Source organism: Papaver somniferum, chromosome 7 (genome assembly GCF_003573695.1).
Source record: "Papaver somniferum cultivar HN1 chromosome 7, ASM357369v1, whole genome shotgun sequence".
NCBI classification, from domain to species: Eukaryota; Viridiplantae; Streptophyta; class Magnoliopsida; order Ranunculales; family Papaveraceae; genus Papaver; species Papaver somniferum.
In genome coordinates this window covers 155,880,875-155,952,963 of record NC_039364.1, presented here as the reverse complement: position 1 = coordinate 155,952,963, position 72,089 = coordinate 155,880,875, and the positions used below count along the sequence as shown (strand labels likewise).

The 72,089-nt window shown below is 37.2% G+C and overlaps 5 protein-coding genes and 1 pseudogene across 8 annotated transcripts; 3 read left to right on the top strand and 3 right to left on the bottom strand.

Moving 5' to 3' along the window:
* Positions 1-16,139: 16,139 nt before the first annotated feature.
* LOC113293102 (glucose-induced degradation protein 4 homolog) lies at positions 16,140-18,367 on the top strand. Its single transcript, XM_026541863.1, has 8 exons — positions 16,140-16,369; positions 16,606-16,661; positions 16,762-16,905; positions 17,144-17,217; positions 17,312-17,366; positions 17,451-17,513; positions 17,597-17,724; positions 17,981-18,367. Exons 1-8 carry the CDS (start codon positions 16,324-16,326, stop codon positions 18,057-18,059), a joined length of 645 nt encoding a protein of 214 aa, XP_026397648.1. The 5' UTR covers positions 16,140-16,323; the 3' UTR covers positions 18,060-18,367.
* Positions 18,368-34,009: 15,642 nt separating this feature from the next.
* Positions 34,010-35,675, top strand: LOC113295414 (cyclin-D2-1-like). Its single transcript, XM_026543755.1, has 6 exons — positions 34,010-34,426; positions 34,516-34,605; positions 34,698-34,796; positions 34,915-35,119; positions 35,222-35,358; positions 35,445-35,675. Exons 1-6 carry the CDS (start codon positions 34,010-34,012, stop codon positions 35,673-35,675), a joined length of 1,179 nt encoding a protein of 392 aa, XP_026399540.1.
* Positions 35,676-35,826: 151 nt separating this feature from the next.
* Positions 35,827-39,143, bottom strand: LOC113295413 (annotated as a pseudogene).
* On the bottom strand, positions 38,666-42,396 carry LOC113298838. Of its 4 annotated transcripts, none has more exons than XM_026547698.1 (7): positions 41,927-42,396; positions 41,705-41,751; positions 41,467-41,614; positions 41,312-41,356; positions 41,074-41,150; positions 39,327-39,374; positions 38,666-39,199 (listed from the first exon to the last, which is right to left on the bottom strand). In XM_026547698.1, the coding sequence occupies exons 1-6, from the start codon at positions 42,315-42,317 to the stop codon at positions 39,342-39,344; spliced, it is 741 nt and encodes a 246-aa protein (XP_026403483.1). In that variant the 5' UTR covers positions 42,318-42,396; the 3' UTR covers positions 38,666-39,199; positions 39,327-39,341. The 4 variants fall into 4 exon arrangements, with proteins under 4 accessions (XP_026403483.1, XP_026403481.1, XP_026403480.1 ...); XM_026547696.1 differs by having other exon boundaries at positions 40,946-41,150; positions 41,312-41,353; XM_026547695.1 differs by having other exon boundaries at positions 40,946-41,150; positions 41,927-42,395.
* Positions 42,397-63,546: 21,150 nt separating this feature from the next.
* On the top strand, positions 63,547-67,448 carry LOC113298837 (protein TOC75-3, chloroplastic-like). The gene is made up of 7 exons (XM_026547694.1): positions 63,547-64,732; positions 64,830-65,051; positions 65,176-65,283; positions 65,403-65,594; positions 65,673-65,921; positions 66,558-66,812; positions 66,913-67,448. Exons 1-7 carry the CDS (start codon positions 63,602-63,604, stop codon positions 67,150-67,152), a joined length of 2,397 nt encoding a protein of 798 aa, XP_026403479.1. The 5' UTR covers positions 63,547-63,601; the 3' UTR covers positions 67,153-67,448.
* A 1,478-nt stretch (positions 67,449-68,926) lies between these two features.
* On the bottom strand, positions 68,927-69,942 carry LOC113293100. The gene is made up of 2 exons (XM_026541862.1): positions 69,810-69,942; positions 68,927-69,617 (listed from the first exon to the last, which is right to left on the bottom strand). The coding sequence occupies exons 1-2, from the start codon at positions 69,886-69,888 to the stop codon at positions 69,049-69,051; spliced, it is 648 nt and encodes a 215-aa protein (XP_026397647.1). The 5' UTR covers positions 69,889-69,942; the 3' UTR covers positions 68,927-69,048.
* Positions 69,943-72,089: the final 2,147 nt, after the last annotated feature.

The window sequence follows — 72,089 nt, the reverse complement described above, 5'->3', positions numbered from 1 at the left end:
TCTTAAACGCAGTACGGTAATCCCGTAAGGCATCAGTAAGCCTAGATAACCAGTCTTTCCGATTATGATTAACTGTTTTCTCTAATATACGCTTTATCTCCCTATTGGAAACCTCTACCTGACCACTAGTTTGTGGATGATATGGGGTATCTATCTTATGTGTAATACCGTATTTCTTCATCAAAAGCCTAAAAGACCCATTACAAAAGTGCGACCCTCCATCACTAAATATAGCTCGCAGTGTACCAAAACGTGTAAGTATATTATTTTTCAAGAACTCAATCACAACCCTATGGTCATTAGTCTTACAAGCAACCGCCTCAATCCACTTAGATACATAGTCTACATCGACAAGGATGTATAAGTTACCAAAAGAATTAGGAAATGGACCCATAAAGTCAAGACCCCATACATCAAAGACCTCAACAACTAAAATAGGGTTCAAGGGCATCATGTTCCTACGGGAAATGGTTCCTAATTTCTGGCAACGTTCACAAGTAACACAGTAAATGTGGGAGTCTTTAAACAACGAAGGCCAATAGAATCCACACTGCAATATTTTAGCAGCAGTCTTCTTAGCACTAACCCCACAAGCATGATCATGACAAAAGGAAATAATACTGGACTGGTCATTCTCAGGTATACATCTCCTAATAATCTGGTCTGGACAATACTTAAACAAATAAGGATCATCCTAAAAGAAATGCTTCACCTCGACTAAAAACCTAGAACGATCTTGTTTGCCCCAATGTTGGGGCATTCGACCAGCAACAAGATGATTCACTATATTCGCATACCAAGGTTCTTGGGTAACAAAGAACAGTTGTTCATCAGAAAAAATATCCCTAACAGGAGGAGAATCATTAAGGGTATCCACAACAAGCCTAGAAAAGTGGTCTGCTACTACATTTTCTGCACCTTTTTTTATCTCTAATGTCTAAGGAAAGTTCCTGCAACAATAGGATCCATCTAATCAATCTAGGTTTAGTATCCTTCTTGTAAAGAAGATACTTCAAAGCAGCATGATCAGTAAAGATTATGACCTTAGAACCTAACAGGTAGGATCTAAACTTGTCTAAGGCAAACACAATAGCTAATAGTTCCCTCTCCGTAGTGGTATAGTTCAACTGGCATCATTCAGAGTTTTTCTAGCATAGTAAATCACATGAAGAAACTTATTTTCTCGCTGACCTAGCACAACAACAATAGCATAATCTGAAGCATCACACATGATCTCAAAGGGTAGGTTCCAGTTGGGTGCCTGGACTATGGAGGCGGTAGTGAGTAAATTCTTAAGCTTCTCAAAATCCTCTAAACAAGCATCATCAAAGATAAACTTAACATCTTTTGCAATCAAATTGCAAAGAGGTCTAGAAATTAAGCTAAAATCCTTAATGAATCGACGATAAAAACCTGCATCCCCTAAGAATGACCTAATATCTCTTACGGTTTTTGGGACCTGTAAAGTTTTAATGAGGTCAACTTTGGCTCTATCTACCTTTATACCCTTCGAAGATACGATATGTCCTAGAACAATTCCTGAACGAACCATGAAGTGACATTTCTCCCAATTAAGCACTAAATTCTTTTCCTTACACCTAGTCAAAACTAATGACAAATGATGCAAGCACTCATCGAAAGACGAACCAAACACTGAAAAACCATCCATAAAGACCTCTAAGAACCGTTCTACCATGTCAGAAAATATGCTCAACATACAACGCTGAAAGGTCGCAGGGGCATTACATAGCCCGAAAGGCATGCGTCTATACGCAAAGGTACCAAAGGGACATGTAAAAGTGGTTTTCTCTTGGTCTTCTGGGGCTATGACAATTTGATTATAACCGCAGTATCCATCTAAAAATAAATAGTGGTTACGTATAGCTAATCTCTCTAGCATTTGGTCGATGAAGGGAAAGTGGTCCTTCTTAGTGACCTTGTTCAATTTCCTATAGTCAATACAGACACGCCAACCCGTGTTCACCCGGGTTGGGATTAACTCATTGTTATCATTCTGGACTACAGTAATACCGGATTTCTTGGGAACAACCTGAACGGGGCTGACCCACTTACTGTCTGAAATGGGGTAGATAATGCCTGCATCTAACAGCTTAAGAACCTCGGTTCGAACTACTTCTTTCATATTAGGGTTCAGCCGACGTTGCATCTCCCTAGAAGGTTTGGTGTCACTCTCTAAATAGATCTGATGCATACAATCAGTAGGACTTATACCCTTAATGTCTGCTATGGTCCACCCTAAAGCTTCCTTGTTATTCTGAAGGACAGTCACTAGCCTACTTTCCTGATCACTATCCAAGTCGGATGCTATAATCGCATGTAAAGTTTCAGATGGGCCTTAAAACACATACTTCAGGGAATCTGGTAATGGTTTAAGGTCCAACTTAGGAGGCTTTTCTAACGAAGGAACTAGGGTAGACTCAGAAACGGGTAGAGATTCAAACTTAGATTTCCAGCCATTACTAGTGTCTATCAAAGGGGTTGAATCTAACAAAGCATTCACCTCATTAATCACATCGTCATCATCAAAATCAATCCCAAAGTGGGATAGGCATTTCTCTAATGGATCTTCTAACAAGGTGTTTGGTAATGACTCCTCGACTAATGTTCCTATCATATTCACCTCTTCTATGTTCGAGTCATCTAGTTCAGAGGGTAGTTTACTAATATTAAAAATATTCAGCTCAATAGTCATATTACCAAAAGACAAATTCATAATACCATTTCGACAGTTAATGATCGCATTGGATGTAGCTAAAAACGGGGGACTTAAAATCACTGGTATTTGGTTCTCTGGGTCAGGGACAGGTTGGGTATCTAGGATAACGAAATCCACTGGATAAATAAACTTGTCGACCTCAATAAGAACGTCCTTGATCACACCACGAGGAATTTTAACGGACCTATCAGCTAACTGAAGTGTCATCTGGGTAGGTTTCATCTCACCAAGTTCTAGCTTAAGGTACACATGGTATGCCAGTAAGTTCACCCTGGCTCCTAAGTCAAGCAAAGCTTTCTCGACACGGTATTTACCTATTGTGCAAGAAATAGTATGGGACCTTGGGTCTTTATACTTAGGAGTAGTGGTATTCTGAATAATAGAACTCACATGACTAGATAGGAAGGCTTTCTTCTGGACACTAAGTTTTCGCTTTCGCGTACACATATCCTTAAGAAACTTGGCATAAGCGGGAATCTGCTTAATCGCATCTAACAAGGGGAGGTTGATAGTAACCTGCTTAAAAACGTCCAATATATCATTAAAGTTGGACTCCCTCTTAGTTGGAACTAGCATCTGGGGGAAGGGGCTCTGAGAACAAATCCGGGCTCAGCATGACCCTCATTGGTCTCTTTGGAGACTCTATCAGTCTCCTCATTTTCTGGCTCAGCAGGGTGAACTACAGCATGTTCACTATCAGGCATGGCAACCTTATTGTCAACTTTCTTTCCACTCCTAAGGGTTGTTATAGAATTCAGATGATTGTACGATTTCTCTCCTTTAGGGTTAGAATCAGTTTGACTAGGGAATCTTCCATCTTCTCTTTCACTAAGAAACTTAGCTATTTGGCCGACTTGAAGTTCTAAGTTAGCAAGAGACTGGGAATTATTCTTAAAATTCTGCCTGGTTTCTTCTTGAAAACCATAGTGGTTCTTTGATAACATCTCATGGTTCTTTGCTAACATAGTAAGGGTTTCTTCTAAGGTGGAGATCTTTTTCTCATTTTGAAACTGGGGTTGACCTGAAGAGTTCTTAGCATAACCAAAACCTGGGGGAGGCTGAGAATTACTAGACTGTCCTTCATTCTGACCCTTAGACCAAGAAAAATTAGGATGGTTTCTCCAACCATGGTTGTAAGTCTCTGAGTATGGGTCAAACTTCTGACGGTTCTCAGACCTAGCATTGTTATAGACATCATGGGCTTACTCTTCACTAACCTGACCTTCCCAAAACGAGTTATTGGGTTCTACTCCACAACTAGACACTTGAGAGGCTCTAAACCTATCATCAGGTTCAACAAGAGACCTATGTTTAGGATGATTCAATTCCAAAGCTTCTAACCTTCTAGACAAAGCAGCAAACTTAGCATCAGACCTGAAGCTTGTATCTACCACATTGGTGCTATTTCTATTGACCAAGAGTCTTTTGGGGGGTTCAACACAAGACTCCCACTGTTGGGATTTTTCAACGACAGCTCCTAAGAAGGTGAAAGCATCATCAACACTTTTACTAGTGAACTCACCAGCGCACATAGACTCAACCATGGCTTTGGTTGAATAGTCTAAACCATCATAAATAATCTCTACGAGTTTCATCTTATCAAATCCATGGTGAGGACACTGGGATAGGAGATCATTAAATCTTTATAAGAACCTATAAAAAGACTCTCCCTCTTGTTGCACACTGGCACTAATTTTCTGCCTAACAGACGCAATTTTATGCTTAGGGTAGAATTTCATATAGAAAGCAGCAATAAGTTCCTTCCATGTTTCAATGGATTCAAATGGTAGGTTGTTCATCCAGGTCTTGGCTTTATCTCTTAAGGAAAAGGGAAACATCTTAAGTTTCAAGACTTTATCAGTAAGGTCTTTTATTCTAATTGTCCCACAAATTTCCTCAAAGTCCCTAATATGAAAATAAGGGTTCTCATCATCTTTCCCTAAGAATATAGGGATCATCTGAAGAATACTAGGTTTTATCTCGAAATTAGCCGTAGTGGCTGGCAATTTAATGCACGAAGCTCGAGTGGACCTAGTTGGGAACATGTAATATTTCAAAGTTGCCATTGCTGGCACAACTGAAGTACTAGGGGTATTTTCCTCACGAAGAGACAGATTCTCAAAACTGAAGTTTCCAAAAACAGGGCTCTCAAAAGAAGAGTCTTCGAGCTCCCCGCCTTCACAAGAAGAACTACTAGGTTTCTTTTCCAAGCCCGCTCTTTAATAACCTTGGGAATACGCTAGAAAAACAAAAGAAAAAGAAAGAAATCCTAAAAAGAAGGGAAGTTCTATGCAAACACAAACAAGGCTGACTCCACCAAAGCAAACCTAAAGATTTCTAGAAAACAAAAGCATGATGGCTCCACTTAGATTGTTTCTAGACCAGCTTCTAATCCTTCGAAAGGGAATTCGTTACAATTTAAGCAAACCCCTCTGGAATCAATCCGACTTTAAGTAAGTTGAATCGAGACGAGGGAAGCTCAATGGAGCTTTGATACCCAAGGCCTCACCGACGTTACAAGGAAGAGTATTCAACTCACAGAAACCATCATGAACTTTGAAGCATGCTTAAAAGAGTAACCAATATTTTTCGAATGACTTTCCTATTAAGCTCGTTACCCTATAGGTCTCGTTCTAGTCAAATTTTAGGCTTAGGTTCGCGTTTGGTTTCGTTTTCCTAAGGCGGGCAAGAAGGGAACGACGATGAAATCCGAACCCTTATCTTGTATGGCCAGTCCTTGCCCTTTACTAGGAAATTAAAGCAGCCGTTTTCAAATCCTCAACATATATGCAAACGAAGGAATACAGTAACTCGCTGACAGGAGATTCACGAGTGTTTCGACAAACTTACCTCCCGTACCAGACGAGGGATGAACCGCTGAAGTCCACTTGAGCCACGACTACTATGTCATGTATGAACCCCGAGGGGCCGATGCGATATCGTAATCGTCGTCCTTCTCTGCAAACAGTTGATATTTAAACTACCCTTCCGTAGGGTTTGAAAAAAAAAAAAGTCCCAAAGTCCACAGTCCAAAGTCCGAAAATAAAGACCAAAAGAAAAAGATAATCTAAAAGAAAAATTAAAAAAAAATATTGTCTCTCTCTCTCTCTCTTTTAATTAATTTTTATTTTCCTTTTCTTTCGCTCATTTCGCTTTGCTTTTACTCCAAATCTTTAAGTATTCACCAAAAGCTTTGGCAAATTTTTCTTTCGCTCCAAATTCCAAAATCTGTAAGGAAAAGACAAAAACCCAGAAACGTAAAGAAGAACAAATGAAAAACAAATGAAAAACAAATAAAAACCTAAAAAAAAAAAATCTAAACTCTAGCCTAAAGACAAGTCCGCGTCGGCGGCACCAAAAATTGATGTGATTTCAAATTAAGTTGTAGTAAAAAGTTCGTTGAGACTTGTGAAAGCAATCGATTTTAGACTTAATTTTAAAGCAAAGAAAATAAAGCAAATAAATGTTGATAGGTTGTGAAAATTATGGAGAGGCTGGAGCTAGGATTTCACCATTCATCAATACTTATGTGGTTCTAAATTAATTTATATCATGCAATTTAAACAATTGATTCGATTCTAAAGTATTGCCAAAATCAGATTCCCAAAATATCAAATGTTAGTCGCAAGTATAACACATCAAGAGTCTAAAACTAAGCATCCATCATCAAGAGAAAACACATTTGATTAATAAGAATCATTTAATTAAATTTTTTATCAATGCAATTAATCATATAAAAATATTGCATAAATTTATAAAATAAATATTACCACGTAATTCTTGAGAGAATGGCTTCCTTCGTCGCCCCAAGAATTGGGTTTAGCTCATCATTAGGAAAACACGCTCAAAAGTTGATTTCATTGCTCAAATGGTGTTTACAAATGATGAAATGGGAGAAACAATGATAACCGGGTTTGTAATAGTTATATGTGTTACAAACAGAAAAGAACGATAGAAGTGTACTGTCGCTGATTCTCGACCCACGACTGTGTGTCGTTTCCACTGTTGAAAAACGACTGTCTTGGATGGTCTGTTCTTCACGTTCTTCAGATGAGCAGCAACATAAAAAATATTTCTGGAATTTGATTTTCTCGACTCTGTGATGCTCTATAATCTCCTAAACTCTCCGTAAACCTTTTAATAACCCTCAGAACCCTTTAGATACTCTCCAGAATCAAAAATACTCGCCAATAACTCCGAATAATCTTCATTTAATCGATAATATTCTTTACTGCCAGTCACGGGATTTCTTCCCTTTTTTACAGCTTCTCACGCGTCTGTAGCCATCCAACAAACTGTTAGTTGTCTTATACACGTTTCTGCTCCAGTTTAGCACACTCCAACACGTCTAAATCTTGCGCAATCCCGTGATAACCTCTTCCGAGAATAAACTCCCCTGTTTTGTTCTCGCGGAATATCCAGCCACACTGGATCGAATCTAACACCTCTATCATCCCTGTCTAGCCCATAGGAACATACCCAATCAATATCAGCTCTTTAATCTCCCTAAAACTCCTTCAAAATCGCAACCCTAAACTGCCAGCGTGAAAAAAATTTCCCGCCAAAACCAAAATTCAAATGAGGAAGATGATGGTTGCCCCATATCCAAAGTATGGGCGCCTTTAACATCTGGGGTGCCTGGGGGTGCCCTTATCCAAAATGAGGGTGCCCCGAGCAACTTTTCGAGCCGAATTTTCCAAAAATGTTTATTTTCCAAAAATACCTACAAACACATAAAACACCATAATAAGTACAAAATCAAGCACTAGCAATAGAGACACTGAGGACAATTCAGACACAAAAATGTGTCTATCACTTCCTGAAGGTAGCTTGTGACCGATTACAACTAACTTCCCAATTCATCTTGTGACCAGTTATACCTTGAATTCCAAAGTAACTTGTGACTGGTTACAACTTGCATTCCAATATAGCTTGTGATCGGTTACACCTTGATTTCCAAAGTAACTTGTGACTGATTCCAACTTGCTACATATCATAGGATATGACCGTTTATACCTCAAGTCCCAACATGCGTTAAGATAGGTTCTACCAGTATCATCTTCCATTGGTCATCCAAAAGATATTCAATATAGAACAAGACCAATCATGATTTCCCTTTCGATTATGAAAACAAGTTCATACATCTACTTCTTTAAACTAATGTAATAATACATACTTTTATAGGATGAAATCACACCTATATAATGCACACATAATCAAGTAACTAAATACACTAGATTATGTTGATGTCGTTTTTACGAAGTTCCTAAAGATAAGAGATTATACTTAGTAATATGTTTCCTTGATCATACTGTTATGACCAAGTCTCATCACTGGAGTATTATATACTAAATATACAGCTTCGCATGTTATGTTTTCAACATAGCACGACTTGAAAGGTATGTTAGGAATGAAAACAAGATCAATTCAATATTACTAACCTCAAGTGGAAGGATGATGTCCTCGTTGTAGTCGTTACTTCTTCTCATTCTTCAGATCTTCAGAGTAATACTTGTATGTCTCAACATTACTTGACTTTCTAGTCTAACATAAACGAAGTTGAGTCTAGTATTTAATCAAGCGACTCTAGATGAGTTTTGGTACTAAAATATGACAACTAAACTTGATATACCAGCGTTTGGTGGGTTCAACCGAGCTATGGTCTAACAGCTGGAATGCATTTTGAAGCCACCATAAGGTGCCTGGTGTATTTGGTTGTCATATGAGTCATTCATGTGCACTAGAGACTAAGGATCGACTCTCACTCCCCTGAACACGTTTAACTTTAATTATTTTTATTAACATGCTTAAGCAGGCCGGCCAGTTAGGCCCAAAACAGGCTCGGGCTTTAGAAAGGCCATGACATATAAGCTGGAAGGTTAAATATCGTAGCCCCACCTGGGCATGCCTTGAGCCTGGACCTGACCCTGCATATTTAATTCACAAGCCAGGTCTGGGACGACCAACCCTTTTTAACGCCTCTATTCACATTATACATATGTTTCAAACATACAAACAACATAAGAGGCTTTTTCTGTCCACCTTTCACCTCAAGTATGGAACATGTAGTTTATGCATTCTAGTATTGAGTCAAAGTTTGAATATGCGATTAAAGGAGTTAAGCCAAGTGCAAACACACAAAAATAACAAAAGTACAATTGATAAAAAGATGGATCTTCATTTTGATTTATGTTGAACATAATTTCCAAAGAAAATCTGCACTTTAGATTAACAATTATCCAAATAAAAATTCAAATACGGGTTGAATCTCTCGGTTTACCATTTAAAATCATGTGGACATATTTAAAGCTAGGGATTTCATGCTAGGGATAGCCTTCATGATGAGTGCCAAATATTGTATATATTTATCCCTTTTTGTTGGCATTTAACTCATCTTTTGTGCATTAATTCTACATTTTATCCCATATTCTGTGTTTTCATTGTTTTCAAGAATAAATATTTTTATTAATTAATTTTGCATTTTTAGGTAATAAATAAAGTCTGGATGACTTGCGGAGCAAAAAGAGCAGAAAAGTAGTGAAAAGCCGGGAGAAATCACGCAAGGAAGCCGCGAAGAATGGTGCGCACAACCTCATTTTCTACACACAAAAACGCCTCCGTTCTCAGCCATCAGATCAGTTCTCAGAAGCATCCGATGGTCGCTCCTTCATAGAGCATCAAAATCTGAAGTCTCTGCCAAGCACCACAACGCTGAAATTCCAAGCCTTCAGATTAGATGGTATTTGAATCCAACGGTTGCTCCCTTGCTGTTCATCGAAGTTTGATATCTTCGCCTTACACTACAGTACCTAACTCCATCAAGTACCGTTCGTTTCGTTGTATCCCTTCATCCGACGGTCGCTCCTCGCTTGCCTCCGTATCACCGTCCGATCTACCTACCAGCTCCACATCTCACGGCTTAGTATCGCTGAACATCAAAAATCGATGAACTCGCCTCACACCAAAACAACCCTAGGATATATAACCCAAAAAAATGAAGAAACCCTAATATTTTCACTTCTCCTTCTCTTTCTTCCTCTCTGCCCGTACCACCTTCTCCACCGAACACCATGTCCGCCACCGTACACCACACCATTTCTCCCCTAAACCTACCTTCACATACCCTTTCCTTTCACTCTCTCTAGCCCTCTATTTTAATGATTTCACACCATAACCCTAGGTGATAAATCATTAAAACAGATGAGTCTAGAGAACAAAATAGAGCATGGGAATGGAGTAGGAGCAGAGAAGAAGCATGGGTCGACATTTTGAAGCTGTTTTGTCACGTCAATTAGGTGAAGTTTCAAACCCTAGAAAAATTAGGGTTTTCAAAATTAGGGTTCTGCTTACATTTTTTTTTGTATAAATAGAAGAGATGGGTATGGTGTAGAAGGTGTTCTTGGACTAGCCAAGTTTCCACCCAATTTGGGTTAGGTTAATTTAATTGCAGTTTCAGTTTAGGGTTAGTTTAATTTAAGTTCAATTTCAATTTCTGTTTGTTTTTAATTTTGATTTTATGCCTTTTAATTTCTGTTTGTTTTTAATTTCAATTTAATTTTTGATTGATCATGTTTAGTGCAATTTCAATGTTTAACTGTGAATCCCTGTTAGTGCTTTAGTATGAATCATTGTTAGGTTAATTTTAGTGGTGTAATGTATTTAAGCTTGTTTAAATCACTTTTAGTGTCAACTGTTTAGGTTTAGTTTTGTGTTTAATCATGTTTTGTTCACTGTTAGTGGTAGAAGTTTAGCTTTGAAGCATTGGATTGATTGAGCAGTGGGGAGAAACTAGTGCTCACTAGTGACTGTGAGCAAGCTGGTTCTCTTCCCACTCTAGTTGTATGCCTAGGCTCTCTTGTTTTGTCAACTGTTAGCTTCCCAAATGTTAGGATTAGTCTACTGTTGTGTGTCAATGCTAGGTTAGAGCCTTAGAGCATTGAGTTGATTGAGCAGTGGGGAGAAACTAGTGCTCACTAGTGACTGTGAGCAAGCTGGTTCTCTTCCCACTCTAGATGAATTCCTAAAGCCATTGCCTTGGCTTTGCTTTTTTTTCCTTCCTTTTTTTTACTTCACTGTCTTCTTCACACCCCTGCCCTTGGCTAACAGCCTTGGTTTATTTGGTTTTGTTTCCTGTTAACTGCCACTGTTACCATTTGTTTCATTGCTGCTCCCTTGCCTTAGGCTAACTGCCTTTGTGCCTCATTGCCACTGATTTTTGCTTCTTTCCCATGATCATTGTTAGTTTGTTTCACTACCATCTTCATTGTCATTGTAAATGCCATCCTTGGCCCTGTGTGATTTTGTTTCCTGTCTGCCTTTGCTTCTGCTGCCTTGTGCTTCTGCTCCACTACTGCTGCCTGTTCCCTGTCTGCTGATGCTCCAAAGCTCATAAGTTACAAAGCCCAAGTTCAATTCAGTGAAACCAAAGGCTAAAAGCCCAGGTTTAATCCCAAGGCCCATCCAACTGAGCCCAAAGCTCAGCTCATTCCAAAAAGCTAAGGCCCAATTCACTGTGAAAGCCCAGTGCCTTCAAGGCTAATTTCAGTTCACTGAGCCCAAGCCTAAGTTTAAGGCCAAAGCCCATTTACACTTCAAAGACCAACTGAGCCCAAGCTCAGTTGATTTCATTGTTAAAAACAAACCCATTAGACCCAATTTACTCAAAGGAGAATCAAAGCCCAACAATAGCAATTTAGGAACCCAATTAGCTAGAAACAACAAAACACACCCGATCTCTGTGGATCGACCCGTACTTGCACGAGCTACAACCGACGACCGTGCACTTGCGGTATTACTGTAGGCCCGCGTTTCATTTCGCTTAATTTTCACCCATCTCCGGGCCCACAACTTCACCGTCTATAATATGTATCCACACTTTTAAGATCATCTATATCAGCATCTAGGAATGTTCCCTTATCATATCATTTATTTCCCTCCCATTAACATTGTAAGGTATGCCAATGGATAACCGAATATCCAACATTGGTCCAAGACAATATTGAAAATTTAGGATATCTAATATAGATACAAACATCTTATCGGATAATTTTTTCTTATCGGAAATAAATATAAATAATATTTTATAGAATAATTATCCGATATTTGATAACATAAATATATAAAATTACTATTATAAGCTAAGTTTACCTAATTTTATATTACCTGTACTAATGATTTTGTTCGAAAAATAAAATAAAGGAATGGCAAATTCATCAAAGCTAACTTGTTATTACGGTTAGAGATCAAAAACACACACAAACCAAATTATATATAGTTTTGGGATATTTATCGAATTGTACGTTAGTCTTATCGGATTTGCATATGGAAATAGATTACGCATTATTTGTCGGATTATCAGATACGAATATCAAATGAAACTAACGAATTTGGATACGGGACAACCATATATGGTCCAGGGGAACAACAAGCCTATCGCAAGGATGTGCACTTGTATCCCCTTCCCAGCTGGTTCCAAAGCCTATTTTAGGCCCAACAAGGCTTATTTTTGCTTCTTTGCACCCCTTAAAAATTTTTTTGCACTGCCATCTCATACTTCTTGGCTTCTCCCCTATTCTGATCCATTTAGTACGGTTGACAGCCCTAAAATTACCTTTTTCTTTCTTTTCGTTCGCTTGGTTTAAAACGGCTGATTTACCGGATATGTACCTCTAATTTTCCACTCAACTTACCGGTAATTCCAGAAGACTCTTGGCTCCGATTAAATTGGAGGAAGAATGGTTTTTCTCGGAATTAAATCATAACCATTTAGTTTGTTTTTCTTTTTTAGAAAGATGTGCTCCCAAAATAGGAGTGATTAGCTCAAATCTCTTATAACTAGTGATGAAGCTTCCGTCATCAAAGAAATCACCGATGAAGATGAAGATTTCGTTGTTGGAGAACATCACTATCCATCTTAGAACCCAACCCAACAACCAATAACCGTCATTAAAGCTATTTGATGACTTTTTGGGTATCTCATACTCTGGTGTAATAGCTCTTTAATTTGCTCAGTGGGGAGTAGGCTCGGCGGCTACGCTGCCAGGGGCAGGACGGGTCTATGCTTTAGTTTAAGAGAAAAAAAAAGAAAAAAAATCCCAGAAAACGGCTTCATTTTTATTTTATTTTATCGGATTATATAGCTGTAACCATTTTAAAGCAGGGCTGAATTGGGGGCCCTGAAATAGTAATTGGGGACCCCTAGCTACAGGAAAAAAAGGTCATGAAATAGTAACTGGGAGTTATCCCTTATCCCACTTTTTAAGAAATGGCTAAACTACCCCTGGATTATTAGTGTTAATTGAGTGTTTATTAGTTGTTAATTAATTTGGGTAGATTAAAATCAGATTTAGGGATAAAAATTTGATAAAAGAAAAATTGTGTTTTTGTGTTGTGGAGAAGAAGAAGTTGAGTTTTGGGGAAAACTTAGGGTTATTTGAAATGAGTGATTCTAGTGGAGGAAATGATGTTGGTGAAGCTTCAAACAACAACAATGATTGCATCGATGGCAAGATTGTCTCAACTAATCATATGGATTGGATGTTTGATGAGGAGATGTTGATAGAGGAAGTTATGAACAATGGTGCAAATGAAGATCCCATTGCTCAAAATAAAGGAACCAACACTCAAAATGAGGAACCCCAAGCTCTAAACAATCGGGTAAACTTCCAATACTCTTCAAATCGCATGAATGGTGCTCCAAATGGTCGATTCATGGTCACTATGCAACAGCTCAGTGTGAGGGTCGTTAGGTCGTGCTTATAATTAACTAACGACCCTGTAGAGTCGTCAATGAATTGGCACCAAAATAAACGACTCCATTGTTCAGTTATGAAAAATCGTCAATGAGGTTCCTAAAAGATGACGACTCCATATTTTAGGTCATATAGAGTCGTTAACTCTATATATTTAGAATCGAACGACTAAAAAACCTTTTACTCTCTGTAGCTATCACTCTAAGGGTCGTCAGTTAAGCATTACTATATACGGACGACCCTTTCATATTAAATAAGAGTTGTTTTTTTATATATCTCTAATATTGACGGCTCAAACTGTTTTTTTCTTTTTATCAGAGAAGGATAAAATAGGTATTTCACACTTATTTTTGGAAGCCCCATATATTTTTGGGTGTGGATATAAAATGTGTCATGGCCCCAATTAGTTTCCATGCCCCCAATTCAGCCTTGTTTTAAAGGTGTACTACACGCAGAAGTACATCATTATTACATCCTCATGTTAATAATCGTTGGGGGGTTAGTCCTCGAGTGATTTCGGGGGAGTTGAGTGTATTTTAAATCTCAGGGATTTTGAGAGAGTGAGAGAGTGTAGGGAGTTTGAGAGAGTTTTGTGTTTTTGAGTTCAGGGAGTTTGGGGGAGTGTAGGGAGTTTGAGAGAGTTTATTAGAGGGAGTTTGGGGGAGTTTGAGAGAGTTCACTCCTAACTCATTCTCTTTTAAGAAACAATAAACCCGTATTTGCAAATAACATTGATCTTTAATCAAAAGAAAAAAATAAATGAAAATGATCATATCTCTGTATCAATAGTATGTTATTTTGTGCAACGAAATAATTTTTTTTCCCTTCAATTTAACGGTCTCCATACAATTCTAACTCCCTTTGTTCACGAACATTTTCCCATATATCATCCGCTATACTCTTTCTCCATGCATTAGCTTCTTGACGTTGTTGTTCTTGAGTTTGTTGTCCAATCTTTGCAGTACTAATACTTACCTGATCCTCTTGAAATTTTTACGGTACACTTACAACTCAATATTCTACAACACTCAAAAATCATAGCATTCCAACGGTTCATTAAAAAGATACATTACTCAGAACCCGACTACTTTCAATATGTGCATACAGAATTCAGTTCCGGATTTCTCACACTTTGGTGTACCTAAAGTGATCAGAACTTCATGAAATTTCTAAAGTAGGAAACCTTCATATATACAAACATCATACTAAAATTTCAGCTTTGTCCAATGAGCGGAGAATGAGATAAATAGGAATCAGTCCCCTATTCTGGATTTAAACTCAGCAGACCATAGTCATATATTGTGCAAGCTTTGCAGTAGCAAACGTGACCTGATCCTCGTGAAAATTTTACTGTACTTCTATAACAAGGTAAAATACGATATACTAAAATTTCATAATATTCCAACGGTTAAATTTAAAGATATCATTATAACAAAAGCACCGTATGAATTGGCTAAAACACGCTAATACGGAATGAAGTACGCCACTGTATTGAACTTTGGCATATAGAATAGAAGAGAAGTATGTGTCTAAATAAGATGACTTAACAAGTGATAGTGACTCTCAATGACACCCATGCAAAGTAGCAAGCCAATTAATGCATGATGACATAACAAATTATGAAGATAGCTGTAAAGGAATTCTGTTTCACCGAAATACAGTTTCAGATTGTCCAATCTTCGCAGTACTAATACTTACCTGATCCTCTTTAAATTTTTATGGTACACTTACAACTCAATTTTCCACAACACACTCAAAAATCATAGCATTATAACGGTTCATTAAAAAGATACATTACTCAGAACCCGACTACTTTCAATGCGTGCATACAGAATTCAGTTCCGGATTTCTCACACTTTGGTGTACCTAAATTGATCAGAACTTCATGAAATTTCTACAATAGGTAACCTTCATATATACAAACATCATACTAAAATTTCAGCTTAGTCCGATAAGCGGAGAATGAGATAAATAGGAATCAGTCCCCTATTCAGGATTCAAACTCAGCAGACCATAGTCATATATTGTGCAAGCTTTGCAGTAGCAAACGTGACCTGATCCGCGTGAAAATTTTACTGTACTTCTATAACAAGGTAAACTACGACATACTCAAATTTCATCATATTCCAACGGTTGAATTTAAAGATATCATTATAATCAAATCATGCAATTTCTTACCAAGATCTTTTGAACTACAAATTAGGGTTTTGACAGAGATAGAGTACCCACAAAAAAATACTATACATACAATCAAAATAAACAATCATGGAGATCAAAGATATGAAAAACAATCAAAATAGTACACAAATCAAACTATTATAAACAATCATGGAGATCAAAGAAGAAAAAAAACATACCTGGAAAAAAACGTTTCCTCTTCTTTCTCTTATGGTTTTCTACGCACCAAACTCCTTCCCAAATCTCTACTCTTTTGAGAGATTTGTTGTGAGACCAAGATACACTAAAAACTCATTCGAACTCCCCAAAGCAACCAACTCCCTAGTATTGTAGGGTTTTATGACTAACAGGGAGTTCAAGAGCTTTTTTTAAACTCCCCAGCGACTAACAGGTGTTTTCTAGAAAGTTTAGGAGACTCCTCTAAACTCCCCCACGACTAATGGAGATTTGGAGAGACTCCCTCAATCTCCCTCAGGACTAACAGGAGAAAACTTAAATACATTAAAATCTCTCGAACTCTCACACGACTAACCCCTATAAGTTTCCATTTCAAAATGCTGGTTGATAAATAATCTTTCATAGCACTTCTTTAATAGTTTTCCTGATAGATTTTTCTGAAGATCTTCACAAGAGAAAAACCCTAACTTGATTCGAAGAATGCCTGTTAGAGTTGTTGAAAGTTCAGCTCCATCGCAAATTACAGGTAATTACAAATTTTAATTCACGAGGTTTTTATTTTGGTTCTACTTGCAGAGTTCCTTTGTGTATGGTTAGGGATTAGGGTTCGTTTAGAAATGAGAAAAACTCTTCAACGTTTCCACTAATAATTGTTGGTCTGTCCGAATTCGTCGATCTTGTGTGACTTCTTTGTACTTTCCAATTTCATCAAATTTATCTCCTTTATTAGTTCTGAAATCTAATTTTCCATTGTTTTTGTAGGTGGGAATAATGAACATTCTCTTCCTCCAGCTTGTACACTTTTGAGTGTTGGGCAGGTGCGTTGAATCTTGATTTTCAGTATGTGAAGTTTGTATTATCGGGTCGTCATCAGTTTCGTTTTTTCTTTGCCTGTTTTGATTGATTTTGAGAGCACAGGCTTTTGCTGGAACTCAAAACGTTTCAAGCTTACAGAAGGATGAAGCCTGGAGAGTTAATGTTCGAATTCAAGGATGTGACCTTGGTCATGGTTATTTATGCGGCACTATGGAAGCTCTTAATGTACCATTGGCAGACACACCAGTAAGTATCTTTTTTCTCACCAAGAAGCAAATTAGATTTGTAGGTTACTAATCTTTTACTTTCCAGTTCCGTCTTCTGTATTAATTGCAACTAAGGAACTGCACCGTGAAAGACTCTTGAGTCTTGTCCCAGATTGAATGGCTCAATATCTGGAGTGGAATCAAGATAACTAATTGATGTACCACAATTCAGTTGAGCTCTTGAAAACTTGTGTGCTTGCTTGATGGTGCATTTGCAGGTAGTGACATTTTGGGAGGGGGAGATTGTTGACACGAAGAATTATACATTTTTCACTGGCAAGTGGGAAGCAACGTAGGTTCACTTTTGTCCTGGCCATGGAAGCCTTCAAACTTCTCAAAAAACTAGAACTTGCTTTCATCTCAGATTTGTTGTTCATTGTTAACAGGCCAGGGGATGATATAAGGCACTGGTCCAAGTTTCCATCTTTTAATCCTTTGTTAGTAAGTTCTATCTTCCACCATTTAAGGAACAAGAATACTTTCTTTCGCTCAATTACTTACTGCGTAAATCTTCTCCTCTTTTAGAGTCAAGTGGAGGCCGATGGCGGAAAATCGTTGGACCTTAGTAACTATCCTTACATATTCATGGTATACTCTCTATCGTTTTTCTCAACTGTGATACAGAATCATGGTACTATGTTAAATAATCTTGTCATTCTATTTGTATGCAGAGATGGAAAGAGCAGTATTTTGTGAATGTTGGTATAGACTGCGGCTTAACCATTGCTGGTTTTTACTATGTGTGCTTCTCTTGTAGCGATGGATCTATCAATGGTTTTTATTATGATCCTAATAGCAGGTAGTCACGATACTTCTCTACAGTTAGTTGGGTAAAATGTCAGTAGAGAAACTAAGCATCAGGTTTATCCTCACTAATTATGTTAAAATTGGATTTACTGTCTGAGTCACTAGTTTCACCACATCATACATATTACCCCTCTTCCATACGACCAATAATGAGTGCTCTTGTCAAGTTAGTATGTATTTTTGTCTCTTGCTTGACAGTAGTTGTAGCAATATATGAAGCAACTGATACATACTCTGCTAAACTGCAGCCCTTTTCAAAAGCTTGAGCTGAAGTCAACCAACGAAGGAAGATCCGGCTTCAGCTTTTCTTCTTATCAGTTGCAATAACTTGGATTTCCAGAAACAGTTCAATCTTCAGATTAGTAGATATAGAGGAAGGGGTTACTAGTATTCTGTTACCTTATTGCAAGGACAGAGCAAAGTTGTAACAGCATAGAAGCATTATATTATTTGATACAGGTAACTGTTTTTGTTGTAAGAAGGGTCTTAGTTTTTCCTCAGGTTAGGGGGGTCTTGGTTGTAGGATTTGCTTTGTTGTTGCAGGCCTGTTTGGCTTTTGTACTTTCCTGTTGTTGGTGGTGGTGGCGCTACCTTTCTTGTTTTCTTTATGTTTCTATAATAAACATTATAAAAAATTTACTACAAAAATAAAAGTATCAACGATATTGAATAAGATAATCTAATACTTGTTTCGCAAGTCTGGAATGGTATACTTCTTTCGCAAGCTAGCAAGTTAGTACTAAACAAATCAGTACTCTCTTGCCTAATGGCAACTGCAAGATGAAACTTAGCTTATATAAAGACAACTCTCTTTATTGATGTTTAGAAAATCTCTCAAAACTAAACACAAGCTCTAATCTTGCTCATATGATCAACCAAAACTTTGGTGATCATATATATATAGAACTATGAATTCCTTTTCCTAATCCTATTACCTTATTACATGTCTTTCCTTTTCTTAGAACTTAGCTAGCTCCTAATTCTTAGAACTTCATGTATTTCCTATTCTTATCCTAACCAACTTGTTAGTGATTTCTTTATTGAAGATTAACCAACATTCTCCCCGTTAAGCTTCAACCTTACCCGTGACATATCTTGTACTCCAATCAGTTGTCTCATTTCTTCAAACTTGATCCGAGCTAATGCCTTTGTCAATATATCTGCTTTCTGCTCAGTTCCTGGTATGTGTTCAACGTTGATGATCTCCTTCTCGATACATTCTCCTATGAAATGATACCTTTTGTGAATGTGTTTCGTCTTCCCATGAAACACTGGATTTTTAGTGAGTGCAATTGCAGACTTATTATCAATCTTGATGAGAACTTTTTCAGGTTCTCTTCCTTTGATTTCACCCAACAGTTCTTGTAGCCATATTGATTGTTTAGCTGCTTCTGTTGCGGCCATAAACTCAGCTTCACAGGATGAGAGGGCTACAGTGTCTTGCTTCTGTGAACACCATGTAATAGGTGCTTCTCCTAGATAAAATATATGACCAGTTGTACCTTTTCCATCATCTTGGTCAATATTATGACTGTTGTCACTATACCCAAAAATTCCTTTTGATCCTCCTCGACCATACTTCAATCCATAGCTGATTGTTCCTCTTAGATATCTCAATATCTACTTTATTACATCACCATGAGACTTGCGTGGACTTTGCATATAACGACTAGCTACTCCCACTGAGAAAGCCAAGTCTGGTCTTGTGTGTAACAAGTATCTTAGGCATCCAACATTTCTTCTATAACTCGTTGGATCAATCTCTGCTTCTTCTTGTGCCTTTGAAACTTTAAGTCCAAACTCCATTGGTATCTTAGTTGGATTACAAGTTTCAAGTCCTGCTTCTTTCAGAATTCTCCTTGCATAAGCTTCTTGTTTAATCTGAATCCCATCTACTCCTTTATGGACTTTTATGCCAAGGTAATAAATGAGTTTTTCGAGGTATGACATCTCAAACTTTGATGACATTTCTCTCTTGAACTCATTGATCACCTTAAGGGAGTTGCCAGTCAAAAATAGATCATCTACATAGACTGCAATCACAAGAAGCGTTCCCTTTTCTTTTCTTCTGTATACTGATGTTTCTTTAGAGCACTTAACAAATCTGATTTCTCTTAAGATTTGATCTAACTTTGTATTCCAGGCTCGAGGAGCTTGTCTTAGACCATATAGAGCTTTTGATAACTTATAAACCTTATGCTCTTGTCCTTTTACTTCAAAACCTTCTGGTTGTTCAACATACACATCTTCTCGCAATTCATCATGTAAGAATGTTGACTTAACGTCTAAGTGGTGAATTTCCCATGAGTTTGATGCTGCTTATGCTATAAAGATACGAATTGTCTCTAGTCTAGCAACTGGTGCGAAAACTTCATCAAAGTCTATGCCTGATTCTTGAACGTGTCCCTTAGCTACAAGTCTTGCCTTATATTTGTTGACAGTACCATCAGCATTCCGTTTTATTTTGAAGATCCACTTAAGACCAATCACTTTTACCCCACCTGGCTTATCAACTAGAAACCAAGTCTTGTTTCTGTTGATTGAAATAATTTCTTCTCTACATGCTTGTGTCCATTTAGTCGAGACCTTTGCTTCCTGAAAATTCCTTGGTTCATCATTAACAGAAAGTAGCATAATCTCACATTCTTCTGCAGCTTGAAGAACATAATCCTCCAGATACTGTGGCTTTTGTATCTGTCTTGTTGATTTTCGCAGTGGAATGGGTTGAGTTATTTCATCGATCTCCTCTTTTTCTTCTTCTTCTTCTTCTTCCACTTCTTCTTTATTCTCAGTGTTTTCAATATTCTCTTCTTCTTCTTGATTATCATAGTGATTCTCTTCAGTGTTGATGGTTATGGGTCCTTCTCCTTCATCAATTACTTGACCCCATCTCATGTGAAACATTCCTGGATCCCTACTTGGTCCATCATTAGTTTCTTTCCAGTTCCAGTTTGCTTTTTCATCGAATACCACATCTCGACTCACTATTACTCTTTTCGTTGTTGGATTGAATAATCTGTAAGCTTTGGATCCAGGCTCAATTCCTAGATGGACAAGAGTCTGAGATCGATCATCCAGTTTCTTAAGAGTTGCAGAATCAACTTTTGCGTATGCTTTGCAACCAAACACTCTTAAATGATCTATGTTTGGTTTTCTCGTTCGCAAACTTTCATATGGAGTCATGTCTTTCAGAGCTTTCGTAGGTATCCTGTTTATTAGGTATGTGGAGTGTCGTACAGCTTCTCCCCATAGATAATTAGGTACCTGCATAGCCTTTAAAGAACTTCTTGTCATCTCCATTAGAGTCTTGTTTCTCCTCTCCACCACTCCGTTTTGTTGTGGTATCCCTCGAACCATCTTGTTCTGAGACATAGTTTTTAAGGTTATGAAACTTATGTGTCCTAACCTTGCGTGCCACTTCCATGTCTGATCTTCCAGTCTCATATTCAGACACAATGGCCTTCCAATCATGAGACTTATCTTGTAGAGTCTATTCTGTGAGCGTGAGACTCTAACTAAAAGTCTTCCACTTGGGTCATGAACTGTTAGATAATCTTGTCGCATTCTAACATCACATCCAACTTCTGTAGCTTGTCCTAAACTTAGAATGTTGCTTTGTAAGTTTGGGATGAAGTAGATGTTTGTGACAATCTTCTGTTCTCCGGTCTTGCTCTGAAATAGAATTGATCCTTTCCCTTCAATTTCTACAGAAGATCCATCCCCAAACTTCACTTGTCCTTTGATTTTTTCATTGAGTTCAGAAAAGTAGTGTCTCTTACCAGTCATGTGATTGCTGGCTCCATTATCTAAATACCAGATTCCTTCTTCTCCATCCTTTGATTCGTAGTTCTTTGGTATTAGTTTTCCTTCGTTTAAGAATACAACTTCGTGCATGAAAAGAGTTGTATCTGCTTCCCTTGTTTCATTCTTCCATCTTTTGTATTCTTTCAGGGCATACAGAGGAGAAGTGTCCCGGTTTATCACATCTGTAACAAATAATGTTTGATCTATCCTTCTTTTCTTTACCTTGGTTTTGATCATTCTGACTTGTTGTTCTATCTTGTGAGTTAAACCTTCCTCCCATTCCTCGGCCTCTGTTTCCTCTACCACCTCTTTCTCTTGTCGCAGAGTTTTGTTGGTAAGAGTTTGTGTACAAGAGTTTTCCTTGAGTTTCTCCATTGTTTTCTTCATCAAGGATTCTCTCTTCATATGCTTTCAATCTTCCAATTATATTTTCATAGCTAGTCTTCTTTAAATCTAAGACTTGTTCGAGAGAAGCTATGATATGAATATACTTGGATCTTGGTAAACTATTGAGAAACTTCTTTACCAGTTTATCTTCATCAATGGATTGTCCAAGTGACGCAGCTTTTGAGGCTGTCTCTGATAGCTTTCCTGCAAAGATATCAATAGTATCAGTGTCTTTCATCTTCACTCTTTCAAATTCAGACATTAAGGTTTGCAGACGGGCTTCTTTAACTCGATCAGCTCCGAGATTACGTGCCTTTATTGCATCCCAAATTTTCTTTGAAGTTTCCTGTTCACCAACTTGTAGAACAAGACATTCTGGTATTGCTTGAAAGAGTAATCCAATGGAAACATTGTTTTTGTCTGGGTCCAATGTACCAGGATCAATTGTTTCCCAATCTTTGTAGATTTTCATCAGTACCTTCATTATCATGGCCCATACTGTGTAGTTTGTGGCGTTGAGGATTGGAACTTGTATTGATGGTGGCGTGAACTGTTTTGCACCCACAATGGTGGTTTCATTTTCCATGGCTCAGAAACTAGCTCTGATACCAATTAATGGCAACTGCAAGATGAAACTTAGATTATATAAACACAACTCTCTTTATTGATGTTTAGAAAATCTCTCAAAACTAAACACAAACTCTAATCTTGCTCATATGATCAACTACAACTTTGGTGATCATATATATATAGAACTATGAATTCCTTTTCCTAGTCCTATTACCTTATTACATGTCTTTCCTTTTCTTAGAACTTAGCTAGCTCCTAATTCTTAGAACCTCATGTATTTCCTATTCTTATCCTAACCAACTTGTTAGTGATTTCTATATTGAAGAATAACCAACATTGCCTTCCCATCTATCGGATGGTTGTTTGATTCTTCCAAAAAAGATTACTCTCATAATTAATGCAATTCGAAGAAACTTTTGGTGGGGAAGGAAAATAATTCCAAAGGGAGTAATCCGATAAAATGGGGCTTCCTTTGTAAACCAATACCAATGGATGTAGCAGCAAAAATGAACAAAGCGATGATAGCAAAGTTGTCTTGAAGGATTGTAAATAAATCTAATATTTTAATGTCTTCACTACTAAAAGAAAAATATTTTCCCAATACAACGGCTTTTCATGTTAAAAAACACTACAATGCCTTTTGGGTATGGAATTGCATCTTGTAAGGTATACCTATCATTCACAAATAGGTAGGTGACGATAATATGATTGATATTTGGTACGACGTATAGATTCTAGGTAGGACTGCACATGGGAAGGGACGATACGATACGGGTTTTTGCCTAGCTCAGTACCTGTATCTCCCTATGGCCTGTACCTGTACCTTGTACTTGTACCTGTACCCGTGTAATACAGGACGGGACGGGTCTTGTACCTGTTTAACTCGGTACGGGACGGGTCCGGTTCTTTACCTGTACCATATGTTAAAAAAAAATCCACTTTTTCCTAATAAGTTAGGTATTGAACGCATTGTAAGAATTTGAATTCACATTTTACCTAAAAAACATTGGAAAGCTTGCGAAGAAATAAATTGTGTAAGACAAGCATCCCACTTTGTACATTGACGCCCGGTCAACAAACTCATAGTACGGGAACTGCACATATTTTGGAAAAGAAACGCTAAAATTAGTTAGCTGGAGACAACGAAGGCATTTCAAAGCTACATTAACAAAATACTAATATTCACAAGAAACAAAGTAACAACGGTAAAAGGATACTTAAGCAACCACGTACACTGGAGATGGCTACAGTCTCGAGATATGCTATGAAATAAGAAATACCTAGAATCCAAACAGGCTCAGTAACCTTTCGAATTGAGTATGGTAGGTCAGCAATAGAATGCCGTAGTCGGCGAAGCGTCATAATTGACACCACATGGTAAAACAAGAAGCAAACGTGAGTGAGGAGGAAAGTTATATGCATTACCTGAGACATGATCTTGAATATCAATTAGTACAAGAAAAGTTTAATTAACTAGAAGATATGCACATATACTACATCAAAGTTCATGCAGAAGGATCATAATTTGTAGCCTGCGTTGTTCATCTTCCATGAAGGAAAGGTATATGAAGCTCCCAAAACAGTCCAAAAGTAGTGTTGCACCTAAAAGAAGTATGAATAAAAATCCTCGGTACTATGGGACGGGACGGGACAGGAATATCCTAGAACCGTTACTTGTACCTACTCTAGGCACGGTACCAGTTTTTGGTACTTGTACCTGTCCCATCTGACCGCGGTTCCGCGACGGTACCCGTACGGTTCCTGCAGTTCCGGTACGGTTCCATGGGATGAGACGGTTCCTGTGCAGCCCTAATTCCAGGTATGAAGGTAAACATGATACCTGCTTGTGGAAACAAAACCAATACTTTAACACTTGTAGTTGAGCTTATAAACTCAGACACACACAAGTGGGATTGTGAAAAAAGTTAGAAATAACTTTACTAAAGAGATTGTTGATTCAATATTAGGAATTAGACTATATACAGACATGTTAGAAAACTTGAACAAGGACAAATTAAGATGGTTACTAACTAATAGTGGGGAATTTTCAGTAAAATCAATGTATAATAAACTGCAAAATAAAACCAATAATGAACTGAACTATAATGCTGAAAATGCCAACTTTTGGAAATCTTTCTCGAAGTTAAAATTCTCGCAAAGGATCAAGAATTTCATATGGAAATGCATTCACAATGCACTACCAGATAGGAAAAAACTATGACAGGGCAGACAAAACTTTGATATGAAATGCATTTTCTGCAATTATCCGTGTGAGTCAATTAAAAATCTATTCTTTGAATGTTCTTATGAGTGGTCAATTTGGATGCTACCGCCTCTAGCAGGTTTGATCTTAAACATATCAGCTGTTTGCCCATTATATAGAAATGTATACCAGTTGGATTGCAGGAAAATTTAATGTAGAGATTATTGAGATTTTAGCAACCAAATGTTGGATGATCTGGAAAGAAATATGTAGGAGAGTCTTTCAGGATCAATCAAGCACTAGCATGTAATTCAAAGACATTTAAAATATTGGTCACCCCACTTAGACATAATGAATGTTTCCACTGCTTTATAAATGAATTCTGTATGGTCTGATTTACAGATCATGGCATCTAATTTACAGAAATGGGAAGCACCTGTTTTACATCAGTTTAAATTGAATATAAATGCTTCTTGGCTAAATGCTACTTCAATCTTTGGTTATGGTCTGATTTTGAGATCTGATTCAGGTGAAGCTATCACAGCCAGAGATGGGAAAGTCAGGATAACCAGTCCTGAAGAAGCAAAAGCACTAACTCTGCTGGAAGCAGCTTCATGGGAAAAGGAGATGGACTTTCAAGCCTTTTGGATCGAAGGAGACTGTCAATGAATCATGGATTTTGCAAATAGTAAGCCATCGTCAATACATTGAAGAAACCAAGCAATAATATTTGAAGCAAAGAAACTGTTAGGGTCATGTGGAAGCAACTTTTTGCTTTCACTTTCAAGCATAGGAGTTGTTATAAAGTATCGGATGTTCTAGTTAAGAAGGCAAGGAAGGAGGGATATCTGAAAAACAATGGAATCAACTACCAAATTTTTTGTTGCCTGCTTTAGCTTTGCATAGACAGAAGTTAGTGAATTCTGACTTTGTTTTATCAGTTGTAGAGGATACAATGTTGTTGAGGGTTTCTCATATCTCTGGTGATGTCCCGACCGGAGATAAGGGAAACTAACAATTAGATATTCTCTTGTATCTTTTTATTTTCCTTATTTTCTGTTTTAATATGGCGTGCAATCTTAAAAATAAATAAAATAATAATAATAATAATAATCTTCTAAATTAATACCGGTGGTGCTATTCACAGCACAGAACACCACTCTACTCACAGCTCACAACATCTAAACCCTACATTTTTAAAATGGTGTATCCTTTTTTTTACTGTGGGTCCTGGCTGAATAAATTGGACCACTATTTTTGCAACACCTAGCATTTGAGTGGTGATTAGTGTGGTGAAGAGTACTTGGAATAGCATTTCCGAATTAATACTCACCTATTCATTTTAAAATTTTATCCGTGACATACGTTATTACTAAAACTACCTTTTTAACTGATTATTGTTAGTATGAGAAATATGTATAATTTGATATCCATGCTTATATTCGTTACTTAGGTGTTTTACGAATATCCATTGTCTAGTTTGAAAAATAAAGTATTTCTTAATTGGGTTTTACTAATTATTATCATATCAAAAAGGGTATAACTGTAAAAAAAAAATATTTGAAAATACTCCTCTCTTCTTTTTCTTGTCTTAAGAATTTTGCAAACTTGAATTAGATCACGTATTACGGGATGAAGTATATGATATTGACATTCTCGGGAACAATAGAGATTATGTTATTCACAGTTGAAAGTGGGAGGAATCTTAATTAACCATCCAGAACATCATCCCCAAACAGATGACCTTTAACCATTTGCCGAAATATCAACGGGATTGGTTGTCCATTCATAATGTCTAGCCAATAGTGGAATTGATATATCGGTAAGATCGAGTCCCCAAGTATAGAAGTGCCATGACATGTCTAATAAATAGACATTGAAAGTTTAGTTCAAGATTATCTACTGAAAAGGAGAGGGTACCAAGTACACCACCAAATTTTTCGTTCGAAAACCTTTATGGATAAAAATCCAATACAATTACAATTATATCTAAACAAAGATTCTTGAAAAATATGTTTGTAGAGTTTTTCTCTTCCAATTTTTTTACAATCAATATGTCTAGGATTAAAAATCTTTCAACCTGATTGTTTATAATAGTTTTTAGACGATCTCATATATGAATATCTTATATCAATCTAGTCGTATCCAAATTCTAACAAGTATTAAACTTATAATCTATCTTTTAAGATATGAATTCAACAGAAGCGATATTTTTTTTCTATCTCAATTTATAAGGACTTAAACTATGTAGTTTGATTATGCACTACTTGTGCAATTCCTATTATAAAGATAAATAATATAATGCAGAAAAACAAAAACACAAGACACCATAAATTTTGTTAAGGAGAAAAACTGTACCCGCATAAAACCCCATGGATCATGTCCATCTTTGAACACCAAACTGTATTAAGTCGTTACAGACACTAGTCTACTATCATACTTTGGCCTGGAATGTTAATGAGACCGAATTAACCCTCCAAGCAATTCAGTTGCAGTCGTGCTCCTTACGTATCTTGAATTTCGTAAGGTTCCACACAATTGATTCTCTTAGCTGGCGTCCGTTACAACCTAAGTTTCTTTAACCTAAGTGAAGATTGATACAATTCTTCCTCTAATAGATAAGCTTATATATTAGATTTTCCTTTTGATTATTAATCTAGGTTGGAAGTCTATTTTTAATAAACAAACTCCGTCAAACCTCACGAATCTGGAATACTTACACTAAGCTAGCTAAGAAGCATGGATTACTAACTACCTCTCAAGAACAATCCACTTAAATCAAAAAAGAGTTTAGATATTTATTTTGAAGAATCAAAAAGTCTAAGATGAATAAAAATTTGTGATTTCTATATTATGTTGTTGTTGATGGTGGTTTTTAGCTTAGGGTTAAAATCGTAAAACCTTACATCTGACATGACGTCACTACAACCACTAGCGCATTTATTGAATCATTCAACATACCTACGTAAGAATTACCAGGGTACCTTTTTTTTATATACATGTGTCATGTTCCACGGCAGAACCCTTAGTATTGATCGACATCATATTCGTACATACCAAACCCTAATTCTCATGCTACCGCGCCAAGGCATGCCAACCATGCTAGCCGCACCACTGTTCCAATGGAAAACCATGCCATCCATATCTCCGCACCAAGGCATGCCAACCATGCCAGCCGCACCACTATGCCAATGGCAAACCATGCCAACCACATCTCCGCGCCAAGGCATGCCAACCATGCCAGCCACATCTCCGCGCCAAGGCATGCCAACCATGCCAGCCGCACCACTGTGCCAATGGCAAACCATGCCAGCCACGTCTACCGTGCCAATGGCAAACCATGCCAGTCACGTTTACCGTGCCAAGGCATGCCAACCATGCTAGCCGCACCATGCGCCAATGGCATGCCAAACCCTTGGCCCCACCATGCCAAGCCAACCACACCTTGTCTTGGCCCCAACCATGCTATCCGCACCATGCGCCAATGGCATGCCAAACCCTTGGACCCATTATATCAAGCCAACCACGCCTTGCCTTGGCCCCAACCATGCGCCAATGGCATGCCAAACCCTTGGCCCCACCATGCCAAGCCAACCGCACCTTGCCTTGGACCCAACCATGCTAGCCGCACCATGCGCCAATGGCATGCCAAACCCTTGGCCCCACCATGCCAAGCCAACCGCGCCTTGCCTTGGCCCCAACCATGCTAGCGCACCATGCGCCAATGGCATGCCAAACCCTTGGCCCCACCATGCCAAGCCAAGCCAACCGCACCTTGCCTTGGCTCCACCATGCCAAGTCGTTCGTACCAAACCCTTGGCCCCACTATGCCAAGCCATCCGCGTCATTGTCCTTGGCCCCACCATGCTGGCCTTCCCTATGCGACTACCAAAACGAAGGCGTGCGACGATCAATGACCACCCTTCCATCCTAGATGCAAATCCTATCCGTTCAAGGTCGCTAAACAATGCATGGTAACCTTTGGCCCAAAACCCTAGTTTTGGCCACGCCAAACCGCGCCAAGGCATGCCATGCCACATGTGCCAATGGCATGCCAACCACCTTGCCGCGCCATACCATGCCGACCTTCCCCATGCGGCTACCAAAACGAAGGCGTGCGACGATCAACGGCCACCCTTCCATCCTGGATGCAAATCCTAGCCGTCCAAGGTCACCAAACAACGCATGGTAACCTTTGGTCCAAAACCCTAGTTTTGGCCACGCCAAACCGCACCAAGACATGCCATGCCACATGTGCCAATGGCATGCCAACCATCTTGCCGCGCCACACCATGCCGGCCTTCCCTATGCGGCTACCGAAACGAAGGCGTGCGATGATCAACGGCCACCCTTCCATCCTAGATGCAAATCCTAGCCGTCCAAGGTCGCCAAACAACGCATGGTAACCTTGGGCCCAAAACCCTAGTTTTGGCCACGCCAAACCGCGCCAAGGAATGCCGTGCCACATGTGCCAATGGCATGCCAACCACCTTTCCGCGCCATACCATGCCGGCCTTCCCTATGCGGCTACCAAAACGAAGGCCTGCAACAATCAACGACCACTTTTTCATCTAAGATGCAGATCTTAGCCGTCCAAAGTTACCATCTAACGCATGGCAACTGTTGGCCCTAGTTTGGTCGCGCCTAAACAAAGCCAAAACCCTAACTTTTGGCCGCGCCTAAAATGGGACATATTAAAGCCACACTGATCATACTTGCATGCCACTGGCTACCAAACGAAAGGTTGCAATAATCAACGGCTACCTTCCTCTTAAGATGCAAAATCTTGACCGTTGAAGGTCACCACCAAGCCGGCAAGTCTCCCAAGCTCAACTTTCCAGACAACAACAACATGCTACATGTTTTCCACGAAAACACTCGAGACATCAACACATGTCACAAACTGGGGGATGCTCATTGGGTATTGGTTTGGCGGTTTACAGCGTTCGGCGTACACTACGCTCGTTATTAGAAAGTTTCATAAGGATGAGGCAGTTAGTAAATACAGGGAATAATGGTGAAACACTTTCTTTTATGGAGCATCAATTCCAAGCATTACCGGTTACCACCTCCTCCCATTTACTCACCCGTTTTCCACTTCTTAATGAGACCAGAGTACGTTTCACTTCGACTTGTATAAATAGGCATTACCTATTTCCACCGAACAACAAGTTCTGGTCAGGAGCATACAACAATCAGAAAATGTTTGCTAGATTTCCCATGTGTTAGCTTCCCACTTTTTGATACAAGTCACAAAACAACTACTCTTCCAGAATCAACTATTCTGGTCTCAACACTCTCTTCGCTTCCCTCCACTTTCTGAAACTTCATTAACAGTGAGATTATATTATCATGGAAATAGGCATGGACAATGAATGATCAAAGTATATAAACTTTATATACGGTGGAATATCAATATCAATGCACCATCGACAATCAATGATCAAAATATGGAAACAAAATGATATTCAAGTTTTAAAGGAATAACAGGATTGATTAGTTGTTATTCCTAATTCATTAATAGTAGATATGGAAACTTAATTCTTAAACATTCAAATAGATTACTCTGTATCCTTTTTCAGTATTATACTATCAGTGGTAAGAAGTTTTTGTCATGTACCCTCTATGAGAGAAGAGTGCCCATATCCTGATAGTGTCGGTATCTAGTATAAGTTGTTGGTGGTAGTATTTAAATTAGGAGTGGGTGTGTTTATCAATTGTAAGGATGGCTTAAATATAGCCATCTGGTCGGATTGTAGCAATTAGATGTTAGGTTAGATTGTCTCTAGCTTTATAAGAGAAATGAGTCTGTAATGAAGAGTTTATCAAATTATTAATCCAAACAGAACTTTGTTCTTAGGCTGTGTTCTTCGTGAACCAGAGAGGCTTGATTCGTGAAATCAAGATAGGTTTATCCTTAAATCTATCCACCCCTTGTCATCGTACTCAGGTACATGAAAATTGGTATCTAAAGCCGTTTCGATTCTGATAGTTTTTTCAATGGAGGTTGCATATGTGGACGAGTCTTATCTAATGGAATTCACTGAAATTGAATTATTATCGCAGAAGATTTATAGTTTGGAAAGATTTCAAGTTGCAGTATCAGAGAAGCTAGAGGGTGAATTTATTCGACCTCCTAAGCAGGTAACTACATGGATGAATTTTTTTTCCAGAGAAATAAAGGATATCCTAGTGATGGAGCGTAGGCTATATGTTGAGAATTCGGCTGAAAGTCTTGGATTACTTCAATCAGTTGTTCAACAATTGAAGACGATGAAGAAATACATCGCTGACCACTTGGAACCAACTCATGTTGATTCAGATTCAGTAAGTGATTCAACTCTAAAATCTTCAATTCCATTAGCCAAAGAAGAAGATGAATCTCTCAATTGCAAGTTGATTCCGCCTGTTTTCTTTGAAGAAAATGAGAATTCAACAGTTCGAGACTCACATGAACAAAAAAAATTCCCTAATTGGAGTATTTTCATGGATAATTTTCAATAAAAAATGTTCCTGGTAAAGCTATCCTGAATTTCTATAAAGCACTAAATGGTGAGTGTTTTTCTATTGTTCTTATTTCTTCTCGTTGCATATTTGATCGTGGAAAAGAGCTTGACATTAGGAAGGTTTTTTCTGATTGTGTTGGAGATTATACATTAGGTTCTGTCACAACTATTTTTGGTTCCTTGCTACCCAATGTATGTTCGATTATGGAGGATAAATTTGATTGGAAATCTGTTCATGGGAATGTTTTAAAACATGGGTACCAATCATATTTTGGGTTTTTAGATTTGATACTTCGTTTGTGTATTAATGCGGATGAAAGTCATGATGTTGTGAAGTTGTTTGTTCAAATGTCAGATAGAAATAGAGTTCTAATATCCTTACTGGCATGGATGGTTAAGCTTGGAGAGGCACATGGACTGCTTAATAAAATGCCTGAGAGTGTAGCTTGTAATTTGGGCAGTGGCAGATATGATTTTATCTTGCAACTTAAACTAGGTAATGTGAGTTATAAGTTAGTAGTGGATGAATTTCTCTTGTTTGTCATGAATTCTGCTTGCTGGATATATGATCGTGGAAAAGTGTTAGATGTTATTAAAGGGTATTTTAATTTTGCAAATGCTTATAGATTTGGTGTTGATACAAATATTTCTTATGTGATTATTCTTATTGGGTTGATTTTGTTAGATAAGTACAAAGGAGATTTGGGTTATGAGATGATTATAAGACTGGGGTATGAATCAAAATTTCAGTTTATAAATTTGATTATATATGTGTTGGTTAACGATAATGCCAGTTTGGATAGTGGCTAAGAAGATATATTCTTGTCTGCTGAAGTTGATCTGTTGCTGATTACTTTGAAGATGTATGAGTGTGCTTTAATTATTTTTCTTTCAGTATCTACCATTAAGAAGAGTCTTTTTGATCTCTCGAGAGTGGGCTTCTTTTTCTGGCACTTGTTATTACTTACAGCTGAAGTTGACGGGAGCATTATAGATCGTGTGAGATATACAGATGAGACACTTTGGCAACTTCAACATCTTTTATATCTACTGATATAAAATCTCAGTACATGAAGCATTAAGGGTTATCATCGATAAACATGTAGGTGATGTGTGGCAGATTCCCTTGAAGGAACTTTGATACCTCCAGATGCTTATATATTCAATTTCCATCATGACGGAGAGTGATAGTTATCTTTCAGAATTAAGGTCCTTATCTTTATTGCATACATCTAATGTCTGTGAGAGTCTTTCAATTCATGGCGAGAGTTATAACAACAGCAGGTTATTCTACTTGGAGTTGTTTCTACTCATTTTACAGTGCTCAACATCTGAGTTTTGGTTGAATGTCATGTACCCTCTATGAGAGGAGAGTGCCCATATCCTGATAGTGTCAATATCTAGTATAAGTTGTTGGTGGTAGTATTTAACTTAGGAGTGAGTGTGTTTATCAATTGTAAGGATGGCTTAAATGTAGCCATCTGGTCGGATTGTAGCCGTTAAATGTTAGGTTAGATTGCCTCTAGCTTTATAAGAGAAATGATTCTGTAATGAAGATTTTATCAAATTATTAATCCAAACAGAACTTTGTTCTTAGGCCGTGTACTTCGTGAACTAGAGAGGCTTGATTCGTGAGAATCAAGAGAGGTTTATCCTCAAATCTATCCACACCTTATCATCGTACTCAGGTACATGACAGTTTCCTTTTTCATTACTATCAATCACCGCTCACATTACATGATCAAGAATATGGGAAAAAATATTATGAACTACGTGATTGTCGTGATTGATTTTTATTTCCTTAAGCGACTTTGACTGTTTAGGATCAACCAAGGCATGAATGACGAAAATATGGAAAGCGATATATCTTAATGTAAAATATAACTATATATAGAGATCATAGTCATCTCTGAATTTATTTATTTTTGATCGGTCATAGTGATCTCTGTATTATATACCATTAGCAGAAAATCTCGTTTACCCACTAGAAAATTTCGTTTATTTTAATGTAACTATATATATATACTCCACTTTGAAGATTTTTTAGACCTGAAAGTTAACGGAAAGCTCATGATTCCAGTTTACTGTTCTTTTCATTATTTACCAATTCAGGATTATAAAAATCTAAAAATACACAAATTAAATCAACGGTCATCTAGGACGCCTTAGGCACGCCTAGGCGAATAGGTACTAGGCGACGGGCTTGCCGCCTCGCCTCGCCTAGCGCCTAACACGACGGGATTTTTAAGTCTCTGTTGGATGTTGGAGATTAGAGACGGTGCTGCATGTCCGCATTTTATGCGTGTAGTTATCTAGCAAGGAGCGTATTGTTTACTGCTTTGCTGGGTCAGTACACAAAATTATGAATTTACTTCGGCTGAGGTGTACTTGTCGGGCCCACTTACCTGCATCTATATAGTGGTCCTACACATAAGTCGAGTCCCCACTTAATGTACAAACAACACACTCGTGTGATCACGCAATTGGATATAATAGTGGACCAGCAGGGTAGGGTCAAAATACAAAACAAATATCTCTTTGAAACCAAACACTCCCCCCGCATTTACCTCGCTCATGAGAGACGTAGTGGCCCAGTTTTTCATCCCACTAACGCTTTTACTCTCTACCACTACTACTTGGCTACAACTTAATTAACCACGGCACCATCATCTTCTACATAACTACCCTTCTCGATCCCAACTGCAATCTCGTAGTTGTAGGTTTGGACATGAAAACCTTAAAGCCGTATACTCTGTCAGTTATTATTAGCTATAAGGTTTCTTTTCAATACATTCTCCCTGTTGCTAATGAGTTATAGCAGGCACATTGTAGCTCCTATATTTGGTGAGATGATCATATATACTTCATCTCTAACTCTGAAGGACACACAGGAGAAGAAAGATTACAGAAACAAAGAGAGTATGGAGAGTCTGTTACACTGTGACGAAGATACTAGATGGCTTATTTGTACTCCTCCAACTAGTGATCGCCGTAGGTATAGTCATGCAGTACTGAGCAATAACATTCCCGGTCATTATAAGATGGAAAATTGCATGGGTAATCCCTTCTACACCAGTAGAGAAGAATCTGAGAATGCTTTCATGGTTTGCTTTAAGAAAGAGGTTGAGTACATGCCAAAATCTGGATATGTCGAGCATCTTTTTCTGCCGTGTAATTATTGGTTATTGCATGGTAGGATCAGAGCCATACAATGGTTTTTTAAGGTGAGTGGCAGTAACGTAGTTTGTTAAATTGGATCAATAATTAACAATTCTATGTACTTAACTCAGTTTCTTTCATTTCTTCGCCATAGGCTCATCACCGGTTAAGTTTTTCTTTGGAGACGGTGTTTGCTGCTGCAAATTACTTCGATCGTTTTGTTTCACTAAATTACCATTCCATTGTAAGCAATCCATAGCATTTTCTTTTTTTTATCGATAAACTGCTGCTAGTAAGTTATACATATCATCGTATTAAAAGAGTTTGATTCTTCAGAAATGGGAAAACTGGACAATTGAGTTAATCTCCCTTGTATGTCTATCCATTGCTGCCAAGTTTATTGAAGTCTCCATTCCTTCACTGGACGAACTTCAGGTACGGTGCCGGACTCCTATACACCTTTTGAAATGTATGCTTCAAATGTTGAATTCGTAGTCGTTATCAAAACTCGGTGCTAATATATTTTTCACTTGTTTACGACTGAAATATATAGAATGATCTGAACCATTCATTTCAACCTAGCATATTTCAAGATATGGAGTTGACGGTATTAAAGGCATTAGGATGGCGCCTTAGCTGTGTAACAGCGTACTCATATCTAGATTTACTGATGCACCAAGCTTCACTACTACTCCAACCTGATCTTCACTGTGTTATAACTTCTCGAGTCACAGAGATTGTCCTTGGGACCCTATCAGGTACATATGTGACGCATACAACAGTTTGTAAGTTGTAACCATATATTTGCAGCTTGTTGAGGTTTATTAAGTATTGATAATTTGTCAAACGAATTGATGCAGATTTCAAATTCAGCGAGTTCAGACCATCTATGATTGTGCTATCAGCAACAAAATGCAGTCTAGAGGAAATACTTCCATCAAAATCCAATGATTTTTTTTCTAGTATCACCTGTACTCTCATCCCCGAAGATCAAATGGTACTAAGTTATAACATCATGATGTTTTATATAAGAATGTTTATTCATTTATTAGAACACATTTCTGACATGACATCATGATACAGATTCCAATAACCCAATGTCATAAAATCATGCAAGAAAGACTGGTTGATCCAGTGTACAATGTTGTCGATCATGATGGGTGCTCTTACTTCCCTTCCAGTCCTGTGATTGTAATGACAAGAGAGGCAACTGAACGATACAATTGCCATGTTGATCTCTCTGTAGTCGAGGTATATTGTTCAGTTTCAAACCCAAAGAAGCGGAAGAGTGAAGCTCAGCATATGTACATATGATGTCAAATTTCACCATTCACCAACATGTCGTTGGTTCTCTGCTAGCATGCACTTCTACAATTGTTTTCCATTGTTGTTCTGTTCATAATTGATAATTGATAATTGTAAGTTCAAAAGGATAGTTGAAAAGTTACTTGATGTAGCAGTTATTGTAGAACATAAGATAGGTTCAGTCACAAAATGTGACACATTTAATCACATGATTCACATCAGTGCAAAAATTTGAGCATCTTAAAGATGCTTGTTGTTTATGTACATTTATGGGTAAGGAAATACAACTAAGGTAGACTTTCAATTCGACCATTACATGTTCCAATTGTTATAAGCGCTCTACATTTACCATGCAATCAAAGAAAGCAATGTGATATGTGAGATTTGCCACGGTGCTTCACTACCTACCAACAACCTCTCCAAAATTGGACACTGAATCCATTTTGCTTACCTCAATCCAACTACACCCAGGGGCCAGGGTTGTTCTCGACTGCTCTTTCACGCATTAGGCTCCGCACGTCAGCCGCATCAACCCAATGACCTCCTTGTGCCAAGATACTAGAGAGCAATACATATGTAGCAGGATCGTTAGGGCACAACTCAAGTAAGCTTTTTGCTGAACGCATAGCAATATCCACATTTCCATGAAACCGGCAAGCACTAAGAAGAGCTTTGTAAACGGAAGGTCCTGGCATTATTGGCATACTATTGATAAAGGATTCCGCCTCTTCGAGATGACCTGCTCGACTAAAAAGATCAACCATGCAACCGTAGTGTTCTAGACTTGGGTGGTCAATAGAATCGCCTCTTCTCATCAAATCGAAGTATTGCACCCCCTTTTCAAGAAAACCAACATGGCTACAAGCAGAAAGCACAGAAAGGAAGGTAGTATGATTGGGTTTAATCCCTGTTCCTCTCATTTTTTCAAACAGCTCAACAGCCTCCTCACCATAGCCATTCTGAGAATTTCCTGATATCAGAGAATTCCACGAAACCACATCCGGTTCTTTGATTGAGGAAAATACTTGTTTGGAATCAATGATTGCACCACATCTGGAATACATTGAAATCAGAGCATTCTGGACATGAACATCGGAAGCATACCCGGTTTTGTAAATCAAAGCATGGATTTGCTTACCTTCACTTAAAGCAGAGAGAATACCAGTTGCTCTGAGCACATTTGCGAATGTAAAGAAGTCAATATGTATACATGCTTGCCTCATTCTAATGAACCAGTCCAGGACTTCATTACCATTCCCTAGACGAGAAAATCCAGCAATGACTGAATTCCAACTGATTTGATCGTCCATTGAAATTGTTGGGCACATCTTATAGAAGTCCTCTGAGCTTTCACATTCAGAGTACATGGTCAACAGAGTAGCCACCAAATATTTGTTCGACTCTAGACCTTCTTTAACTACCTGGCCATGAACTTGCTTGCCTGAATACAAATACTAAGGACTAGAAAACGAACTCAATAAACTATTATAAGTTACCTCGTTCAACTTAACACCCACAGACCGCATTTTCTTCGCTATAAATATTGCTTCATCCGGTTGATGACTCTGTGCATAAACAGACACCATAGATGACCACGTAATCACATTTTTTTCAGGCATTTGATCAAAAACCTTTCTAGATTCTTCAACACTAAAACATTTCGCATACATATCGATCAAGGTCGTCCCAGCAACAACATTGGAAAAATTCCCAGTTTTAATACCAAGGCCATGTACCTGAACCCCAAGCTCCCCTAAATCCGACTGCTAGCACAACCCAAGAATGGTTGAAATCGTGGATGGGGTTGGATAAAAACCAGCTTTACGCATCTTGGTGAACAACTCAACTGCAGAATCGTAGAATCGCATGTGACAGTAACCAGAGGATAAGGAATTCCAACTTCCAAGTGACAACATTTTTTTCAGGCATTTCATGAAACAGTTGGCGTGCATCTATAATCTTACCACATTTGCAGTACATATCAACAAGAGCACTCCCAATAAATACATTACAGTTGAATCCAAGCTTAATAATGGTGGAATGAACTTGTTTACCCAAATAAAGATCACCCAATTTGGCACACGTTGATACAACGCTGTTAACAAAGTAAGGGTTTCCGAGTTCATAACCATTAAACAAGAGCTGAAAATCCAGCCCCTCATTTTTAGAATATGAGGTTGTTTTTGAGTTACAATAAACCAAACTGTGGGCTTCTGGTACTGAAAATGAGCTTTGGAATTTTACCAGTGCCTGCCAGTGCATGAGAATAAACTGTGTTGTGGCTTATCTTATTGGTTGTGCTCTTGATCTGCCAGAGCAATTTCCCTGCCATGATCTTTCTCGTCCGTCAATGGGATACATGAGGATCGTCACATCCGGTTTTGAATACCGGACCTGGCTACACTTGTGGAACCACACCTAGAGAAATTCCATAATCCGAGTTTGTGTGAGTTGTGAGTCGGCACAAAATTGAACGGCGCGATAACATGACCAACGCTTACGAGGTTAGGGTCGCAGAGGCTTGTAAGCTTCACATATACCGAACATCCAGGCGATGTGAGACTATTTCTAACGGAAATCACACGACTACGGGTATTGCTTTTCTTCACTTTAAAGTTTCAACCCCAAACGATGTGAGACTATTTCTAACGGAAATCACACGACTACAGGTATTGCTTTTCTTCACTTTAAAGTTTCAACCCCAAATGCTCAACAGTATATATATATATTCAAAACTTGAAATAGTATACAAGTACTCCCTCCGTTTCCAAAAGACGGTCCGCTTTGACTTTGTCAAAATATTAAGGAGATCATAGTAGTTTACATGCATATCCTTGGTTACTTGTCTAATTTATTTGGATAAAAATGTTAATAATAAAAACTACCAAAAATTGTTATGGGATTGTAAATAGAAAATAAAATAAAAAAATTAAAAGGAATGAAGAATATATTTGTTTCCTTAATTATACAAATCTCATTAATATTTTAGATTGGGACCATTAAAAAAGAATTTTTGAATATAAAACTTTAAGGGTATATTAGAGAGTTTGTTAGAAAAATATAACTATAAACAGAAGCTAGCTGGACACAATTTTGAAACAGACCAAAATGGAATAGAGGACGGTCTTTCAGAAACAGAGGGAGTAGATGTTTTTGGTAATCATACGGAATAACTAACTAAATCCTAGGTGAAGCTTGTACCCTGCTGAACGCTGAACAGAATTTTGGCTTATTTGCAAGCGTCAAAAATGCTCTTGGAGAGGTCTCCAATGCCCCTTTGCCAGTAATGGCTGATAATTTAGATATATTGTGTTTTGCTCAAGTTTACTCTGCTTTCCTTTAACCAAGACTGGGAAATTATATAACCCTGCTTATTCGAGTGTCAACTACTGCGGCTTTGGAGGGCTCAGAGATCTCCAGTGCTTCTGCCAGTGATAACCGTTGATATTTCCATGTAGATTCTGCCCAGTTCTTCATTCTTTCGCCCTCTCCCTTTCGGTTTTGTTGCACACAGAGAATATCAGCATAACCTCCTTCAAACACAATCGACAAACAATTAGTAAAATGTTATTCAAGCTAATACACTTGAATAAAGTAAATAAATGGTAAATCAGTATCTGGGGGAAGATAAATGATGCAAAATTAGATGCGCAGTAAAACCTCTTGCAAGGGCTACTATGTTACTTCTCTCCGCCTTCGATTCTCCACCTTTATGACCAGCAAAGAAAGCACTCTCCCCATTAGAGTGAATTTATATAAAAATAGAAAGTAGAAAGGGTTTTGTTATCTTGTGCATGGATGCACAAGATAACAGCCAATCATTGGTAAAGAAAGTAGTAAACAATAATAAACAAGTTATAGAAAATAGTAAAAATAGGAAAGATAAGAATAATATAATAATGTGAAACTATTTTACTGTTTTTCCCATAGTTATTAAACTCTTTTTCCTAACAATTAATTATTTTTTAAGACTATTTTCCTCTTTGATGATTCTGAGTTGACCCTCATTGAGCCTGCCAGATTGAACACCAGCACCAGACCTCACGGTTGTTCCTAGACTTTTTAAGACCAAAACGGACTCAACTGACCTGTCAGTTGGCCAAAAGAATGTCTGACTTGGAACTTTAGTTGTCATCTGTCCCACCGCTAATTCTCATTTGAAACTGCTACAATGAGCATGCTAGATGTAATTTTGGTCAGTTCTTATTTATGTGACCCACTTCATGGCAATTTAGGTGTTTAGGTGGTAAACAAACAAACCTCCATATGTTCGAAAAGGCAGTCCTTGGGTGTTTAGGTGGTAGGAAGTACACTGGCGTCAGCTGACCTAAAGACGATGGAGAAGGTCGTGTAGATTCCCTCATTCGCCATTGCTGCCCAGACAGCCCTACCCAAAAGTCTGACTTGGAGTCCGTACTGGGTCTTGTCGTGTTTTAAAATAATTGAGGCATTTGTCTCACCCTAACCCTCATTGCTTGTTCAGAACTCTTAACTTTCTACTTCTCTGTAGATAATTAGTGCTCGGCTAACTGCTTAAAACCTTTAATCTGAAAAGCTGCTGTCAAGTATGCGGCCCTAAGAACTTCCAATCATTGGCTACTATCTCTGATGCATACCGAGACAACCTTACATATACATCTCCAAAATCACCGAGAGACACCTTCGCTCGATCTATATAATATAAACTTTGAGCGGTTTATATCCCCTTCTCACATCCATACATAACTAACTCCAGAAAAAAAAAGAAAAAAAAATTCTCCCAACTAATAAGTTTAGATTCAGTGATCTTAGCTACTTCCACCACATGTTAGACAGCAGCTTGCAGCTTCTCTACTTAAGAACTTATAATGAGGCACTTAGTCGAGCTCTAAATATTGAAGGAGATGAAGGAAGTCAGAGTTTAGAACAAGCAATGAGGGTTAGACAAATGCCTCAACAGTTTCAGACACAACAAGACCTGGAAAAGCAACAGATGACGACATGAGCTCCAAGTCAAGAGTTTATTCCTCGTCCTTAGGTCAGCTGAGGCCAAATGTAGTATTTCATACAACCTAAAGACCCCAAGGACAGTTTTTTTTATCACAAGGGATGTTTGTTCATCTACAAAGTGCACCGTCAATGTATCCTATCAGGTCTAGTGTTTAAATTTCCATGAAGAGGGTCACATGTGAAAAATTACAACTAGCAGGCCTGTCACAGCAGCAATGAATGGTATAAACGATGTACAAGATGACCACAAGAAGGTGAATATAGTGTATCTGTTTCAACCAAAAGCTTACCCGGAATGAGCTTCAAGTTGACCTAAAGCACAGCTGGCCCCTACTAGAACCTCTGCTGAGACCATATTACCAGTTGCCAAACTGGACGGATCATCAGAGCTCTCAGTCTCTGGCACCCCTTGAATTACCTTCTGGTAATACTCCTTCGCCGAAGAAAAATTTCCACTAGCATGTAAGAACTCCCCATGTGATAACACAGCAATCCCTGCAAGTTCCATAAATGATGCATAAATAAACCGGTAATGAATTATATGACTTACAAGTTACAACAATCAATAAATTTCGTATCTACCTGGAAAATACTTGTCTTCCGGTAATGAACTATATGAGTTACAAGTTACAACTATCAATAAATTTCTTAACTACCTGGAAAATTCTTTTCCTCCGGAGCCACCCCATAGTACGTCTCTGCTGAAATACAAGACCAGCTCATCTTTCGGTCATTTCTTCAATTATGCCTATAACAACACAAACACTAAACACCAGACCAAAGTACAAGGAATCATAAACACTTCACTCACCTGTTCGATGATTCCCTAGAACTAACTCCACAAGCCCCTTAATCGCTTTAGCCCGATAGTTTATCATTTCGAAGTCATGAGAACTATGTTTAAGGTTGGAATTCACCAGTTGGAAGCAAGTATCTGCTAATTTGGACGAAGCAACATCCTACACACATAAAAATTTGACTCCAAAATTAATCAAAACTTCACAACAACACCAGTAAATGAAAATAGCAAAACGGTTGAGTTGTTAAACCTCCCCCATTTCTAAGTTGAGTCCAATTAAACCTTCCATAGCAGCAACTACAAGTTTCCACAAAAACTCAGTTAATAACCAAATCAAGAACCCTAGTATTCAAAACCAACAAAGCGAAACTTAAAAATTACATATAACGCCCAAAGTTTCGACAAAAACTCAATTAATAACAAAAAAAGAACCCTAATATTCAAAACCAACTAAACGAAACTTAAAAACTACCTTTAACGCCCAAATTAGAATGAGTTAACCCTTGAATTTTTTCTAATCTTTCCATGGCACCGCTGTAATCACCTCTTTCATATAATAAACTAGACATGGCTAACAGAGCAATTCCTTGTACATCCTCCTCTCGCGTATTACTAGAGATACATTGTTCCAATACCAATAAACCTTGTCCATATGATTCATCAGTTCTTTGTGATCTTGCATGATTAACACCATAATTTATCATTTGTAAGGCAACAGGATTGACCTCGGAGACATTTGATGAGTAGTACCTTGAGAGTATTGATGATGGAATGAAGTGGTTTTTAGATGATGGACACACTTCTTTGGATAATTTAATGGCTCTGATGACTGTATTTACAAATTTTCCCGACGAACGAATCATTTTTTTTTCTTTCTTTCGTCTTTTATGTCTTCCCTACAGAGGTGCTCTTGTTTCATGGGTGCTATTTAGGTCTTAGCAGGCACTCGTCGTATATCTAGTTAGGAACGCTGGTATCACACATATGGCAACAATCTAGTTAGTGGGACTGTTATAAATACTCTCTGTTTTGGTTGACATTGCACAAATATCCGCACGGGTAAAAATTAAGTTTTTTAGAGGTAACTTGAGAAAGTTGCTTCCATTTTTTGGAAGCAACTTGTATAAAGTTGCCTCCACTTCTGAAAGGAACTTGTGTTAGTTGCATCCATTTTTCAGAAGGTAAAGATATTTTAAAAATTGAATAAAGGTATATTTCAAGAGGTAGATTTAAAGGGGTATTTAAATAATGTTCCCGTCTAGTTATTATTTCTATTTTGTGCACCATGGCGACATACAAGATGGCATGCCAAATGAGTTGTGCCAATGTGGTAAATGAGTAAAACGATGGAATTCCTAGGGAGCGATATTATTAATAGCGCCAGCCACAAGGCATTATCGTCGGATATAATGGTAGTATCGCTTGATTTAATGACTAGCGCCAACAACTAGTTCTTTCTCGCCTATAAATAGGTAATTTTCAAATTAAAATTTTACACCAAATTTTTACACATTTTTTTTTATTTCTCTCTTTCTTAATCTAATTTTTTTTCAAAATTTCTTACATGGCAGAGTTTCAAACCTAATTTGATTTGGCAATGCAACTAGACTTTTCTGAAGTAGTACTTGAAAGTATTGCTAAGAAGATATGTGATAGTCATAAAGAAATAAGTAAAAAACAAAGAAAAGTCTTCAAGTTTTGGATATTAATCAACTCAAACCTGCAGCTAAGGAAACGCAAAGAAGAGCTCAAGGCAAGGAAAATCAAGGCAAAGCAAATTTGAAGGCAAAGAAGAAGATAAATAAAGAAAACTCCGTTCATGAGCGCATTGATTGAAAGTTTACGTGAAATGAAGAAGATAAGCAAGATGAAAGACATTGTCCCATATTTTTATATTTAAAGTCTATAGTTTAAATTATTATTGTCTAACTTTATGTCTTGTAAAATGACTATTAATGATTAATTCAAAGTTTAAGGAAAAAAAAAATTCACTTGTTTATAAATTCGAAAATTTGACTCATATTGTTGACAAATAAGCTTATATTTTATTCTTAAATTCACTCTTACATTGAAATTAGACTTACACTTACATTTTAATAAACTAAGGAAAATATTAAACTTCTACTTTGGCTTAAGTTGACAACTGAGAAATTAAAACATAAACTTTGGATTATATTTGGGTAACACTTTTAAAATCTCAAAACAACTTCCATATTGGAAGTGTTTTCCGTAGATGCGGACGCCACTCCGCCTTATATTTTGCTTCAATGTCCATCATGATTTCACCAGTCCTCATGTTTTCAGCCTCAAGTATTAGTAAAGCAACATACTTATTAATTTCCTTACCGATTGTATTGAAGTGATGACTCAACAAGTGGGCATCGCGATTGTTGAGGTTCGTTTTTTATTCTTGAAATATCCCAAATATGTTTTACCAAAATGGTTGGGCATGGAGTGCACCACCAATGACAGTACATTCTGTAAAAAAAAAAAAAATCCTGCAAATACATTCATCTCCTGCAATGGTAAATTTTGGTAATCGCCTTTTATTTGGGCTGGGTTGGTTAAAAACTCCTTGATTTTCGGCAGCATGTTGGTTTTTCAATGACCTTAGCCATGGTCTTTGAAGAATTGGAAGAGTGCTGAAAAGTATGGAAGATGTGTGAGATTGAGAAATTTTATAGAGATTTAGAAATTCTAGTGTGAGTTGAAATGAATTTGAACTTGAGTATTCATAGGAGGGGGAATTCCTGGTCGTTGGATGGGAAACATCTGACCGATGATATAACCAGCGAGTGACATCATGATTAGCGTTGGCACTGTAATGACCAGTGAGCGTCAGTAAGACCATATAGCGATGAACATTCTATCGCTCGCTGGAAACTCCATCGTGTATGCCTATGTGGTATATTTGACACATTGGCACATGCATTTTTCATTTTGACTTGCCAGTAGTGGATGCAAAAATGGCAAATTCTGGTGTTTGACATGTGCATAAGAATAAACCTTAGTTAATATAAAATATAGTGACTAGATGGTAACCCATGTCGTTTGTCTAAGATGAATTTTCTAAGACTTAAACGAAGTTGTTTTTTACTTTTAGTGTTTTTAATTTCGTAATAAGGTCCCAAGAAAATCACGTTTGCAGAGATTTGATGCACATAAATTCAGATAATTACAACTGAATTTCACTAAAGCTAATTTGCAAAATATTGAAACTCTATATGTCATTGGAAATGTATATGCTCTTAGCTAACGGAGATGTGATTATTAAGAAATTTTGGTTGGGGTCATTATCTCCGAACTCCACTATTTTCGTTTACATTTGACACCTAGTCCTTTATATGTGTGTGTTTCTCGATTATTGATATCGTTCTAGATAGTGTTTTTGTCTATTTGATCCCTTCAATGAATTACTAAATATGACTCCAAAATGATTTGAAACCCGATCTGAGTACCAAGTTGAATCTCTTTTTCAACAGGTTAGAGAATGAGGACTGGCGAATTTTCAATTGTAAGTCGTGAGTCGAACATAAAATTAGTAATCCATCAGTAAAAGACGTTAGTGGGGACAATACTAACTTCCTTACTGCGTTGCTTAGCAAAGAATTTTTCTTTTCAATAATCATCTAAGAAAAGGAAGGATTCCACTCATTAAATTTATAATTTTTAAATTCTTGATTAATTCAATCTTCTAAATTAATTTACAGACTGAGAACGAATATCTAATACATCATAATAATGTTAAGGTAGATAAGTTGAACAATTACGACTGAAAAACTAAAATATTTCAACTGGTATCACATTTAATTGTTTGTAAACATTGTGAACAATATATATGAAAGAACCACAACAAATACAAAAGATTAAGTACACAATCTTAAGGTAAGGTTTGATCAGGATATTTCCACAACAAATACAAAATTATAGAGCAGTGAATTTGCAACATTGTATATGCGTTACAAATCCCAGCGTTACAAAAGAAATGATTGGAAATAGTCGCTCGCAGTTGCTAAATGGAAATAACAATCGTTGAAGACCTATCGCAAGAAATTCCAAAAGTGACTGATTTTGTGACTCTCCACTAGATTAGAGACTGACTATGTGAGTCTTATGTTCTTCAGCTCCTTCTTCTTCCCAGCAGCAACAAATCTCTGCAACCTCTGGTTCTTCTCTGTCTCAGCTCTGCAACCACCCCAAATTGTATGTGATGCTTTTCTGACTCTCTAATACTTTATATATATGCATCTAGTCCTCAAATAACTCCTGAAATCCAAAAAAGAACTCCCTTTTTCTTCCAAAGAAAGTCTCGGGATTTTCTTCTCTTCTTTTATCTTTACGTGTCAACAATGCTTTATCCAAACTCCATAGAAGATATAGAATCCAATCCTACGGTATTTGACCCTCTCCCGAGTCTAAGATAATTTCCAAATCACCAAAAATTGCGATAATATTTCCACCTCCTCTGTTTTATACAAACTCGGGTTTCTTCACTATTTTTTCCAATCTAAAAGCTTATACCAATCCTGTTTGATTCAATAGGCCCAACCCAAACTATCTCTGTGAAAGAATCCGAGTAAATTTAGTCCAAAATAAATCCAGAAAATCACGGGGTCTTTTTTCCTGCCAAAATAACTCTTTAAAAGGGAAGAAGATGGAGTCATCCTTATCCATACTGGGGGTTTGTTTCACAATTGGGGTGCAAATAACAATTTGTGAGGTGTGGTTAATAATTTTGGGGTGTAAATAGTAAACTCTCGGGTGCCTTTAACGCATATCTAGGGTACGTTTATCAATTCCGTCAGGTACCTTCAGTAATTTTCTGCGAAGGTAATACCGCTTTTCGAGCCAATTTCTCCACAAATGTTTATTTTTCTAAAAACACCTACAAGGACATAAAATACCATAATAAGTACAAAAATGAGCAATAACTATATAAAGAATTTAAATCAAAATAAACACATAAATGTTCCTATCATACCAGAATTTTTTTAATGAGAAAAACTGCATTGGCGGACAAACTCCGGGACCTAGTCCATCTTGTCAAGCAAATTGTATTAAACCGCTACAGACACTAGTCTACTGTCAAACTTCAGACTGGGAATATAGTTAAAATCGAATTTACCCTCCACAAAATTCAGTTGCAGTCGTGCTCTTATACGTCCCTTGAATCTCGCAAGATCCTACGCGCTTGAATCCCTTAGCTGATGTCCATTGCAGCCTAAGACTTGCTTCAGCCTCAGTGAAGATTTTTGATATCTGCCTCTAACAGAAAGCCTATCGATTTTCCTTCAAATATGTTTAACTAGTCTAACAAATCTCACGGATCCGGAATACTTACATTTATCAAAGAGAATCTTAGATCCATACCACCTCAGATTCTAGTGCTTTTCTAGAAAATGAGCCTCTGATTTTACCCTTCTGCAGAGCGTTCTTGAAGAATGCAAAGAAAAATTTCTCTTGAGATTTGTCCATGGGTGTTTCTGCTGCTTTAAATCTCCTTAAAAAGGCTGTGAAACTTTTAGTTGGTTGTTGCGCAATTCTGAATACATTCTCTAAATCATATTTTTGTCTTATGTTGCAGGAATAGTTCTGAATAAAGAGAATTTTGATGTCGTTGAAGCTACGAACTGAATTAGATGGCAAGTATCTGAACCATACTAGTGCGTCGTCTTCTAAGCTACTTGGGAAAAAGTGTGTCATTATGTATGTATTCTCAAGATAGGGAGCCATGTGATATTCATAGCGAAAGACACGCTCATTTGGGTCGGTACCCCTTTGAATCCTTTGAAGTGAGTTAAGTGTAACTTTTATGGGAGCCGACACTCTCTGATTTCTCTTGACAACGGCCCATCTTTAAAAATGTATGTCGAGTCTATCCTTGGCTTATTTATAAGAAGCTTGAACCTGTCCTCGTGCTCTTTAAACTTCCTCTCCAGTTTAGAATCAACTAGTTCATGGATAGTGTTTGTAAGGATCATCAGGTCTGGTTCAGAGATTGCATGTCTACTTGTTGACAAATATTTGATTTGTGAACGAGCTCTGGTTACCAAACTGTTGTCGTAGTTGTTGTTGTTATTGATTTACTAGGATCGTCCTTGGTGGATGAGTTATATTAGTTGTTGAGGACGATGGAACATGTGCTTGCCTCTGTGCTGGCATCTCCGGTGCCATCTGATTGACCCTTTCAGTCAAGGTCAAGATGGATTTCAGTAAATCCCGAAACATGCTATGTGGAACCTGCACTACATGAGAGGTGTTCATAGGTGGAGCCCTGGGGAGGTTTCTCCTCGATACAAGTGTCACTATTTGTCCTACTAAAGCTTCTACTGGCAGACTTTCGGGCCCAACATAGTGGATGGCATGACTGGTATTTCACCTCGTGAGCTGGTTGGCTCGGGTCGAGGATCAACTGATGTACTAACTCAACCTGAAGGCGTTATCAGTACCTGAGGTGTGATAGTTGGTGTATATACCTCAAGTATTGTACTTGTTGGGGGTACCACCTCAAATCTTGATGTACGACATGGTGAAATTACTCCAATTCGTGGAGGTAATACTCTTCTCGAAGTTGAGATCGTCATATATATGTTTGTACTACACAGAGTGATAATCAACACGTGGGAGTTTGTACCCGTAAAAATCTTTTTTGATTTGGGTAGTTATTATTTTATACCAAAATCTGAAAGATTCTTTTAGGACACAATCTTCAGATTTACTATTTTAACAGTTAGATTTATAATGACCTGTAAGAAACTGTCAAGTTAATTAGATGAAAATCAATAATTCACAACGTGATTTTCATATTTGAAGATATTTATTGTTATCGTTCAGATATGTTATTCTTCTTTTAGATGCAAGAAAATATCTGGAACTCTTGTTGTATCCGTTTCGACTTTCGTTAGGAGATTATTTTATTTTTATGTTCACAAAAATCACTCATTGTAAGAGATTCCAACATCAGTTACACGTTATAGATGCAGATAAGGAATAACAGGAGAATAATTATTCATAGATCAAGTTATGAATATTACATCAAGTTATGATAATAATGTTGAGAAAATATATTACGTCAAATATTACATCATTCCTAGTTCAAATATTACATCAAGTTATGACAATAATGCTGAGAAAATATAATCATGCCAATATTTATACATGGATGAAATCAAAATGATGAGGAAAAGCTAGATCTGCATGAATTTAGATCATGCATTTTTGCGCTTTCTTGATGAGAAAAATATAAGACAAGGCCAGATCTAAATGGCGCATAGATAATATGCTTCAATTGTGAGACAATAAAGCTTAGATAATGTGAAATAACACACTAGTGAGATCAAAATGCTCAAAGCACTCATCATAAACAAGATTCATGCCAGATCATAGTAGTATTACATCATTATGATCAGAATGTAAGATTATAGATGATTTATGCACATTATGCTCAGATCTATTTGAAGATGGCTATAATGCGTATAATTCATATTAAGTATCATGAGAAACTTAAAATTAATGCGTCTGATGCATAACAAATCTTAGATCTATGTTTTCAGATCAATAAATCGTGCTTAGATAACAATTCTTTCAAAAAATTGTATTTTTCCCAAATTTGGGTTTTCAAACATCAAGATGACGATTTATCATATTTTTCCATAATTAAATCATAATGTAGATATTCTTCCCTATTTCTAACGCCAATGAAGATGCATATTTCATGTCATGGGAGTAGAGACTTCGTATACATACCTACACAGAGTTACAATCTGATGATTTATATTGTTGATCACCAAATCTGATCAATTATGATACTTTTACATGTGATTATCTCGATTCGCACGGGTTAGAAGATTATGGTTATCTTCTATGTAAGTCAAATTGTCAGGTCCAAAAGGTATCAAGAGAGAGAATCACTAAAAAAATATATCTTATTGATCAGTCAAAGTTGTATACATTGTACTTAATTTACAAGCATATCCTTTATGGATATTTATACTATCGTAGATATCACGCAAGAAGTATGCCTAATTGGAAACCGCTTTAATCTAGCTGGAGATGACGTCATTATCCACTTAAACATTACTTCCTTATCGAATGACCTCCTCGACCTGGGTGGCTCTCATATTCACGTGTCTTTTACTCCGGGTCGTGAGCTTTTGGTCCTGAATTCTAGTTGAATCTTTGGTCTTTATTTTTGTTGCGGGCTCCAGAACTCAGATCGTGCACGTGGTTTAATCTTCATCTTCAGGTCGCAATTATGATAATATGATGTCCTTTAAGTTTTGCAGGTACTAAAGACTCGTTTCCCCGACCTCGACCTAGGTTCTCTCTCGGTACTCTAGCTCGTATCACCTGTATAGCTGTCAGTATTTGGTAGATGCTATATTTTTCATCTACAATCTTATCATCTCAGTTCGGAATCGGGATTGGCCTAAGGAAAAAATTGAAGAGACTACTGCTGATCTTGCACTAATGAAAGAACAAGTTGAAAAATTAGATAGATGGTTGTTCACAAGTCTCTTGAGACTAGCTTTAAGGGTTTGAAAAATGAACCACCAGAGCATATCTAAAGATTAAGAAGAATTCTATTGTTTAATCTTTTATAAGAATGGACTAATAAATTGTTGATAAGACTTATTTATAATATTTTGTGTCATTCTTTCGATGGTTATGGTTGTGCAACTTGCTCCATTTCATATGTTTCAGTGTATTGCTTTCGGATTATATATGATACACTTAATCGTTTTATAATTTAAAAAATCATAAGAAGATGATGGTGATTTTACTTATATGTGAGTCACATATACTAGTGTTGATTTATATTCTATATAAATTGAATATTCGGTATAAATATGAGTAGTTTCAGTTTTAGTCTTCTCTTGTAGTAGATGATGGCTAAGAACATGTAACCTTTCTTTAGTAAAGTTTTTTTTTTATTTTGCAGGGAATTACATACATGGAGGGGATTTTTAATTTTGAACTTGCGCTTTATAATATATCTTTATGTGGAGTGTAGTTATGAAAATTGAGGAAAAAATTATTTATGATAATTGCTTTCCTGATAAGTAACTGGATCGATTCTGTAACTAGCCTTGGTTATAACACTATAATAGTGGAGATTGAATTCTTACAAAATCATTACTTGACATACGGCCTGATCTGATATCAAGGTTAAATGATTCCTTAATTCATTACCTACATACACCATATGGCTTCCTTGTAGCAGACATCATAGATATTTGTTTGCACTTAGGATAAAATTAACAATTTTAGATGACTAAAGATGTAAGCCTACCTTCATGTACTATTTTATAAGAGTCTTAGGTTGGAAATCGTTTTCAGTTTCAAGTGAAGCATGTAGATCATCATCAAGCAAATTGCACATAGAAAACCCAAAGAATAAGTCCTGAATAATTCATTTATGTGTATCCAATATTATTGGATAAATTTATTTATCTCACGTCTTTATTGATTTTTTACCAATAACTAGGTAGGATTGAACGAACCCCTGAGCAGTTGTGTAAAACTCATGCTTCGAAACATAAGTTGTAGTTTCAAAATCATAATACTATAATTTCGAAATTGTTGTTACATAACTGAATTTTCAGTATAATAACTCAAGTAGTTCAAGTAATTTTTTCGAAACCTTAAGTTACATAATTTTTTCTCGAAAACTCTCTCCTTTCTCTTCTTCTTTTTCTCTCTCTCCACAAAACTCTCACATTTATCTCAACGAAATCCCAAATCCCCAGAGTCTTCACTTGCTCGGTTTGCCCCTTCGGTGTCGGATCTGAGCAAGAAAACCTCAACCCTTTTTCACTCATTATTTATTCGTCCATACTTGATCTGATCACAGTTTTTCATCAAGTTTTTAGTTTTGAATCTGATTTATTTAGATCCAAACCCTAACTTGATTGTATCTTCTTATTTTTATTGTCTCTTTGGTTTTCCGTATTTGTTTTAGTTTATGTTTTGGGTTTCTAAGTTATTCATGATTAGATCGATCAAGAATATCAAGTACACTGCAGCAACAACAAATATTTTGACAGAAACAACATAAAGATTATTACAGAAGACGGAAGCAGCCACAACGTTACTAAAGACACCAGTAATAGAAAGTTTCAGAAGACCGATTTTGATAAAGTTCCCGACCGTTTCATCACTATAATAACCGATTCAGGTTATAGTTGATACTTATGTTACCTTTGCTACTGTTACTCTGAGAAAATCATTAACAAAAGGTTGGATCTTTGGATCCTTTCATGCCTATGTCAGATGTTCTACTATGATTTTAGGGAAAACCTTGAGAAATGGTTGGATCTACGGGTCCTAAATCCTTTATTATATGTAGTTTTTCTATATGATTTGGATGTTTCTTTTAATCCAAAATAAACCATTTAAACTATCACTGTCACTATTGAATCTTCTTGGAATAGTGGGATTTCTTTTTCTGATTTACACTGGAACTTTGTTGTTAAGTGATTTGGTTGTTGTAATAGTTTGCTTGAAATACTCAAGATCTGTTGTAAACTCCGATGTCAGTCCTGTAACGGTAGCCGATTTGAAATCGGAATATTATGAATATATTTTAGGCGTGCTTCTTTTTCAAAAATAAAAAAAAAATTAACAGTTGTGTAATTAAGTTGGTTTCAAAACCAAATGTATTTTAGATTCGAAACCACTCGACATATTTGTGTTATAAAACATATTTTTGTGTTGTTTTAAACAATTTTGTTTATTTATAATCTAGTCAAGGCTTCTTGTGCAGTATGTTCTAACATTGTTTCTCGTAAGTGGAAAGCTTTCGGCATAAGTTTTTTTTTTTTTTTTTTTTGGGGGGGGGGGGGGGGGGGGGGGGGGGGGGGGGGGGGGGGGAGGGGGTTTTAAAACTTGGCTTAAAATTCATTTTACGAAATTATAGTCACCAAGAAAGATGATTTTGAGCTAAAATGGTCATGCATCCTCCTTTGAATGAACTTTGTTACAAGCATCCAGTATTTGGTTTGTGTTTTGAGGTTTTGAAAAGAATTGAGGTGGCCCATTTGTACTTTAAAGTTCTGCAGACATTTGAGGTAGCATTTTTATAAACTGGTTTATCCTTTCAGTTGTGTTTTCTCTAAGATGTGATGTAAATACACTCTAGTTTAAGTCCATGATCTTTTTTGAGTTCGGTCGATACTTCGAGGGCCCTCAAAAGTGCCTTCCACTCATGATACTGACTGGAAAGCGTAATTCATGGAAAATCATCCTGATAATCCTAAACATAGCATCTCATGTTATTAACTCCCACCTATCACGCTATTCAATCCAAGATCCGTCATAGCTTATGTGGTATTGATTTGCATAAGAAGGTCGCGTGCAAATAATCTCAATATAATTTGTTGTGTCACATCACAAGTATTGCAGAATTTGAACCTCGATACCCTTACTCCATCATCGTCGTGGCAAAAGAAGAAAACGTCATCCGATGGTTGTTTACCATAAACATTCTGACTTCTGATCTATATATATCATGGAAACTTTGGAATTTCAAAATTAATAGGAACATAAATAGCAACTAGATTTTAGTTTATATTTATACAAATTTTTATGGTATGATTTTTTTTCTAAATTCTTTCATATAATTATTTAAAAATTAATATTTTATTTAATGATGTGACGTTTTTCTATACCTATGATTATTTGATAGTATTGTATGTATTATTATTTGAATATTACAAAAATATTTTAAAATAATCATGGCAAAAATCTAGTAACGCACCCGTAATATCTTAATGTATTTACTTTGTGTATTAATATTTACTTATTTATATAAAGGTGTCTCATGTGTTAAAAATAAAATATGTCTCATGTATTTAAAATACCATACGTTGAAAGCACAAGAAGAAGAAAACCAACTGATAAAAATATCTTAAAAAAAGAAAGAAAGAAGATATGAATAACTTAATTTGAGGGAAAAATTGGAATGTAGATTAGCAGGAAAATATAAATACCCTTAAAAATGGTGATAACTACAACAATATAGTTGCATTAATTTAGTGAGATGAATAAATATTACAGTTGTAGTATGGTTTGGTTTAGTTTTGTTTGTTAACAAGAAATAACCCGTGTCGCAACGACACGGCATGAGACGGTATATAATTTTTGGTCATAATGATTTAAATAAACACTATAAACTATGATAACACTTATTTTGACCCAGGAGAACTTGTAGTTGTGAAAATCTTAGATATTTTTCGTCCAAATAATTATAAATTCGGAACTGCCTTGATCTGACCTGTGAAATGTATAAGTATTTGTTACATTAATTACCCGAGTCTTCTAAATTATTGGTGGTGCACTTTTTGGAAAAAAAACTACCATATGTTTCCTCCTTCGTTTGAAAGACCCTAATTGTAGTTTTGATAAGGATATTATTTGTGGTTTTATTTACTACATAGAATTTAAATAAATTTTACTCTCATCAATTCTGATTTTATAAAATAAGTAAAATTCCGGAACTTGGCAAGGTTTAAAATTTTAGTACTAACAAAATCCTTTGGGTTTAATATGAATTCGTATACTCTAGGATGTCGCACGGTAATTATGACACCAAAAGTTCCTTAAAAGTTTCCACTAAACATTGAATACATGATCAATTTGTCAAATAAAAGTCGACACATGAACAAAAAAAAAGTACTCAATTGTAATCTTTGTGCACCTTTATTTCATAAGTGCGGTTAGTTTACACACTTGCTCAACATTAGACTCTATTAGAATTAACATGCATACACATTATTGTTAAATTATTCTCTTGATGGTACCTTATCATATTTAACTGGTTACCAAATGAAAAATAATTTTTTTTATTGATTAAGATTCTGATGTTATTCTTTCTTTATAATTTGACGAAGGACGAATAATTTATTACTGACAAAAACATTAACTATGCATGTTTTTAACTCCAAGAGATATAAATAATGGTCGTTATTTATTTTTTTTGTCCCATTTAATGTTTTTTTTTCCTTATGATCATAATGATTAAGAAATCTAATTAATGTATATTAATAATTGAAGGAGGTTATAAATCTTACATCCGTCGGATGTCTTTGGCTGGGATGAGACTGGGATGGTCGGATGCAACGTTTGTCTCTTAAAATGTTATCTGTCCGTCCAAGCTCAAAAACCTATGATGTTTTGTATTATAGATTTTATGCATCTTCCATGGTTTTTAAACTTTTCACTTTGAATATATTTCTCATAAGGGGGCAAATTGTGTCACTAGCTTTTTTTTATGGTATTATGACTACTCTGAGGTCGTTATTTTTGTTATGTTACGTTCGTTTCCTCAAGAACAACTTGGAAAAAACTTTTCAGTATTTGTTAATTATGTTATGTTGATTCCAGAACTTGCTTCTTAAGCTTTACCAATTTCTTCTTTTTGTCAACTTTGATTGTTTAAGTTGTATAAGTTTTCGTTTGTTGATCTGTGTTTTGATCAACTAAATAAAAAGTTAAAGTGTTATTGTAAAAGAAAACATTTGCTAATAAGATAATGATGGTAACTTTACTCATTCAATATTAATTTTTTAGTTCATATTGAAGCCATAAACTATCATCATCCGATAATTAGATGTTTATGCGCATAATAATGTTTTATTCAACTTTCAGCTATGCACGATTAAAATTTTCTCATTTAAAATAAAAAGTTGGTCTTATATTAGTACTCAAAGATCCTTTTTGGACATTAACTTCAAAATATCACTCGGGAAAAAAAACATAGGAAATAAAACTTTAGTTATCAGGAATTTTCTTAAAATGTATGACATTGTTTGGTAAAGACATGAAAAATTGAAAACAAATATCCTTAGATAGCAAAGTTCTACCGCATTGTTATACCCAATTGCATTCTCCATACGCTGTCAGATACCCTCTTCGTTTCTGGAATTTCAACAAACTTGTTGTTGGCATTACGAACGCTGTTTCCAATCTTCATGCCTAGTGCCAATTTCGCCTCTTAGATTTACTGCCTTGCCTTCGATCTTATGAACTCAAGCTTATTTGTTACGTCACTAACTACGCTTAGATTCTACTCAGGCCATGGACCAATGCTCAATTGTAGACTCAAAAATTTGTTGCATTTCTTTTATGTCAGCATCAAACTTTCTCTAAATTGTCTCGTGCCTAAGGGTACACGACCATTGCTTCCGTATCACATTGATATGTACTTTAGCCTACTACATTTTCCCTTCCAATTGCATATTCCAACGTACAGGGACTTAATCATAGGCTTTCATTCACTTCTTCAGTCATTTTGCAGACTCTTCCATCTTAGACTACTCCATCTCAACAAGTTGCAAGCCAAAAGAACGAACATTTTTATGCTCTTTGCTTACTTTCTGAAATCAGAATGATTGAAATGCATGACTATAGCCATTCAGTCATGACTAATTTCTTTAGGACAGAGTTTGAGATATTACTTTTATTACTGCCTTTTTTGTCGTGCTTTCGAGATCAATATGCCTCCTTATTTTTTCAAACTGATAAGTCATTTTTTGATGGCATATTGTTGTTAGGTGACCACATGAAAGTACAGACGCAAAAAAAAAGAAAAAAAACTTAACTGCGCAACAAGGAGCGGGAGTAAGTTCATTAAATATATGAGTTCGGTGCAACTCATAGTTTTGGAGTAACACAATATTTTAAGTACATTTGCTTTGCTTTCGTACTTTCATGCGGCCACCTACAACACTATGCCATCAAACTCATTTGCTTGCATATTTTCAATACCTCTTGTTGCATAATTTTGGCACAACATGTTGTTAGCTTTTCCCTCAATGAATCAACTTTACTTTAATGTAAAATAGACAGTAAGTTTTACTTTAAACACCTTCATTCATTAGTTATACATACACAAGAGTCTCATTGATACACCCAAAGGTCCAAACATGACCTTCAACTAAAAATACTTGCCATAACCAAAGCAAATACTACTCATACACTGTGCTTTCTCCAGACCTAAGAGAAAATAAACACCAAACTTCGAACAATAACAAGCCAAAATATACATTAATTTTCCCAACTTCAGCAAACCAGGTTAAGGCGTTGCCTATATGGCACTGCAATGTCCCCATATAGATTTTCATGATTAAGGAGTACATGTTATGATGAAATCCATCATAGGAATTCCAAATTCTGGAGCATCTCAACAAGAGTTTCTTCAAACATGCGCTTTCGCGCGTACTCACTAGCATGACGTTTATCAATTCTTATATCATGCAGACTCACACTTCTCAAACCTTTATAAAATATGGAGCTCTGGCATCTTGAATGAACAACCTCCTCGAGTAACATCACAATAACTTGTGATGTTAACAAAAGTTATTTCTTATAATCACTGAGATTCATTACCATCACATTAATAGTTCTTTAAACTCACCAACTTTCACATTTGCTACTGCCATACCCTTGATTGATTTGGGAACGTCGTTCACCATCTTCATACAAAAATTAGCCTTGTAAACTTCTAGGACAAGATACTTTGTCATCTTTAAGCTCATAACAGTATGTGATGCACATGTGTCGGACATCCTCCACAACCTGTGATAGTGGGTACAAACTTTCATAAATACCAAGCCAACACCATTTAAACATTGATGTGTTGTTTTTTTATATGCAACAATGTTACATAGTTGAATCAGGTTAACACATCTGTGACAGACAACTTTTTACTCTTGGGACATTCTCGAGCAAGATGATGACCTTTGCACAAAAACAACCGCTAGCCTTATTTTCCACGGATGTACCATCATCATTTGGTACATGCTTATCCTCCATCCCAGAGTCTTTCTTGTCGTTATTATGCTTTTGTACTTTCTTATCCTTGCATTTCCCGCATCAACTGAGGCATCAGTTGATCGTTAATCAACAAGGATTTCTACAATGATCATAGCTGAAGGCAGGTTTTTGGTACCTTGCGTTCGTACTTCAGCTTGTGCCAAGTTTGTAAACCAGAAGTAAAATTAAACAAGTTATCATCCTTTGACATGTTTCGGACATCAAGGAAGAGAATTCCTTTTCGTAATCCCCTAGTGTACCCGTATGTATCAACTTACGTAAACTTTCCAACCAAGCAGTATTGTTTGGAAAGAACTGATTCTTCATTTATTCTTTCATGGTCGGTCAAGTCATGACCACATGACGACCAACAAACAAGTCGTCATCTGTCATTGTCCTCCATCAAAGTTTCGCATTACCAATCAAGTACATGTTAACGAGGGTAACCTTTTGATCTTTCGCAGTTCTGGAGCGTTAAAATATTGTTCTGTATTTCATATGAAGTTTTCAAAAACAAAAAAAAACATCTCTTGCACCAGCAAATGCTCCCGGTTTAAAGACTTTTTATTTTCATTAAATCCCCACCACTAGTTGTGGTGTTGGTAGTTCCTACAATCCTTCTCAAAATGTTTATCTCAGCATTGAGTTCAGTGAATGAATCCGTGAACATGGTGTTTGCACCACCAGCTTAACCCATCAGGTTGGCATACTCATTAGTTACAACATCCATTGTAACCAGCATCTCAACAAGATTAATTTCCAATGCTTTCACTCGATCAAGTAGGGTCAGACTTGGATTTTGGCTGTTGGCTCCACATGCCTCTTCGTCAACGTAATTTTCCAAATCATTTAATTAATTAGTCAAGTTATCGATTATATTCTCAACACTAGTTATGTCTTTCATACGCAGACAAACTATCAAATGACAATAACTTCAAGGAAATTGACAAAAAATCTTCGAAAATAGAGCACAACAGAGCAGATACCCAAATTTTCACAACCTTAAAATGCCTCTGCAAATTTTCACAACAATGCGGTTTTTATGCGCAAATTACTGAGCCACAATGCCTCAGCTTATAAGTTTACACTACAAAGTACAAATAACAACGATCTCTCAGATTGGCAACGAAAAACTTAATGTTTTCTCTTTTCAACTCTTATTGCATCCCATACCGCATATAAGAGTTTGCCATACTAATTAGATTCATAAGATTAAGTGAATAACTGAACAATAAACACAGTACTGGATCCATTTCATTGCATAAGGGAAAAATAACAAAATTAGTCTTGCAAGCTTGTTCACTCTGAACTAAACCTAACTCTCAAATCTTCTTACAAGGGGTTCTTCTACAAAACGAAGGCTACTGAAATTATCATCCTCTAACCTATTTATACTATTAGAGTAGTGCCAAACTCGTGTGCAACTGATTGCACAGCCTATCAGCGGACATTTGTCCTTAGGCAGTTTTCGTAACTGCCAATATGGTTTCAACTGCTAAGCTTTTGTGTTATTCGCCAATTGATGCTACACTTGTACTCGGTGCTTAGGAAGTGTCAAACAAGGTTATAAACATAGTTTATGACCATTCTAATCCATCTCCTTACTCTTCCGTGCGTGTGATGCTCATAACTAACTCGTAATCGTCTCTCGGAGCCATTGTTGTATAATTGTGCACCATAGTTGGTCTGGACATGCACTTTACTCACTTGGACGTTATCATATGAGTTAAGTCACGCCATCCCATACCTTAGTCTGCTGCTTAGCTTAGTACCACATGGTAAATAACTTGCATTCTTTTGACAGAGTAGTTGGCAACAATAACGCGGGTTTGGTGATGCCACTGCTACGCATGCACTCTCTATCCCTTGACCATAGCCATGCACTGTCTTTCGTGCATGTGATGCTCATAACTAACTCGTAATTGTCTGTCGGAGCCATTGTTGTATAATTGTGCACCATAGTTGGTCTGGGCATGCACTTTACTTACTTGGACGTTATTGTATGAGTTAAGTCACGCCATCCCATGCCTTAGTCTGCTGCTTAGCTTAGCACCACATGCTATGTAAATAACTTGCATTCTTTTGACCGAGTAATTGGCAACAATAACGGGTTTGGTGATGCCACTGTTGCGCATGCACTGTCTATCCCTTACCCAAGCCATAGACTAATGCTTAGGTCATTTCCTCACTTATCTTGTCCTTAATTCATTCCTTGAGCTGGGGTAACTAAGATTCACTAACATACATCGTTGAACTATCAATATTGCATGTGCCCAATGACATTTCTTATCTCAGCTTTGTGTCGCTGCATCGTCCGATAAATATAACTCCTTTTGCGAGGCCATTTGGTTACTGGGTTCCGACTAACCCCAAACAAATTCAGGCAGCCGAGGGTTCAACATCGATGATTGCAGATAGAGTACCACCCAAATTTCAAACACCATTTTTAATTATTTATTTATTTGGTAATTCAATTTTAATTAATGGAAGATGATTACATGGATCTCAAGTACATCAAATTCAAAAAATAAAAAGAAAGAACACGTTTGTTGCGGTACATGATTGAATATTACGACAAGGAAAAGAGAAGGAATTCCAAATACTGACCTAATTAATACAAGAATGCAAGAACCCATTGAATCATAGAGAAGATGGTCTACATAATATTTATGGACCATTTGATAAATCGTCTTCCTGATAAAGTAATGCTCCAATAGTATAGGAGTAATCTACAAATTTGTTGATCGGAGACTCGAGAGTAACCTGAATCCGGCGATATACTTGAACAAACATATAATCAAGATCAAGTAACCATTAAAATAAAAGAGAATCACCATGAAGGTGAAGACAAAAATCACCATAAGGTGAAGAAAAGAAGCCGTAGCCGGCAAATAAAGCAAAATTAAAACCCTAACACGAAAGAATCCTTTTATTCCAAAGCTAAAACACATAAAAACTAAAATCCTTACTCAGATCTAGCTCCAAATGGACTGGATCTGAGCAAGAAGATGAAGTTGTTTTTTTCTTCCCTGGAGCAGTGGAGAGAGGGGGGAGATGAAAAGGTAAGAAAAGGTTATGTATTTGATTGAAGTCATGCAAGGAAAGTATGGAAAGGGATTAATATTAATATTGACCATGTTAGACAGAACTGTAACACTGTGTCAAAATGGGTCATAAGTTGGTTCACAGACAACACTGCTATTGAGGAGAAAATGTTATATGGCATAGAGAATTTGGAAAGACAAATGTGATATTGTCTTTCAGGAAGTAACTCTAAACCCTCTTACCTCTGTGCGCAAGATTCATTATTACTTAACACCTCATTTGCATGACACTGCATCTAACTTAGATAATCATCATGCTATCAAACAATCTCATTGGAAAACACCTATAAATGGAACTATGAAAATAAATGTAGATGTATCATTTGATCTTTATTCTAACAAACTTGGAACTGGTCTTATCATGCGAGATCATACAGGTACCTGTTATGGAATCAAAGGAAATTACGCAAATGGAGCAGTAAGTCTAGAGGCTGGAGAATGTATGGCAGTGCGTGAAGCTTTATCATGGGCAAAGGATAAGCAGTTGGATCAAATACACATTGAAGATGACGCAAAACTGGTCGTACAATCTATTACTAGAGAAACCTTACTAGTACAATGAGAGAATATGAATATAATAACAAAGATAAAACATTTGATCTCAAGTTTTAATCATCGTGTTTTACTTTTGTTAGTAGAGATGACAACCAAGTAGTTGATGCTATTGCTAAGCCAGTAAAAGAGACAACTTCAAGTGTTGAAGTATATGAGTTTTTCAGTTATGAGCTTTGTAGTCTTTTAGCTACAGACATTCAAAACATTCCCAGCCAAATGCAAACAAAATTTTCTTTATAAAAAAAAATTGTTAGAGGGAGAGCAAAAAGGGATCCAGGAGAGAAAAATCGTATTCGACTCGGTAACTAGGACTCGTTCCAAATATTTTTATGACTTAGACTATATTAACCTTAGTAGAACACAAACTCTTGGTACGTTCCCAGAGTTAAATTAGAATTTGTATAACTTGTCGTTCTTGTTTCACCGCCACTGCCATCAACTGCCGCCATTGGACACGGTGGTGGAGGAATATCATATGATTTCTTTAGTAATATCTTTCTCGCCTTAAGAATTTGGGCTAAAAATCCTTACAGTTGCATCTAAAAACGTTTGATCAGGTGCAAGTTTAAAACAAAACTAACTTGACTAATATTATTACGATTAGTAGTGCAAGTTTAATTATCATTCATATCCCTACATAAAGCTGATCGAAAAAAGTTTATATCCTTGCATAAATATTTCAAATCATCACTGCATTTTATTCCAAGTTGTTTATCAACTTATCAAGAGATACAGATCTGTTTATTGATGACACTCTCTTATTCGATTAAGCTCAATGGAACATTCGTTGATCTATTTTTGTATGATTAGAGATAATTGAAAATATGTACTTATTGAAGATCTTCCGGAGCTTTACAATAGCAGCTTGTGTGATTGGTAGAGCTTAATTTACAATAGCAGCTTCCGAAGGATGATAGAGCTTGTGCGATTGGTTCTATATTAATATCACTGGTTGTATTAGAATATATGCTATGCGTCGTTCGACTATAAAAATGGTGGCGGCGGCAGACAATGAGATAAGTGTGATGTGTAGGTCAAATAACTTTTTGTGTGCGTCTAATAAGGTTAATTTCGTCTGATTCATAAGAATATTTGGAATCGCCTAGTTACTGAGTTGAGTACGATTTTTGCTCTCCTCATACCCGTTTTCGCTCTCCCTTTAACAAAAAAAAAAAAACTCTCTCTGTCCCACTATTAGTTGACTTATTTACTTTTAGATTTTGTCCCATAATAGATGACCTATATCACTAAACAAGGAGATATTTCTAAAGTTACCCTTTTCATTGATTATAAGGAATATGCATAATTTGATAGGCAAGTTTATATTTGTTACGTAGGTGTTTTAAAATGCTTTTCAGTAGAATGAAGTTTGTGAACATCTGTGGTGTAGTTTGAGAGATAAATCATTTCTAAATTTCACTAGTTATTATCCATAAGGGTATAATTGTAAGAAATACTTAAAAGTACTCTTTTCCCTTCCTTGCCTTAAGAATTGTGCAAACTTGAAATAGGTCATCTAATAGTGGGACGGAGGGAATAAAAAATAAAAAAGGTAATCCAGAATACTTAAACTCAGTTTAGCTGAGAAGTCCGGATATTTGACCACCTGTCAAGAAAAATTTTGAACTAATTACTTAAGAGAAGTTGCCAGATACTTAAGAGAAGTTGTCAGATATCTATCTGGAACTGGTCATCTAAGAGCTTCTCCAATGGAAAGTATGTGAGGAAAAAATTCTTAATCCACATAGGATACACAACCATGTTTATAAAAAATAATCTCCAACCCATGGATGTGGGGATGAGGTGACAAAAAAAACAGTTAGACATCCTCTGGGTGAACCTCTAGTTTTAGACATTCACTTAGAGGATGTCTTCCCATCCTAGTCACACTTTTACTAATAAAAATCAATGAAAACAATAATGGAAATAATTTTAACCAATTATATGCCTACAAATAAGTAAAGAAAGATGAAACAATCTAAGAGCTTCTCAAATGGAATGTATGTGCGGAAAAAGTCTTAATCCACATAGGATACACAATTATATTTATAAAAAATAATCTCTAACCCATTGATGTGGGGATGAGGTGGCAAAAAAAAAGTTAGACATCCTCTAGGTGAACCTCTAGTTTTAGACATTCACTTAGAGGATGTCTTCCCATCGTAGTCACACTTTTACTAATAAAAATCAATGAGAATAATAATGGAAATAATTTTAACCAATTATATGCCTACACATAAATAAACAAATATGAAACAATGTAAGTGGTTGGAGATAAAATTTATTTTTTCCTAATGTTTAGGATTTTATACCTAGAGGATGTATTAAAAGTGATGCCACGTATGAAACATCCACATTCACCATTGGATAAGCTCTAAGGAATTGGAGATAAAATTTATTTTTTCATAATATTTAGGATTTTATACCTAGAGGATGTCTTAAAAGTGATACCATGTATGAAACATCCGCATTCACGGAGAAGCTCTCATAGTGGGACAGAGGGAGCACTTGTTAAGCCACTAAACACCATTGGACTGTACGGAAACAACTTTTTAGGGGCTCCCTTCAGAATTGTGCGCGCACTTCATTTATAAGACTTTCTCCCTCGTTTGGTCTTGACCCTTTTTACTAGTGCCTTATCCTAGTTTCTGCTTCTCTTCTTCGACGATTTGGCGATGGCGTTCTGCGCTCCAGGCCAACTAGCAAGCCCTAATCTTCGAACCAGAAGTAAAGGTTTCGCTATTAAATCTCCCTCACCATCTTCTCAGTCTCGTTCATCATCGATCAAATGTAATTTCTCTTCAAACCCTAATTTAGAAAAACCTTTAGTTACTAACAACAAACCTAATTCTAAAACCCTACCCCTTGTCACTAAAACCCTAGGTGTTACAGTCGCTTCAGGTCTTCTCTATCAGTTCTGTTTAGGTAATGGACGAAGTGGGGGTGGATTTGGAGGCGGGGGTGGTGGAGGCGGAAGTGGTGGTGGAGGTTTCTGGTCGAAATTCTTTTCGTCCCCAGCAGCCATAGCTAAAGATGAAGAATCTCCTAATCAAGACTGGGATTCTCATGGACTTCCAGCTAACATTGTCATTCAGCTTAACAAGTTAAGTGGATTAAAAAGGTATAAACTCTCTGAAATACTTTTCTTTGATAAGCGAAAATGGGCTAATGTGGGAACAGAAGATTCTTTCTTTGAAATGATATCTTTACAACCAGGCGGTGTTTATACTAGAGCACACTTACAGAAAGAGCTTGAAACATTAGCCACTAGTGGAATGTTCGAAAAAGTTGAATTAGAAGGAAAAACTAAACCTGATGGAACTTTAGGGATTACAATATCCTTTACTGAAAGTACATGGCAATCAGCTGATTCTTTCCGTTGTATTAATGTTGGGTTATTGCCACAAAGCAAACCAATTGAAATGGATCCTGATATGACAGATAAAGAGAAGCTAGAGTTGTTTAAGAGTCAAGAGAGAGATTATAGAAAGAGAATGGCTAAGGCGAGACCTTGTTTGTTACCAATTCCAATTCAATTAGAGGTTTTATCTATGTTGAGGGAGCAGGGTAAAGTTAGTGCGAGGATGTTGCAGAAGATAAGAGATCGGGTTCAGAAATGGTACCATGATGAAGGGTATGCTTGTGCCCAAGTGGTGAATTTCGGTAATTTGAATACGAAGGAGGTTGTTTGTGAAGTTGTTGAAGGGGATATTACAAAATTGGATATACAGTTTCAAGATAAGCTTGGAAATATTGTTGAAGGGAATACACAAGTTGGCGTCATTATGCGAGACTTGCCCAGACAGGTACGATAAAACTTTATTTTTCTGGATTATGTAACACTGCTTTGTTACTTGGATTATAATATATAACTGTCACATGTTGGGTGCTTGGTGTGAACAGCTTCAACAAGGTCATGTTTTTAACATTGAAGCAGGAAAGCAAGCTCTGAGAAATATAAATTCACTTGCATTATTTTCTAATATTGAAGTTAACCCTCGTCCGGATGAGAAAAATGATGGAGGAATCATAGTTGAGATAAAGCTTAAAGAACTTGAACAAAAGACGGCTGAAGTTACTACAGAATGGAGTATTGCACCTGGACCTCAAGGCAGACCCACATTGGTATGCATTGAGTACCTTAATAGTTCATCTTTGAAGATGAGTTTGTTGCTTTCACTCACAGCCTTGAAATTTAGTTCATTGTTTTCAATATACCATGGTTATGTTTAAATACACCCTTTTGCAGGCTTCAATCCAGCCTTCTGGAACTGTTTCAATTGAGCATCGAAATATCAATGGGCTGAACAGATCAGTAAATGGTTCAATAACCACCAGCAACTTCCTCGATCCTCAGGTAATGTGTAAATTTATTTATGTTGATTCCGAAGGTTATTAAATGCTTACACATTGGTTTATATTTTCAGGATATGTTTCAACTTTCATGAGTGCATTGTGTTTCATTTTTTTGTTCAGGATGATCTATCTTTCAAGTTTGAGTATGTACATCCTTATCTCGATGGTGCTACTGATCCCCGCAATCGCACCTTCCGTACAAGCTGCTTCAATAGTCGTAAACTGAGTCCAGTTTTTACAGCTGGACCAGGGGTGGATGAAGTTCCACCTATATGGGTTGATAGGGGTGGAGTTAAAGCCAATATAACAGAGGTCAGTTAGGATGCTTCTGCGTGACTTGCTTTCAAATGAGATTGCACTGCTCCGTTCTGATTGATAGAATTTTTGCAGAACTTGACCCGTCAGAGCAAATTCACTTATGGGCTGGTAATGGAAAAGATCACAACACGTGATGAACAGAGTAATGTTTCTTCACATGGTCAGCGTCAGTTACCAAATGGAGGAATCAGTGCAGATGGACCCCCAACAACACTCAGTGGTACTGGTGTTGACCAACTGGTACTTGGACAAGCAAATATCACACGTGATAATACCAAATTCGTGAATGGAGCAACTGTTGGTGAGAGGGATGTATTCCAGGTGAATCTCATATGACCTGGATTTCACAATCTTGTATATGTTATTAGTTATAAGCATATGGCTTGTGCATGACCCAACTTCTTTAGTTCTCATTATAAGTTGTACTCCCTCTTTTATTGGAAAAGAGATACTATTAATTTTTCAATTTGGGCTGTTTCTAGGCTAAAATGAAAAAGTGGTAGTATCTCTTTTCCAGAATCAGAGGGAGTATTTGACTTTATTCTTCTTTTCTTTTTGGTTCTAGCAAATTATGTCAAGCAAAATATTAAGCATCATGAGATTCTATTTCCTTAGTTACCTGAAGCTGGCACTGTAGGTTGGTTAAAAGCATTTATATTTCAGTAATTTAAGTTGGAGGTCTTCGTCTTCAAATTCTATTCCTGTTTGATTATCCTTTACCTTCAATGAAACTCGTATTCTGAGGGCTTGGGCAAAATTGATGATGGTTGTTCATGGCTGTTAAAAGTGGTATTATATCTATCTCGGATTTGGATAATTAAGTAAAGGAAATTTTTTGTTTTTCATTTTAACTTGGAATTGGGATGTTTTTTAAGACTTAATACACTTGCTATTTTGTTTCTCTAACTGAAACATGTAAGTCTTCTGATATTTATCTATACGTGTAAAAACTTGCAGCTGGACCAGGGATTCGGTATTGGCAGTCAATTTCCATTCTTTAATCGCCACCAGTTAACATTGACCCGCTTCATCCAATTGAAGAAGGTCGAAGAGGGTGCTGGTAAGCCGCCACCACCTGTACTTGTTCTTCATGGCCATTATGGTGGTTGTATTGGAGATCTCCCAAGTTATGATGCTTTTACACTTGGTGGACCTTACTCTGTGAGAGGTTACAACATGGGGGAATTGGGAGCTTGCAGACAAATCCTTGAGGTAAGCAGTAATGGAGAAGCTAAATAATGGTTTTGCATGAACTATTTTCACTTGAAAAGTTGAACTCCCCGTGTCATTAAAATTGTGTAATAATGTGCAGGCTGCGGCTGAGATCCGTATACCAGTAAGGAATACACATGTGTATGCATTTGTTGAACACGGAAATGATCTAGGAAGCTCAAAGGATGTTAAAGGTAACCCAACAGAGTTCTACCGAAGAGCCGGTCAAGGATCTTCTTATGGTGCGGGTGTCAAGTTGGGTCTAGTTCGTGCAGAGTATGCTGTCGATCATAATGCTGGAACAGGGGCTGTATTCCTCCGGTTTGGTGAAAGATTCTGAGACTAATGGATCCTAACTTTTTAGTGAATATTATCAAAAGTTTAGTTGTAGATTCAGAGGAGCAGTAGAGGTTTTGATAGTGGGAATGCAATAAATGATTCATTCTTCTGGTAAGAGGCTTATTTATAGATTATCAAGTGTGCTATGAATTTTTGTGGAACTCTGCAATTGCAGTGCTGTGAGGGGACAGTGGAGAATGAGGGCAACACCCTTGATGAGTTTTTTACTTTTGCCATTTCGACATTATTGTTAAATTCAGATTAGTTGTGTTCAATCTATCTCATTTGCTTTACTCACTTCCTTGCGTCGTGGAAAAATATAATTATATTTCACCATGAAACAAGACAGGAGAAGACTGGAGTAGATACAGATATAATTCTATTTGTGCATACTGCTCATGGTACTGGAGTTCTTGGATATCCTCTTAACTGGCGATCCGTAAAAGCAAACCTTAAATGATAAACTCTCTTGGTACGAGGCCTGTCCAATATTTTATGTTTGTGATCCATGAACTGTCGTGAACTTCATGGTTACGGTGCAGTGAGGACATTGGACAGAATGAGAGCATACCAAGAGACTGTTAGCTTCTGCAGAGATTTCGACATCTATAAATCTACAAAATTAACTTAAATCAGTTAGGCTCACATTATTTGGATAACCCCTAATCCTTTCATCCGTGCCTGCTCGTTTCAAATTATTCACTTCACTAAACTCCTGCCATGATTTTCAACATCAATAAAATAAGCTTGATCAGCTAGTTTATGTTTGCTTGATAGACCCCTGTTCCCCTCAAATCCTAAACTGTACATCTATAAATTCTAAACTGTACATCTATAAATTCTATCAGGAGTATACATACTCCATGGAAACCCAAATTTTTTATATTCACCGAAAGACGCTTCCTTTTGGACAATGGGAAACCAAGAATCTTTTTCAGCATAATATACCGATCTGGTGACATAATTGTGGTAATGAGCATATAAACATCAGTGGCAAACCAGTCTAAAATCTGTGGATAATTCCAAATGGCACTTTTGATTCATTTTCAGTACTAAAGCTACAAACTTGCTAGCTAGAATAGTCAACAACTGCAAGGAGAGCATATGGCCAGGGATTCTCGGCAGCGCAGGGCATCCATCTCCTGCGGACGGTGGTTTCCATCTTGGCAGCAACGAGCAAGTTGTTCTCGAAGTCCCAGAGAAATGGTCAGGTAGGCTTTGGGGTAGGCAAGGTTGTTGTTTTGATCTAAATGGCAAGGGAAGATGTGTTACTGGTGACTGCGCTCGCCAATTGCATTGCCAGGGTACTGGTGGCGATTCTACATCGCCCCTTCATTACTATGATGTGAGTTTGGTAGACGGTTTTAACCTTCCAGTCTCTATGGTTCCAGTGGGAGGTGGGGTTGGATGTGGTATTGCAGGATGTGAAACGGACCTGAACATTTGCTGTCCATCAGCTTGTCCATCAGTTATCTTTAGCAGACAGCCAGATGTTGAGCTGTGTAATTACGTCACGTTTAGAACACATGAGGGTTAAACCTAGATTATCATTAGGTTTGAGAATCACTTTTGGCATTTTTGGCCTGCAAGGAAAGCCATACCTTCACCAATGAAGGGTTCGGATTGTTATTGACAGCACTAGCACATCTCATGAACTCCCATGGTGATTTCCAGCAACATCAGCTGAGGAGGAGCTTGCACCACACATTAATCTGGTGCTCAGCATTCACATAAAGTTCAAGATGAAGCTCTTAAAACGAATAATGATGTTTACAAGACTATTGAACCAGAGTTGTCTATTACCATAAGAATTTCTCATATTGTTTCCATCATTCAAAACTAACTACAATCTGAACAGTACACACTAATTATAAACTGTTTCTCCTCTCCTCTCCTCTCAAGTATTAGCTTTAGCCCTAATCAAAAGAGTAGCAACAGCAACAGCTCCCCCAAGAACTCCAACCAAAACACCCGCCATTACATTCGATTTGATCGATGAATCAACAGCAACATCACTTGGTATCAATTGCTCATTTTTGTCAATGTCCGGATCATCATTCTTGACAATCAATGGATCGTCATTATCAGGCATTGGTGGCCAACTATCAGGACTTGGCATCAATACCGAAACACTGCTACTACCACTACTACTAGATGAATAATCATCTGGCATTGGTGGTGCAGATGGGATTACATTACTACCAGAACTAGATGTACAATAACCATGATCACTGTAACTGAAACCCTGGGTTGACTCTCGTTGACTTGAATTTACTTCAACACCAGCACTCTCACTAGAAGAATTTGAATAAAACCCTAGATTCAGACCATCATTGTATTCGATCCTACATGCTACTTTCAGCAAACCTTTAGCTCTACCAGATGGTCTCCAAACCTGCAATGTGAAAACCTCATCTGTGAACTGAATCTGACAAAGAGGAAGAACAGCGGATCCAATTACCTTTCCTGGAAAAATAGGGGACGAACGAGAAATTATTTGGAAAGTGAGTATTGAATTAGGGTTTTTCAGTAATTTGAGAGTTAATGGTAAAGAAAGATCATAATTCCAAACTGGATTTTTTGATGAAATCGTTAGGGTTTTCATATGTAGTTTAAAACATGGATTAACCCAAACAACTACAAATGTCTTCATCTTACCTAGAAATCTCATATCTTTTAACTCTTCTCCATTAAGTACTGTCAATCTCACTGCTGCTTCACCCTCTTCTTCCGCCATCAGGAATCGGTTCCAATTCACTCGGTTCTTGTTGAACTTGAAATGACTCGTTTGGATTTTTCTTTCTCGACGAAAGATTTTCAAGACTTGCTTTTTATGGCGCCTTCGGTAGAAGGGTTGTTGAGTGGATGCTATTACAAGTCTCTAATCGGATAAAAGGGAACCTCGGGTTATGCATCACCCCTAGCACAAACCAAGCCAGCATAAACCATATAAAGCTTGAACCATGGTGAATGAACCAAGGTATAGGTTTTTTGTTTTTATTTTATCAGTAACCCTGTTAGTCTCTCTATGCACATGCGAGCACCTATTCTTTCAAACTAAGCATGCAAGTGGACAATCCGTCTCCATTTCCAGATATGTAATATTGAGGGGCATAATTGTAATCTGATAAGACGGGATTTTTATGGGATGGTATATTTGTTGGGCTTCTATTATAGGGGTATTTAATTAATCCACCCTAAAATGTAATGGCTTGGAAGTGCTTGCACTGGAGTTTGGTTGCAACTGCAGTTGTTGGACCTGGAGTGTATGGGTACAAGACTATTTAAGAGTGGTGCTTAGATATGAAGATAGAGAAGCAGTAGTTTTTATTGGTGGTATTGAGAAATCAGGGATGGAGTTGGTGTTACAGAAGTGTAGATGGTGAAATTTGAATAAAGGGCAAAAGTGTCATTTCGACCCTATAGACAGAATTCAACTCTCACGGGAGAGATTAAGCCCTTGGTCCTCAAGGCATCCTTAGCCACGATTTCTAGTGTACGTCCCCGCGAGACACTGCTGGTCGTGATGCCGTGATTCCTAGCGCACATCCTCAACGAGATACTGTTGGTCACGTAAGTTCTGTAGAGCGTAAAATGTCCCCGGTAGACTTATGAACCAGAACAGCCACAATTCCAGCATGTTTTCACGATACGCAGCTGATTGTGATGCCATGATTCCTAGTATACGTCCTCAACGAGATGCTGTTGGTCATGTAGGCTTTGTAGATGCGTAAATACGTCCCTGACGGACTTATGACCCAGAGGGGAGATTTGCATATCTCCTGTAAGAACGACTCACCCTATTTGAGATCAAAGACTGATTCCTAGTACATCATCGAGATATACACCGGTCATGTGTACTCTAGGCTCTGACTCGACTTACCGAGGCTTCAGAATATTCCTAGGACATCCCCGCGAGATACGCTGGTTCTTCTGCCTCTGGGCCCTTTCGACAGACTAGTAGAACATCCTTCTAAGATACACTGGTCATGTCGGACCCATAAATACGGACACAATTGATTCCTATCACATCTCTGTAAGATATGCTGGCCAAATACAAGTAATCCAAAGTCTCACAGAGACATTAATCGGGCGTAGAAAGCCCTTTCCCTCTCTCTTCAAGACGAGTCCCAACTGACCACAGAGAGATTCTGATCCTTTTAGAAAATCTTTGTAGAGATTTTGATCCGTTTGCAAAATCTCAAAGAAATTCAAATCTCTTTGCAAAATCTCAGAGAGATTCAAATCTCTCTGCAAAATGTCGGAGAGATTCACGTCTCTTCTCAAAATCCCAAAGAGATTCACATCTCTCCTCAAAAATCTCGGAAAGATTCAAATCTCTCTGCAAATATCAGATAAGGACGAGTATTCCTCGTGGTAGGCACGAGCCTCATGTAGGAATCGAGTCTCCTCTCCACACAAATTCTGATGCATCCCATGCCTTTTCACTTGACTCATCCTGGTCATTCTTACAAATCGGAGAATATCTATCTATCTTGGCCAACTCGGCTAAAGAGAATATTTGTCTCCCTCAACACGTCATCACAAAGGCTGACTCAGCTTCACACAAATGGGGGATATCAATTATGGTTTTGTTCTGGCGGTCTGCGGCACGTGTGAGGAATACCCGGCTTATTTCTCACCGGCAGAAGAGAGTAAAGGAGGTGGAATAATAAGATAAACTCAACCTAGTTTATCCATTTTCCTGAAAAGACGGGAGAATTGATCCGCACGGCACGGAAAGAAATCCTTATCTTCACCGACCGAAGATTAGAGAATTCAGCTATAAATAGGTCCTCTATTTTCCCAAGTTACAATCATCTTTCTAACCTCTCAGAGTAATTCTTCTTCAAACCCTAGAATTCTCTGATCTCTCTCTTCATCTGCTTCCCTCCCTAAGACAAGCCCTAAATCTCCATCCTTGTGACTGAAGCAGCC

Bases quoted from the DNA above. Each gene is read 5' to 3' on its own strand.
- LOC113293102 (XM_026541863.1), top strand. From the start codon at position 16,324: ATGCCTGTTAGAGTTGTTGAAAGTTCAGCTCCATCGCAAATTACAG. The intron at 16,370-16,605 runs GTAATTACAAAT...TTGTTTTTGTAG, and splicing joins AGCTCCATCGCAAATTACAG to GTGGGAATAATGAACATTCT. The intron at 17,218-17,311 runs GTAGGTTCACTT...CATTGTTAACAG, and splicing joins ACTGGCAAGTGGGAAGCAAC to GCCAGGGGATGATATAAGGC.
- LOC113295414 (XM_026543755.1), top strand. From the start codon at position 34,010: ATGAGTTATAGCAGGCACATTGTAGCTCCTATATTTGGTGAGATGATC. The intron at 34,427-34,515 runs GTGAGTGGCAGT...TCTTCGCCATAG, and splicing joins CCATACAATGGTTTTTTAAG to GCTCATCACCGGTTAAGTTT. The intron at 34,797-34,914 runs GTACGGTGCCGG...TGAAATATATAG, and splicing joins CTTCACTGGACGAACTTCAG to AATGATCTGAACCATTCATT.
- LOC113298838 (XM_026547695.1), bottom strand. From the start codon at position 42,317: ATGATTCGTTCGTCGGGAAAATTTGTAAATACAGTCATCAGAGCCATT. The intron at 41,752-41,926 runs GTAGTTTTTAAG...GGAAACTTGTAG, and splicing joins TTCTAATTTGGGCGTTAAAG to TTGCTGCTATGGAAGGTTTA. The intron at 41,151-41,311 runs GTAGTTAAGAAA...TGGAACTTGCAG, and splicing joins GGAGGAAAAGAATTTTCCAG to GGATTGCTGTGTTATCACAT.
- LOC113298837 (XM_026547694.1), top strand. From the start codon at position 63,602: ATGGCGTTCTGCGCTCCAGGCCAACTAGCAAGCCCTAATCTTCGAACC. The intron at 65,922-66,557 runs GTGAATCTCATA...AAAAACTTGCAG, and splicing joins GTGAGAGGGATGTATTCCAG to CTGGACCAGGGATTCGGTAT. The intron at 66,813-66,912 runs GTAAGCAGTAAT...AATAATGTGCAG, and splicing joins CTTGCAGACAAATCCTTGAG to GCTGCGGCTGAGATCCGTAT.
- LOC113293100 (XM_026541862.1), bottom strand. From the start codon at position 69,888: ATGGCGGAAGAAGAGGGTGAAGCAGCAGTGAGATTGACAGTACTTAAT. The intron at 69,618-69,809 runs GTAAGATGAAGA...CTATTTTTCCAG, and splicing joins AAAAGATATGAGATTTCTAG to GAAAGGTAATTGGATCCGCT.